The 72,089-nt window shown below is 45.1% G+C and overlaps 1 long non-coding RNA gene across 1 annotated transcript; it reads left to right on the top strand.

The window, feature by feature from the left end:
• Nucleotides 1–30,599: 30,599 nt before the first annotated feature.
• LOC130375428 (uncharacterized) lies at nucleotides 30,600–59,566 on the top strand. Its single transcript, XR_008893839.1, has 3 exons — nucleotides 30,600–30,946; nucleotides 31,228–31,344; nucleotides 58,639–59,566. It is a non-coding gene; the product is annotated as an uncharacterized LOC130375428 (long non-coding RNA).
• Nucleotides 59,567–72,089: the final 12,523 nt, after the last annotated feature.

Here is a 72,089-nt window from a genome sequence, read left to right as displayed (position 1 = left end):
ATAGACTTGATGAGGCCTGATCGTTGGGCATCGCCCTCCCCAGGATGAGGGAGATGAGCCGTCGTGGCGGTTTGCATCGCCATCCTGAAAGACGGGAAGGGATTATGACATTAAGTGGGCCGAGCGTCCTCTGATCTGGAATTAGCCGGCGATGGTGGCCTCGCAGTATCTCTGCACGACTCACTCCGCCCCGCAATGATTATCTGTCCGTTTTGCCACATTTGTCGGCGGCGATACATAATGAATCGCTTATTTACTTCCTTGGATTTTTTTGCCTATGATGTTTAATTCATCAAAGTGTGTCTTTGACTAACTGCGAGAGAGGGCTCTCCTAGGTCTTTAAATAAATACTTAACAGGCAAAGTACCTCAAAGTGTGGCCGGCCGGCATTGTCAGACGATTATACGGGGCCTTGAGGGGCTACAAACAGGGCAGCGCTTGACACATCCCGTGTGGTTGGATCGGCGTGATTCACTCCGGGTAAGTACGTCCGGGGGTTAATTGCCGTTCATTTGCCTTTTGTTTACGGTGACCCAGGAGTGTTCTCTCTGGAGGCGGCTGGCTCTGTGCAGGGGGAGAGAGAGAGCGAGTCAGAGGGCCCCCGTTGTAGGCCAGGGCCTGGGGTATTATGGCTCCAGCAATTAGTGCCCACTGGGGCTAGCTCCGCTCCATTGGCTCGTGCTAACTGCTGGGTGGGGGGGGGGGGGGGGGGGTCACCTGGGGAGAGGAGGCGGGCGGCATGAGGCTACGGTAGTGCCTGGCAACCGCTAGCCATCACTGGCCCACAGGTTTATGATTCAATGCTCTTGGGGGCGGGGGGGGGGTTTGATAAGAACGGATGGGGAGAGCGGGAGGCTAGAGGGGGGAGAGAGAGGAGAGGAGAGGAGGGGAAGTCAACGAGGGCTGAATGCCAATTCTAAAAAGAGCTGCTGCTCTTGTTTCCATTTGTTGCTAAATCCTTCATATTAACATTGCATGAGGCAGTGACAGGCCGTCTCGGTGATCGGCCCGGCTGTGCTTTGATCAACTATGGACAGGTAACAATTCATTTCTTGAGGGGGGGTTTCGTTGCTATCGCACATCCACGTGGTAGTCCTGGACGAATGCATGATGCATCAGCGACTGTCAGTTGGGATTAAAGCTTGTTGAAACTTTTACATTGCATTAGCGCATCCATACCTCACACGCGCATTCCAAAACAAAAGCCTCTGGGAGTGTTTTTTTGTTTTTCGAAATAAATATACCCAGAGCTTTTGTTAAATACCCCCAAATGGAAATGCTAGCTTGCAGTGCAACCTTTTTTTAAAAGCCATCCCCATTCAAATAAATATACACATCCCTAAAATAAAAAAGGGTATGATTTTCAGCCAAGCCCTTTTCATAAACAGGTGCCTGCCACCAGTCAAAAGCCTGTGAGTGACTACTTCAGCGTGACCAAATATAAAGGAAAGAGAATGAGAGGGCGGTGAGCAGGGGCCCTCTCTTGGCTCAGCTCCCAGAGGCCTCCCCCGTCTATCTTTTTAGTTTTTTTGGCCTGCTTACGCTCTTCCGTCCCGTGCCCAGCACTGACGTGACGTGTGTAATGTCCTTTAAAACCTTGAGTTGCCTTGGGGGAGGAGGGGGGGTGAAGACGTCCCACGGTAGTGCTTTCATCTGCGAAGGAACACGCTTCTAGTTTTAGTAGTCTGTCACTCACATCAGATCTCTGGGTGCAAGAAAAAAACAAATGGCGTTTTTATTCTGTTTACTGTTTTGTACTTTTTGTCGCTGGCGTGTATTCAGGCACTGAGTGAGTCTCTTATTATTAGTATGACAAGCCGCAGTCATACTTTAATCCCAGATATGACACAAACACGTCTCGGCCTATAAAACGGTCGGACTGGTGAACATAACAGGGTGTTTTTTTTCTCAATCTTGACACAAAATACAGGGCCTATAGATGGAGTCTTTTGATGGCTAACCCCAGTATTCTGGGGACCAAACGCGGTGAATGCTTGCAGGGGGGAAAGCAATTATCCTCTCTTTTGCTAAACTGCCATCGCACATCTGCACGCATTCAAATGCTGGACACTTTGGATTATATTAAAGGGAAAATTGATTCAGAACGCGAATAACATCTGCCTCGTCGACGGGGTAAAGTGAAATGTTATTATTTGCGTAGGAGGGCGGGGCGATGAAGGGGCCGCATGCTGAGTGATAAACAATGGAATAAATTGCTGAATATTAAAAAGTCAATCACCGTCGTTTTCCGATGAGCTCGCGCAGACGATGCACGCCCGGGTTCGGGAGTGTGGAGAAACCGGACGGAGCAGATGGGACAAAGGCCCAGGTATCAGGCTACGGATGCGCGTGTGCGTCGCTAAAGGTTCGGCTAATTTTTCTCTCTTAAGGGTTTAATCAAAGCTTCTGATGAGATCAAACACAAACCGTGCTGTAAGGGCTTGCAGCTGTGTGTGTGTGTGAGTATGGTTGTTCTGCTTTGAGTGCTGAAAAAAACAACATACGGGCACAACAAAGAAGCAATCAGGGCATTATGCTTCGTCGACATTCATCGGAAGACAAGTGTATTCATGAAAGGTAAACAAATTATAAACAGATTGATTGATGATCAATAATCCCACCTTGTTTGAAATATCTAAGGTGTTTTCCACCATCATTTCGAGCAATTATTTACAAGCCCAAAGCGGTGTATGAGAACACAGCATCGGGCCAAAATAACTGGGCCTAATCCACCTGAAGGGGTTGGTCTCTGTCCAAGCACAGTCCCGTGTAATGAGAATGCAATCTGACTCAATATGAAAGACAGTAGTTGCTTTTATGGCTAACGTTGGCAGAATAATGAGTCCTGGATTAATTTAGCAACATTAATGTACAGTGCCTCGTTGACATTTGGGAAGACGATCACTGTCCACAGCAGAAGAAAAGACACATGACAAATATCGAAATTGTGTCAGTCGCAGTGGCACTCTGGCAGACAACTTCTGCCCAATGAGGGAACACTTTTGATGCATATGGAGTTATTATAACTGTATCAGACCAAATTAAGCAAACCATCAGTACAAAAATCCCTGACATAAAAGAAATCTCACACTCACATCGTAGCCAGACATACAACAAGAGAAATGATTACACGTTCACGGCCAACTTCGATTTAAACACTCTTGCATTCAAATTGCATTTTTAACACGTGCTTGTGGGTAGTTGTGGCAGGACAGCAGCTTTGAAATCTGGGACACCATTAGTCATGTTATTTGTGATGAGTAATGCGGTACTTATGGTAGCAACCTTAAAAACAAATCAGTCAATGAAGGCCAGACCCTTTTTATGCTGAGTCTCCTTTCTATAGACTGCTTATATACATATATATCGTGTCCATACCTGCCTTGCAAATCTGTCAGAAGAGCCATTAGTCCTTCCTTATTAGCTCTTTGTCCTCTCCTGCTTATGTTATTTGCAAATGTTACGTTTTGCCTAGGTTGTTTGAAAATGATTAGTGAGGTGAGGAAAGGTATTGGCTCCTAATCCTGTAATGTAGTTCAAGGCTTGAGCTCAAAAAACTTGAGCAATGATTTTGATCATTTGAAATAAGTTGATCCCATTAATGGTATTAACAACACTGGTTGCCAGTGTTTTAACTACACTTATATTCTGCTATGATATCCTTTTTTATGTTAAGCCGCAATCTGCTACACTAAGTTGGATTGTATGTTGTATTATGGACAAATTGAGTGGGTTGTTTGACATTGAAATACAATGACTAGACTTTCACTTTTCACTTTCACTGTTGTTTTTGTCTGGATCTTTCTTTAATGGGTTTAATTGCCTTCTCTCCAGACTGACTCATGTTGTCACTTTAGCAGGCAGAGAGGTCCCTCAGCGTGAGTTACCGACGCATCTTTCTTACCGGCGGCAGGTCCAGACCTCATCAGTGGGAAATATAGCTTTCATTTATGAACAATTAACAGTTTTTTTGTAGAAAAAGTGCAAAAAACATTTAAATGGATGAGTGGTGTTGAAATAATGCTGACAGTGTTTCTCATTAGCATCGAGCAAATGGGATAAATGTCATTCAGCCGACCACAAGGAAACGAACGGCATGACGTCCAGACCTACACAAACATAAACACACCGGAAAACAACCAAATTGTTGTTCATTATTTTTGGATTAAGTTGGCGTTCAACTGAATCAATTGTCCGTTGCAAACTAGAACACCTTTTTGGTTTTCTCCTTTGTCACTAAACTTCATTATGTTTTTTCTGTCACCCAGACTCCTTCCAGTCAGGCTTCATTTCTCCTCAGATCAATATGATGATATCAATATCATCATTTGGCTCTGGTTCTAAATGGTGTCCCCATTGATTAACAGTAATGGGCATTTGTCTCAGAGAGCGATGAGCTGACCTAATTTTAGCAGTTTTAAAAACCAACGCTCCCACTCCTGTTTGCAAATGCCCATGATTGTGCCTGCTAGGTGACACCGCAGAAACACACCAAACGCATTTCATTGTAATATTAGAACAATCCATCATTCTGTCGTTATTGCATCTCCATGGTGAGCCAAAACAAGATGGCACCATGGGAATCTTGTTCGTCAGATGGCGTACACATCCCCCGGAGTTCTTGCTTTTTACATCACATACGCTCTGAAATCCCTGAATGTTTTGCAGGTGACTCAGTATGGGGGGACGGTGTAATTATCAATCTCAATACTGTCTCAATTTACACCAAAATCACAGGTGGGAAATGAATAAGGTTAATTGTACTCCTTATCAGCAAATCCCCAGTTCCGCCAGCCACATTAGGCAGCAAGGAAGGGGCCCCACTGGTATCCAAATAACTGCCGGCGAAAAAAGAGAGGAGCCGGCTGATAATTTTTTTCGCTTTTTAAGCACGAAAAATGAATACAAAAACCTGCTCCCGATATTACAGTGCAGCGATAATATCATCCTTATTCCATTCAAGCGTGACTGATTTGAGCGGGAGGCGTGGGGACAGCTGTCAGCAATGGCTTTTGACAGCCTGATCCACCACCAACCCCCCCGACACACAAGCACACACACATACACACTAAAAGTGGTGGGTAGAGTACTGAAAATCTATACTCAAGTAAAAGTACAATTACTACAAATCTACTTGAGTAAAAGTAAATATACCAATTGGAAAACCTGCTTGAGTAATAGTAAAAAAGTACTTTGCTACAAAGTTATTCAAATTACAAGTTCTTTACATTTTTGTATTGCAGTGCTTGGATCAGTGAAAAAGACATAACTTGTGGGTGAGTGAATGAGAGAGAGAAAGATGCATTCTTAAAACATTTCTTCATTGCGTGAATTGTTCATTAAACATGCATACAACTATACATAAAACAAAATAAATTTCATGTCAAAATGTAAATAGATTTTAGCTCTGTGCATATGACAAAAGCCAAGAGCTTTGTAGGAACACTACCTCAGATTTGTCTTGGCACGATTGCGATTCAGCCTACGCATAGCATGCACACACTCGCAGCCAGACACAACAATGACGAACAGTTCTAGAGTGGTCTGCAGAATACAGAGCCTATGTAACATTGCATCTTTAGAATTCTATAAACTATGTGGGCCGTACTCCCCCCCCCCCCCCCCCGCCCCGCGTTTCTAGTCGTGCGTTCACACCAAACGCAGGGGCGACACGATTCCATGCAAAGTCAACGTATTGACGTGAATCGGGCGAATTTTTCGACAGAGAAAACCCGCGACAAGATTTGATTTGCCCTGCACGGGCGAGCGCGTTCACGTGGATTTGCAGCGCGACACTTTCGCTGGAGTTCAAATATTTCCACTTTGCCGCAACATTCGCGTGATGACAGCCAATCAGCGTTCAAGAGCGTGGCCAAGAGTGACGGGCCTAACGTAACAGCCAATCAGTGTTCAACTGGCCAACTGTTCCCTGCAGTGCAGTCCGGGGTGAACCGCAGCATGGAGGAGAAAGTGATTGTTGCCGTTTGCGACTCCCGGAGCTCTATACATAATACTATGAATATAATATAATATAATTGTATGTATAATATCACGGCCAAAAGCTCTGTGTGCCTCCCGATGGCCGTAGAGCGGGGAGCTCTCGTAGGGATTGGGCTTCGCAGGATTAGTTTACCGGCGTTGCTATGGTTACTGGTCTTGTGTGTTCCAATGGTTAAGTAGGTATCTAATAAATCGCTGTCTAATCAATACTTCATTCACTGCCTCTTCCGAGGTCATTACAATATTGTGAATAGACTGCGTCGGGTTCTCCGACGTCTCTCCCTCTTCCACAACAGGTAAAGACATGCAATGATGGTTTTCTCGGCCATGGTTGCGAATGAATTGGCATCAAGCACAGTTGGCGGGCAATAGATGTGGCGCGACAAATTCGCCTGATAAAACTTGCACAGCGACAGTTTATGATTTGTCCCGCGACAAAACTTGGGCGACAACGCGAACGGGCAACAAATGTGTCTTTAGGTGTGAACGCAGCATTGACTCGTCTCCCCAGCTATGGAATCGCAACAATGTTGCAGGGAGGGTGCGTCGCTTACGTGTATGCTTGTATTACAGTCAACGAAGATAATGTGTTTATCAAAATACTAATTTTAATAAAGGCACAATGGAAAATGTAATTGAGTAAAGAGTAGAATTCTAAATCAAATATTTACTAGAGTAAGAGTAAAATTACAGACTTAAAAAATGCACGCTATAAATAAATTAACTGGATCCCTTCAAAGTTGCCCTGGCCAAACTGCTGAAGTTATTCCCTGACACACCGCCAACCAAAGGCTTTACAGAGACGAATGAAAACTCACTTCTCGAGTGGAACCTGCAGAAAGGATCAATCGAGGGGGTGATGGGTGGACGTACATGATACTGTTGACCCGATGGAATCCCTGCCGGACATACTCTAAGAACTCCAAGAAAAGTACAACTGAAAGGAGAAGCTGGCCAGCATGGAGGAGTTCCTCAAGGCTGTGGAGAGTAGGGGTTGCAACTAGATGCCCTGCCAGGCCCTGGTCCGAATGCTGGCCAAGAAACCAGGCTGGAAGGAGACTCACTTTCAGGTGGTGGCGGCGGTGTACCAGAGGGGTCGTTTCTCAAAGACCTCGGCCCTCTTGGTCCTGGAGGCTCTAGTGGACAAAGTGTCCGACATGAAGTGCGGAGGGAAGGCCAAGGACGTCATTGGTGATGAAAGGAGGCTTTCATCACAGAGCGTCAGCGAGAGAGAGCGGTTCGCGTGCGGTGGCTGTTGACCTGTGGTGATTACCTCTCACCACAGGTCCTTCGGTAGGTAAGATTCCACTCACCCAGAGGAAGCTTAAGAACATGGTACAAGTTCATCGCACGACGCAGGCACAGACATTAGGTTACGGGCTGACTATCCAGAGGGAAAACGAGGGCGTTAGGTCAGCGAGTAACCCCCTCCCCCACCGTTGCTGTTGTGCAGTGGCATCGGGATGAATCGGATCAGATGTGCGGTTTGATAACGCCAGCCCAGGGACTAAGCCTAGAGTCTCTGCAGGGGCCAATGCACTCTACCACCCCCCCCCCCCCCAACCCCACCACTGTGGTGTCTCCGTGATTACGTCAACTTCCACGCGCTGTCCAAAAGTTTACCAGACAAGAAGATCCAAAAGATACACCCTTGATCGTGCGGCAGCCACCAGAGACGCCTCAGATCAGGTTGCTCTTTGATATACGACACAACGTGCCTCGGCGACTCAGTGCCACTAACGTATCAAGGCCCCGACGCCGTTGCTTATGCATGTACACATGTATCCACTACCCCTTTGGCTTTTGTTTGTCTCTGCAGGTGAGGCGTTACGGGGAAACGGAGGGGGGGTGGGGGGGGGTGGGGGGGTTGAAGGGGGGATTTTCATGATATATTAAAACTCACACGCTTTGAATCAAGTCCCTTTGTTCCCGCCCATACTACGTCTCCTCCGATGTTATGCCGAGATTATTTTCGGCATTCCTATCTTAAGATTTCACTTAACTGCGTCTTTCTTTTTTTTTTCGCCCCAAAGGGAATCTGCATTATCAGATGGGTGTCTTTTTCAGAGTATGTGCAGCAAATTGAATCAGGCATTTCAAAGACCAAAAACCCACCGGTGCTGTGTACACACACACACACACACACACACACACACACACACACACACACACACCGACACAAACACACACACACACACACACACACACACACACACACACACACACACACACACACACACACACACACACACACACACACACACACACACACACACACACACACCTTCCTGTGATCCTAATGCAGATACGCTGCGATGAGAACATGGTCTTTTCAGACATTGAGGAAAACTCTGGAGCCTCTTGCCCTCGCTCTCTTTCGTCTTGCTCCTCACATCTCTATCTGATCTGGTCCGCTATTGTAAAAGCTGGTAAGAGGAGGATTTGGATTTGAAGAGACTAATACCGTCTTCCCTGCTTTCTCGGGGGGCCGCAGCCTGTGGCCCCTTACCCCCAACCCTTCAGCCTTGTCATCCCTTATTAATGTCAGCCCCCCCCCCTCACGCACATCCGTGTACACAGATCACACACAATTAACCTTTCCACAAGACAAGAACACTGGGGCGCGCCATTAGGAATTTACACTGACACCGCTCTAACCCTGTGATTCACCGTCATCGCCAGGACACGGGTTGCCATTCCCCTCCTCCACCCCCTCGTCCCGCCCCCTCCACCACCGGAACCTGCCTTGAGCTGACACGAACGCTTTAACCTTCGTCCACGGTATCCATCGCCCCGCGCGAGTGGTTGCTGCTTAATCCCCCGCCCCCTCGTAGCACGCCATCAACCCACCCACCCACTCGTCACTTCCCTCATCCCGCCCGGCTCCACCGGCCCCTGTCTCCCTCCTCTCACCCACCCTGTCTCCCTCCTCTCTCCCCCATCCTGTCTCTCTCCCTCTCTCACCCACCCATCTTTCCCCTCTCTCACCCCCTCACGTCTCTCTCCTCTCTCCCCCACCCTGTCTCCCACCTCTCTCGCCCACCCTGTCTCTCTCTCACCCCCACTGTCTCTCTCCTCTCTCACCCACCCTCTCTCTCTCTCCCTCCGCCTGTCTCCCTTCTTTCTCCCCCCTCTGTCTCCCTCCTGTCTCACCCTACCCACCTCTCTCCTCTCTCCCCCTTTGTCTCCCTCCTCTCTCTCCCCCTCCTGTCTCCCTCCTGTCTTACCCTCCCCATCTCACTCCTCTCTCCCCCTTTGTCTCCCTCCTCTCTCTCCCCCTCCTGTCTCTCTCCTCTCACACCCACCCTGCCTCTCTCTCTCAACCATCCTGTCTCCCCCCTCTCTCTCCCACCCCGTACCCTTCTCTCTCCCCCATCCGCCTCTCCCTTACCCACCCTGTCTCTCTCCTCTCTCACCTAACCGTCTCCCTCCTCTCTCACCCCCCCTGTCTCACCCACCCCGTCTCCCTCCGCTCTCACCCACCCTGTCTCTCTCCTCTCTCCCCCGACTTGTCTCTATCCTCTCCAGAGCGAGAGAGAGAGAGAGAGAGAGAGGGAGACCTCGCTGTTCAACCTTGGGGACCTCGAGCCCAGCACTAGCTAGCAGTGGCGGTGATAACGCTGTTACAGGGACATGCTAACGAGGGTTGTTATTATTATTACGATATTCATAATAGTGGCGTATATCACTGAGGCCGGGGCCGCGAGGGTGTGGTGTGGTGGAGGTTGTGTGTGAGGGGGGAGGGGGGTCTTCATTGACGCTGGCAGACCCAAACAGAGATTGAGGAGTTGGCGGGTGCAGCCTGAGTTATGGCCTGTGTGAACGAAGCTAATCATACAAGTCTCAGCCAATCCCGTGCAGGATGATGAAGTGGAGGACATACACACACACACACACACACACACACAAACAAGGACGTACACACAAACACACACACACACTCACACGCGCATACACAGGCGTACTGACCTTCGGAGTGAGGCTCTATTAAATAGACTCACGCGGCCTGGGCGCTTCCACTTTGCACGGGGTGTTACTCTTTAATTAAAATAATAAGGCAATTAATAATAACACTGGTAAGGTCACCGCCCGTATGATGCGGGGACCACCGCTTAACAACGCCTGAGGAGGCCGGGGGGGGGGGCCTTAGTGGGGGTCTGGGGTACACACATAAAAAAAACTGACATTAGGTGAGTGTATCTATATCTGTTGATGCGGTAGTCTCTCTCTCTCTCTCTCTCTCTCTCTCTCTCTCTCTCTCTCTCCATCTCTCTCTCTCTCTCTCTCTCTCTCTCTCTCTCTCTCTCTCTCTCTCTCTCTCTCTCTCTCTCTCTCTCTCTCTCGTCATAGTAACAGAGCCCCCCCTCTCCCCGGACCCTCACGTGTGACCGAGGGTCCCAAAGACGGAGTGCCCTTGCAGGGGTAGTTATATTCGGTGTGGTGATAGAGGATCGTAAAGCTGGAAGCCGTCTAATACCTGGGAACGGAGGCGGGGTCCGGCAGTGAGTCACGGCCGCTGTGTGTTTCATGGGGGGTGGGGGGGGGGGGGGGGTTGATTGTAAAGAGGGGCCATCAGGCAATGTAAACAGACTCAGTCCTAAATCACGGCCCGTCCGTACGGGGGATAGCATGTAGCCCCCGTTCCCCACGTTAGCCTATCCACGTTTAATGAGTGCCCTAATAACATTTGCACAGGTGGTGGGGGGGATAATACCCCGCTTTATGGAGACATAAAACTCCATCCACGTCGCCCTCCTCCCCCTGCCACAACCTCTACCCCCCCCCCGCCCTAGCCCTGGACCACCACCACAGAGAGGAAGGAATCAGTAATTGGAGGGAAAGGAATCCTTGGTCTCCGGCCGCTCCCACCACAACGTCCCAGCTCACCCCTCTCTCCCCCCCCCCCCTCCCCCCCCCCCCCCCCACCCGGCCCCTCTCCCTGCCCTGTGTCTCATGCCGACCTCCATCCAGCAACCTCTGTTGTTGCTGCTGCCCCCACTGGTGGCTCTCCGCCACACACGCATCCGCACACTCACACGCACGCTGAGATACAGTCTCGGACCCACTCACGCATGCACGCACGCACACACACTCACGCACACACACACATGCACGCACACACACAAATATGCATACAAGAACACATAAAAACACACACGCGGCACGTTATCTTCGTGGTGCGTGTGTGTAATACAACATAACACAAAACATGGGGAAACCAATAAACACACATTCTCTCAAAACCACTGTAAAACACACACACACGCACAGGCTCACACACGCACCCAGTTGTTGAGGGGTGAACCCGCTCAGCTATGGGGTCTGCAGGTCTGAGGCTCACCTATAGCTGAGTGGGCTCACCCCGGAGCGAGGGGCCTGTGACGGCCTGGGCGCTGGCTGAATAATGACTCTATGGATTACTATATTATCCTTCTTTCTTCCAGAAGGCCAGTGGGGGGGCTCACTCTCTTACATGCTGTCTCTCGCTCTAGCTCACCCTCTGTCTTAATCATACCCTATCTATCTCTAGCTCAACCTCTGTCTCATTCACACTATCTATCTCTAGCTCACCCTCTGTTTCAGTCACACTATCTTTCTCTAGCTCACTCTGTCTCATTAAAGACTATTTCTAGCTCACTCTGTTAATTGCATTCTCGGTCATTTGCTCACTCTTTGTCTCAATCACACCGCCCATATCCAGCTCACTCTGTGTTAGTCACACTCCTTATCTATTTGTAGCGCACTCTTTCAATCTCAAACGTCTCTCTCTCTCTCTCTCTCTCTCTCTCTGTCTCTCTCTCTCTCTCTCTCTCTCTCTCTCTCTCTCTCTCTCTCTCTCTCTCTCTCTCTCTCTCTCTCTCTCTCTCTCTCTCTCTCTCTCTCTCTCTCTCTCTCTCTCTCTCTCTCAAACACCGTCTCCTCCTCAACTTTCGTTTTTTCCCCACCAACCAAAAGCGGCAACGCGGGTCGAATCTCTGCCGTTAATAAAACCTTATCGCCCAATCGTAATAATCCCCGACCTGCGCTCTACGCTATCTGCTGCCAACCTTCAACACCAGCTCAATAGTTCCAACGACGGAGGTGTGAAATTGATCAATATCTTATCATCCGTGTCCAGGACCGCAAACCGTTTTTGCGTGTGCATCCTCACCCTGTTCCGTATGCAACGGGGATGAGAAGAAGTGTCGGGTTTTGCCATGTTTGGTAGTCAATATCAAAATAAGGAATGGATTCAAACTGAACTGCTCTTCCACTCTGTCCGACTGGGAAGTAGGCACTCTTCATTGAGGCCTTGTTTCTTTCCACATCAGTGTTTTAGTTTTTTTAATACTATTTGATACTGATGATTTGGTATTGAGACGTGTATCCTTAGATCCACTGTATGTATCTTGTTGTCCTTGTGTGCAGGTGCGAGTCCATTATCCACTTTCATAGTTTCATCACTCATTGGGTTCCACCAATCAGCTCAATCAATCTCATCAGTTTTTCTAGCAATGGCGGTCCTGCCGCAACCATTGAAAAACGGTTTGCTATTCTCTCTTGCTCTGTCTCGTCAGCTGACGGTAACCAAGTTTGTGCTTCTAATTTACCGAGAGCCTCGATAGGATTAGTCTTTGGTGAAGATTCTTTGTTATGATGATGATGATGGATGGATGGATGGATGGATGGATGGATGGATGGATGGATGGATGGATGGATGGATGGATGGATGGATGGATGGATAGATAGATCAGTCAGTATATATTGTCCATTTGTTTGCAATTTCTTTGTTGCCCCTTTGCCGTCTTGGGACAGTTACGACGTAGGCCTCTATACACTTGCAACACATCTAACTGTTTTCTGTTTAGACAGATAGGTTAGGAATGTTGCTACCAGCTGCTGGAGAAGGTAGGTAGACGTGTGATCTACTTTTCTGCCAGATAGCTTTTCCTCCCTCTTGCTAGTTGCTAGCTTAGCTTTGTTTTACTTTGGTAACTTCTTTGAAAACACTAAAGTCCCAAGACCTGGTCTTGTGGTGTCTTAATTGTTTTGTGTTTTTCTTTTCACTTAACTAACTGACCCCTCAGAAAAACATTGTCATTATTATTTGTTGATTTTAATCGATGATTAAGCAATAATAACTTGTTCACATTCTATCAATAACCCAGCCATTGGGTGATTCATCTGTGAACTCCCACACTACCTCTACGTGTGGGGTTGGAATGTATATAGTTTGTTAGAACTGTTTAATGTCACATTTCCACCGGCGGGTGCGGGTCGGTTCGGTGCGGCTTGGTGGAGTAATGATGGTGTGGTTTGGCGCAGCTCAGTTACGGCTCACGCTTCATCCGCCGACAGTACCCTCATGGTAGGGCGGGTTTAAGCCGGATGGTGATGGCCGGGGCAGCTCCGCTGGCATCTTGACCTCATAGCATCCCGATACAGTGTAGCCTGCTAATAAATCCAAGTAAAAAGAAGAACGCAACACAATGGACAAAGAGGAACAATGTAGGACGTTCAAGAAAGATTTTTTCAATAAACCAAGCTTTCGCCGTCCAGAAATAGCTTGCTGTGTTTGTTTGTTATTATCCCCCTTCCGCACGGAAGTGACGACTCTGGAGACCAATCAACGGACGGCGTGTGTAACTCAAACTTGTATGCACCCTTTCGGCGTCTCAGTACCCTAACGGAGGAGTACTGCAAGACGAGTATGGCTCAATACAGCTCAGTCCGGATCACGCCCACTTTTGGCGGTGGAAACGTGAACTGTGCAGCACCTTTGCGAACAGAACCGACCTGCACCCTCCGGTGAAAATGCTCCACAAGTTGAGGTTTCGGTTTGATCGAGCTAAAGTGAAACGCACTAGCATACCACTGTGTGGCCAATCTCTGTATATAAGGGGGTCATGGAAAGATGCTTCATGGCATTGATGGGATTGCGATTCCTTACAATAAGGAGAAGTTTTTATCACCACAAAGCTGTAGATGAACTTGGGTTACATCTGGTTTGCCTAATGGGACATATTTACATTTTTTATTTTATTTTTTTGCTTACATTGCAGATATGTCTGCCTCACTTTCAGATAAAAGCATCTTCTAAAAAGATTCCTTCACTAGGTGAATAATATATGACTGGAAATGAGCCAAGCCAATGTTAATTTCATGGTGTACTCATGTAATTTCATATTAGTCATCATGAAAAGCATGAATGATTCCTTGATTAAGTGATGCTGCGATGCAACAGCTGAGCCAGGCTAAATCGTAAAAGAAAATTACGGAATGTATAAAATCAATACAGACGGATGATTGGATCAATGATCCTCTGGGTCATTTATGTTGATGCGTGGGTCAGTTTTGGTGTTTGATGTTCCAGCAATTTAAACTGACGAGAAGTCTGAAGACATTCCGAATACCACTTCCCTCAGAATAACGTCTGGAAAGTTCTATCTATCTGCTGAAATGTTCAAAGACTGTTCAAATATATATCACGTAAGCTGCGTGATGTATGCGTCAGCAAATAATGAACACCTAATGGATCCATCTCTTTGACTAGGCTTAGGAGCTTACCTTTCTCTCCTCGCATGTGGCCTGTTCTTCTCCCATGTCTGGTTCTCCAACAAGCACTCCAACCAGACCACCATCTTCCACTGTCCTCCCAAAGGGAGGGCTGCAATATAAATACCCTTTCAACAGCAATTTCTCAGCCATAGATACAAAGAAAATCATAATAATTTGCACGCGTCAGAATTCTTGCCACTGTATGGCAGATTGTGAGGAGCTCTGTGTGAAAAGAGCTATTTGGCATTTAGAGAAATTGGAAGCTTTATGAAGCAATGACCGTAACGTTGTTCTCTTTCAAATGAAAAGCTGTATAGATGTGTGTGTGCCTGTGTGAGTAAGTGTGTCTGTATTGTATGCGTAAAATAAAAAGTATTTTTTAACCCTCTTCTTTAAGCATTAAACCTGCTACCGTTTTCTCTGCATGCGTCCCAATACCCTTCTGCACGCTTGTTAATCTCCTTGTTTATTTTTCATTTATTTCCGTCTCTCCTATGCTGCCCCTCCCATCTGCTGGGGATTTTGGGTAATTATGACTCGGCTTTGCATCTTTAACCTCCGTCACCTCCTACCATTGATTTCCCTCTAAGTTTATATAGGGAATGGGCTGGCTTTTCACCACCGCTGCCCGACACCCCTTAGGGACCGACGCTATGCTGAATCGGGTCGACATTTGTTCCTTATTCCAATCTGCTGATTTTGCATCTTAATCACAGAGTCAACTATCCATGCTGGGTCAATAGTTCAGCACACATCTCAAGAGATGACCCATCCATTTAATGATTACTCTTCTACATCGGTGTGTGTGTGAGTGTGTGTGTCTGTGTGTGTACACACGCATGGTCGCGTCTTTCTGTGTTACGACTGCATACCATCGGTGTGTCAGCATGTGTGGGTCTGCGCTTCTACCCAAATGAGGTTTTCCTTTTTCATTACCGGACCCACTGAGGTTAATACACTCACCAATTAACACACGTGGTTGTGACCGGGTCAAGTTTATTCAACTCAGGTAATCCGTGTCACGCTGACCTGTTTGTACCCGATTATTGTGCCAGAGAGATAGCGAGAGAGAGTCAGCCAGAGTGCAAAATATGGTCAAACACGCGCACACATTCTCTCTCACTCTCGCCAGTACTCACTGGATCAATCCTAAGATCCCTGATAACCCCCCAGCTCTTCGTACCTCACGTAACAGGCGGACAGGGTCTGCTCACGGGGCTCGATCATAAATGCTCCTGTGAGTGTGTGTGTGTGGATGATTGCTGGTTTAAGCCACCTCACCTGGCCCCAGTCTACTTGGACTCCGGGGCTGGTTGAGGCTGCACCCGTTGCACTTTGAGTAATCGGTGTGGACAGGTTAAACCAACCAACTCCCCACACACTCAGGGAGAGATCTCCTGCATGGCAACATGGAGCACCATTGTCATGTTCACTTTCTGCAAACTTCTAAAATAAACCAGGTTTCCAACACAAACCACACTGCAAGCTTGCCTGGAGGAGCCAAATAAAAGTCACCCAGGTGGAGTGTAGCAGCCACCGAGGTGGTGTGAGGGAAAAGGACTTTGCTCTCCCCTCACCCTCCCAAATTCTGTTGTTCTTGTTTGTCAATGAAAACAACGTTGTGGCGTGCCCGTCTCTGTCAATGTTCCAGACCCCGACCCCCACTCCTGGCTGTCCGTCAGTCCCACTCAAACTCCCTCCATCCCACACAGACTCACCACCACCTCCACCTGCGGCCCGGTTCCCGTCAGACTGTATTCATTAGCGGGATGCCTTTCACTGTCCAGGATATATAGACAGCTCGACGATGAATAAGTGACCTAGATCTCTTTAAATCGACTTTGTTGTGAATTATATTACGGCTCACTTCAATTTGGGGACGTGTGAACGGGCTTGTAAAACATGAGAGGGGCGCTCCACTCCTCTTTGTTCTCTGGCTTCAACTGGAAGTCAGACAGTGGATGAAACACTGAGTCCATCTATCGTCTCTGGGATGTACCAAGGTAGTGGAACAGTAGTGTGTGCGTGTGCGTGTGCGAGATAGAGAGAGAGAGAGAGAGAGAGAGAGAGAGAGAGAGAGAGAGAGAGAGAGAGAGAGAGAGAGAGAGAGAGAGAGAGAGAGAGAGAGAGAGAGAGAGAGAGAGAGAGAGAGAGAGAGAGAGAGAGAGAGAGAGAGAGAGAGAGAGAGAGAGAGAGAGAGAGAGAGAGAGAGAGAGAGAGAGAGAGAGAGAGAAAGAGAGAGAATTTAGGCTACTTGGCTGTCAATGTCCCATTCTTGAAATCCTGACAGGAAAAAGATCTCAAAGCTATTATTTCTATTAGTCAAATTCTCTAGAGATGACCCCCAAATTAAATAAAGTAATTACTCAATCTATCTCAGGAAGTGTAGGCTGTCACAGGGAAAGTCACATTCATGGTCACCCACGGGCCTCCGTGTTATCCAAATCGCTTTAAGACACGTACGGCAATGACTTCTTGCTGTTCCTAGTCGTCATGTCTTCACAACATGTATGCCCTGCTTCCCTTTTACTCTCTGTAAATCCTAAACCGAGCACATGCCCCTCGGAGCCTGAAAGGGATTTTCTTTACCTCTACAGATACACAAAGCAAAACAAGCCTCCACAGTGGCCTGCTGTGTTCCCCCGAGCCCTGCACTGCTGTCTAGGGTTAAATGATTCACTGCCTGTGGCGTCGGGCCCTCGCCAGATTGGACCCCTTCCATGCATGACCACCTGTCCACTCCTCACAACATCTCTCTCACGCTCTCTTGCTCTCCGTCTCTTCCTCTCGCGCTCTCGTTCACCCTCTCTCGCGAAACCACCACACAAGTGATTTTGCGCCAAATTATTAACAGTGCGTTTTACAATCAAAGTGCGATTTTCGATCAACGCGAACATATTTATGCACCCGAAGATGGCGGGCATCAATCTCATCCAGGGTCAGAATGCCTGAGTTCATAACTTGGTTATATCCTCGTAGCCCCCCCCCCCCCCCCCGAATGACTACATCCTCTTTGTACCCCCTGCTGGTTTTAATGTGCTTCTGGGCCAATGGAGAGGAGGGATCTCGACCGCGCCCCTCACTGGTCCAAGCGCAGTAAAAAGGTTGGAAGACTTCCATGCTACTACACATGTGCTGTAACTCTGCATAATGGAACTAAAGAGTGTTTCATTCGCCATAGGGGTGTGGGTACGCACACACATGCTCACACTCTTACAGACCCACTTACTAGGGGTGGTCTTATGCTAATCATTTCATCTCATGAGGATGAATCTGTTTATGTGGGGTGGTCCAGCATCAACAGAGGACACCAGTTAATGTGGAGAAAAATGCTGAATCCTGTGTTCTGCTGCAAAAACTGGCAAAATACATTGCCGCCATAAATGAGTGCCATTAAACACTCGTTAGTTTATGTGTGTTTTTGCTTTTGTAAACTTATCCATTTATATTTAATGAATTGTTGCCTTTTGAACGTATCGCACATGAATAAATAATGTGTTGAACTGATGACATTGCACTGCACACAAGGACTTTAGTGCATTTAGATAAAGAGCTTTTGTTGGATGACATTAGCAGGCGTTAGATCACATTTAACACAGTCACTGGCTTTAAATGAATGTGCCCATGCACAAAGTAGTTCTTTTTTAAACCCATTCATGGATTGGCTGAATTACTCGGGATTTGAGTTACGTCGGCCCCACTACACCTGGCTTCCAGCCATGTAAGAGCACTAGAATCCGCCATTAAAAGCCATTAAAACGTTAGTTAAACACAACATAACCCCTGTCGTGCACATGGTCTGTTGACTGTTGTTATTCTAATCTATTTAAAATAACTCCTTCTTGTGAGTAATTCAACAGGATTCAAACTTGCCTTAAGTGAACTGTTCATTAAAACTGTCGAAATTAGCAGTGTACTAGTGGAACACAACTGCGCCCAAAAATAGCGAGAAAAGTCATAAACAACAGGTGTTTAGTATATTGACCAGATACGCTTGCTTTATGAATCTATATTTGTTTTGTTTTCTCTCGGAGCATCCCCGCCTTGGTACTGTTGAACTATATGAACCGTGGGGGGGTTTTAATGCAAACCACTGCGCTCTTGTTTCATCAGAGCCATCAAGCTTTACCGTTCAGCGGGACTGCTGTTGAATTAGCAACACCTGCCTGTTGATTACCGTCACCTGGTGTTTGTCAAGGACCGGGATGACGCCACAGAATGCCAGCGGCATTATTCCCCGCTAAACGCACAGATGTTTCTCTCTCTCTCTCTCTCTCTCTCTCTCTCTCTCTCTCTCTCTCTCTCTCTCTCTCTCTCTCTCTCTCTCTCTCTCTCTCTCTCTCTCTCTCTCTCTCTCTCTCTCTCTCTCTCTCTCTCTCATGAATTGGTTCATGTAATCATGTTTACTCGTTGACAAGTTGATGCTGCTCAGACAAAGGAACAAACAATGAGATATTGGATAGATGTTCATGTCAGAGCCATCTGTCTGACATGACGAAGATGACAGGGGTTCTCTCTCTCTCTCTTTCTTTCTTCCTCACTTAGTTTCTCTTGCGTCTGTCTCATTACCGACTTACTGGAGGTTTATCACTGACAAAATATGTCAGTGAAAGATAGAAGAGAGAGAAACGGAGAGAACTAAGACACAGATTCAGCTCAGATCTTCAAGTGATGATTGATTCATTGACACCCTTGTCACACCCTGATGGATTATCGATCCTACTGTGTAGCTTTGTTCCCAACAAGGGTAACGACATTATGCATTGTAATACTTTTAATATGAATGCTATTGTTGTAGGGGAATATTTATATGCGTTGAATAGCATAGGCAGAGGGATGATGCATGCCAACCGGGCAATAATGTTATTGAGGGGTAGCTGAAAAATGGGCAAAATGGCTATATGATTTAGAAGTCAAACACGCAGAGTCCAGCTTCTTCTCTGAGGTTGAATGCTGATTGGTGACGTTACGGTTTGCCCATTCAGCTTTTACATTCAGACGCTTGCTCAAACACACACTCAAATACACACACACACACACACACACCAACACACTGCCCTATTCTCTCCTCACAATGTCCTCCGATGAAGAGAGAAATGTGTGTGTGTGTGTGTGTGTGTGTGTGTGTGTGTGTGTGTGTGTGTGTGTGTGTGTGTGTGTGTGTGTGTGTGTGTGTGTGTGTGTGTGTGTGTGTGTGTGTGTGTGTGTGTGTGATTTGCGCATGCAGACACTCCTTTTGTAGTTGCAGTGTGCAGCAGTTAGGGGATGGATTGCAGTCATCCCTGTAAAACACTTGATTTAAAACATGCTAATAAACATGATTTCACGTACCATTCTGGTCATTTACTTCAACAGTGCACTATATCTGGATAAAAAGATTTCCACAAGAAATGCAGTGACGCTCAAATTGCATTCACTCATGCCTGTACGACTACTCAAGTTTGATGAACACAGCACGTCTTTCAATTGTTTTATTTTGATTTCAAAGTAAAAGTACAGTATGCAATTTTTTTTTTCTTTTATGTAACCATTGACCTTCTGAATGTATTTTTGGGAATACGGTATATAAGAGATGTTTGCTCAATTTATATTTAACCTATCCATTACTGCCTTCCATTTGTGTTTGTTCAGATGGGAAGACCATCAAGAAGCTAAACATCATCATTATTCAGTGTAGAGGCCGTTCCCCTCGGCCTCTCTCTCTTTATCTCTCTCTCCTTCTCTGTCTCCCTCGCTCCCGATGCAGTACTGACCCACCTGGACCCAGGCAGATGAACAGGAGGTGCTAGGCCAGAGATTGATTCGGCCTCCACCCTACATCGTGTGAAGCACTATGTACTAACTCTAGACCCACACTCACAAATTCCATGGCGATACTGTGTCTCGCCTTGATAAAGTATATCATTCTTTCGAACACACTGACACACGTGACTTGAAGGTAAAGAGTGTGTGTGTGTGTGCGTGTGTGTGCGTTTGTAATACTGGGTGCAAACCCTCATGGGTAGTATTTTCACACACTTTTCATGCATGTAACCCTACGTCAGTGCTTGAAACCAAATCGCCTCCAGCCTTCAAAACCATTTCAAACCCCTTTGTCAGAGTGTGTATTCCAAACACTCTCACGCACACTCACACAGACACACACACAAACACACACACACATACACACACACACACACACACACACACACACACACACACACACACACACACACACACACACACACACACACACACACACACACACACACACACACACACACACACACACACACACACGCACACACGCAACAAATTTACAAACTAGCGATTATGGTCGGTTGCATCGCGATAGCTTATCTGTTTTCCACAGGTTCTACATTTGGCCATGAAATAAAATATAATCACAGTGCGGGTATTCTAAGTCAAAATAGCATCTGTCGGACTCAAACTTGAAAACTATCAAGTGCTAACTATCACACAACCAGAGGCGGAATGTATTGATCCAACATCTGAGGCTGTACCTTAAAACAAGAAAATCGATTTTGAATATTCAAGGTAGTTGGGGACATTTGAGGAACTCGAATGTCTCTTTAACTTGAGTTCAATCTGAGCTCCTGGAGGATCGTGGATCTTGTTGAACTGTGTGTGTGTGTGTGTTTTTTTTTTTTTTTTTGTGTGCGCACCACATTTATTACCATCATCAGCCTACCTCCGCAGTCACTGGACAGGCCCTGAGCTGAGTGGGGCCGGAGGGAAACCTCTCAGGTGGAATTAACAGGGTCTGAAATATAGACTGTGCTTAATGTGTCCATTTATCGTATACTTTAAAACAGTGGTTCCCAACCTCAGGGTCGGGACCCCACTCTGGTTCCCTGATATAAACATAGGGTCGTAAGATATGCAAACATAAGCTATAGATGCAGCTATTAAGGATCATTCAGAAAACCTTTTGTTTGAGGTTAGATTGGGTCAAAACAATCTCTGTGGAGGTAGATACACAAAAAGTTGTAATCGCAAACATTTTCGGTTTGAAATGTGGTCACGGGCAAAGAAATTGGGTAATTATTCCTTTGAAAGCTTTATTTATGAATATAACTTATTTGTGTCTTATTTGTGTCTTACGAAACAATGCCTTCCTCTTGTATCGCACCAGCTCTCACGTATAGTCGACATGTATACACCCACACCGTGGATGGTGCTACAAATAGCAGCTGATTTGTGCTAAAGAGGTTGTTGCATGACAGGTCAGTTATCAAGTGTGGGAGTATGTGTGGATGCTGGCTTGTTTAAGCAGCCCGAATCTGCTTGGACTCTGGGGCTGAGTGAGGCTGCACACCTGTTGCACATTGAGTTATCAGTGTGAAAAGGTTAAACCAGCCACACTGACTCAGAGAGACTTCTCATAGATGGCAACATGGAGGACCAGTGCCATGTTCCATCATTTATAAACTTTACAATAAACCGGCTTCAACATCACCCCCCTGTCTCCTGTGTTAGGAGGAGCCCTATAAAGGTTTCTACTAACCATAAACAATAGCATATTCTAGCTGATGACATTATTGAATCAGAATAATCTGGCTAGTAGTAAACTATCACAAGTGGCTCTATAGTGCCAGCAGCCCAGTAAATTAATTCAAGCAAAGCACACAGAGTTGGCTATTATACAGGGGTAGATAATTTCAAGCACACATTAAGTAAAAGCCTGATTACCCATCAATTCTTGTAGCAATCGTTTTCAGAGATTGGTAAAACCGAAAAGCAATAATGTTCTGTTTTCTTCTTCTACGGTGTCTGATTACACCAAACAACTTCATTAAGCGGACATCGTCAGGAGGAAGCTAGGCAAATCAAAGTAAACGCCCCATTAGTAGTCTAAGTACGGTAGAGGATGGCACTTTAACAGGTTTTATTTTGAACGCAAACTCTATCTTGAAACTTGGCCAGGAGGAACCGGTGTGTGTGTGTGTGTGTGTGTGTGTGTGTGTGTGTGTGTGTGTGTGTGTGTGTGTGTGTGTGTGTGTGTGTGTGTGTGTGTGTGTGTGTGTGTGTGTGTGTGTGTGTGTGTGTGTGTGTGTGTGTGTGTGTTCAAAAGGAAGAAATTAGCCATATACTCTGTGATATATACTGACTGGAAGAGTCTGGCAGATGTTAGGGAGCCTCTGCCCAGCAGATAGATGAGGGACCTATTGCTGTGGGTGTGTATTGGGCCACATTGCTGTGTAGGATTAGATGTGCTGCCCAATCATCCTCCAACCACAAAGCGCATTGATTAAAACCTAATGACCTCATAAGACACCCGCTACACTCTCGTCTGCTTTTCCGAACATGGGTCCACACTCACACAAGCACACACAAACACAAACACGCACACACACACACACACGCGCACACACACACACACACACACACACACACACACACACACACACACACACACACACACACACACACACACACACACACGGCACCACGCACCAACACACAGACAGACAAACACAGACACGCCAACACACACCAACACAACCAACACAACCAAAAAACACACACACACCAACACACAACACGGGTGCGACGTTACACATACGTTACACACAGATTCACACACCCATGGCAACACATGCAAACCCACACAGAATCAGACACACAAATAGAAATGCAAACATCTACAAACCGACGCACACACACACACACACACACACACACACAGACACATACACACACACACACAATTCGTCTCATCTTCCTCCGCCTGCTTCCACAGAGAGGAACGCTTGGACTTTGTCACTATTAAAGAAAACCATGACAGCCAATCCCTCTTCCTGACCTCAAAGTTAAGCCTTTCATTCCCACGATATCTATCAATCATACCAAGGATGTAGCAGAAACAGAAAATGAGGAAAAATATAACGAGTATCCACACCGGGCTTATAGATTTCAAATTACGGTTTAATACAATGCAGTTTGCATCCATCCATGGTAGGAATAAACAAAAAAGGTCAAAATTAGAGTGCTTGGAAGTACGGATGAAAACATCTGGCCTCATCAGATAAATGAACCTTGATCGCTGTGACACTCAGGTCGGTGGACCTGGCTTGGGATTCATTGAGAGTGCAAACGGTTGCCATGTAGTCTCCTGTTTAAACATTGATGCCTCTTAAAACTTTCATAGGGGTGAGGTGAATGAAGACTCTCGGTGTAGACGGCGATGATAAGACCGCTTGGCCTGACTGCAACTGTCCGGTGAAGATAGCCCTCAAGATAGCTCCTTCTTTCGTCTCATCAAATCCATTGCATACACATATATATATATATATATATATATATATATATATATACACATATATATATATATATATATATACCCAGTACATGCATGTGTATATAGTGTATACAAGTACATGCATGTGTACATAATATACTTATACAACGCAAACATACGTTGTTTATTTATTCATGCATGCATACGTTATGTTCATACCATTCAGTAAAATAAATACTCCCAGGTGTATTTATATATACAGTAGACACCCACAGATGCATGTTAATTAATAAATGTTGACATATGCTCACACACACTCCTTTGGCCCTCTCCCTGTGGGGTCTTGTCACATCACACCTGATGTGTAAGTGGTGAGCGCTGTGTTTCTTGTGTTCAAACCTTTCAGAAGGAAGTGTCAAAAGTACGACAGAAACTTTTCTGCTCCACTGCAGGCTGGTGGGAGGATGACATAACCAGGATGGTGTTCATTAAGTGGATTAAGTGGTTTTCTGGGAGCAAATTTACAAGATTGAAACATATTGCTCATCTCTAGACAAATACAGTACATGTGTAGTTATGTGTTAATATGGCTGCACCAATGGATTCTTCTTCAATGCATTTTTGTTCTTCTGTCTGTCTGTCTGTCTGTCTGTCTGTCTGTCTGTCTGTCTGTCTGTCTGTCTCTGTCTCTGTCTCTGTCTCTGTCTCTGTCTCTGTCTCTCTGTCTCTCTCTCCTTTAAACGGGCCCCAGTTTTATCAGACATTTTTTGTTGATTTCCTGGTGGGTCTCAATTTTCTAATCCAGGGTGTTTTGTTCACGTCCTGGTACATGGAGCTTATCAATGGTATGTGCAGACTAATTAAAGGGAGATTTGCTCGCCTTGTCGAAAGCGGGATTAAGTAGCGAGAGGGAATTGCAGCGACATAGGGCAGAAGGTAGCTTTAGCGAGAGCCCGCTATTCATAGACAGATAGAGCCAGAGTGTGCTGCACACACACATCCCTATCCCTAACATAACCCCCTCATTGAGTCTGGTTGGGTATAATGTTCCCTATCCTTTTTTGGATACTGCTGAGCTAAATCTCTCCTCTCTACGCTGTGCCTTCCCCTCGCCCACCCCCTCCCTTGTTTCTGCGCCCTCTTTGAGGGCTTTTACGTTGAAATGTCCCAAACCACTCAAATGTTGGAACTGGAGAAAGTTCTCATCAGCTTCAGTGTATTTTAAAACATTGGGAATATGCCACGTATTTATATTTAAACCTGGAGATCTGTGTGCCGGTGCGGTCTGTGTGTTTGGGGAGTACCGAACCGACTGATATATCCTATGACTATAAGGTGAGAGGATGTTATAGCACAAGATAATTGTTAAAGCAACATAGTTTAATACATTTAAACATATTTCATTATATTAGGAGCCCACGGTCAAAGCCCGAGGTTGTTTTGCATGGGGGTTATTTGGTAACCCAACCTCCACGTACGTACACACACAGAATATTAAAAGGGGATTAAAGGAGAGCCCACTGATTCCATCCCAGATGTAGAAATGTCTGTTTTTCTTTCTCCAACTCCCTGGCCCCAACACTACCCTTAGATTCTGTCAGTGCCGACTCAATGGTCATTTTCTAGCCTGATCCCGGTCAACGTGCCTCTGATGGTCACACTTGCCCCAGTGTTTTTTAAATTGCCTCTTTTTCCATCGCAAAATAGGAGAAGAAGAGATCACAGTTGATTTGGCTTCACCAGTAGGGTCACTCTCTCTCGCTCTCTTATACTTTTCTCTCTCAGTCTGTCACACACCTTCCATCTTCGTCCGTCCCTCCCTCCATCCTTCTCTGCCGCTCCCACTTCTCCATCCCTCTTTATCTCTCCACCTCTCTGTTTCTGTCTATTTCTCTCCCCTCTCGATCTCTCTCTTTCAAAGTCTGGCCTCTGCTTTCTCGCACATCCTTTCAATTTCCGCAGCCAACTTTTTCTCGTTATGTTGTCTTCCTCTGACCCCACTTATAAGTTTGTGTGTAACATTCTTTTCTTATATAAATGTATTTATTTTCCAATATTATTTTATTTTATTTGAAAGTGCTCTTGAAGTTGCTCTTTACCTAAAACTACATGGAGATGACGATGCTGACATCTTTGTTGTACAATTGCCTTCAGAGTTGTTAACATCATTAGAACCGTGTAGGCCATGGCAACCAGCCAGCACATTACATACTGTATGTTTCCCCTGCAACAACTCATCTATATTACAAGGGCTGGCATCAAGAGGAAAACACCAAAGGTCAGACCTATACTAATAAAATAAATAATATAGGGCTCACTCCATAACCACAACAACAAGGACAACAACTCTAAATTCCTGGTTCCATTCGGTCTCCTTGGATGGGTTAGATCGGTGGTAGTTCCTATAATCAATGCAGCCAGCATTGCTGGTTTTACTTGCTAGCAGTTTGGTGAGAACAGAAGGAAAGGTTTAAACTAAAACTTTTTTTACCTTTTTTTGAATACTCAAAGGAAACTTATCCATCTCTGTGTCTCTCCGTCTGTACTCTTTATACATTCAGAGTTATTTATAGATGTTGTTGTTCACGCACAAACACGATAAAGTTCCTAGAAACTACTTCTGGCTAGGTCAATCCGGGGTCTTGTTGCAATTTGCTATGCATGGTGTGATACATGATAGATGACCTGTCAATCTACAGCTTTTCATATTTCAGCACCTGAATCTAGATGGGAATTTGGCAGGCTTGTCTTAAAGGACAAAACCGTTCCGGGTAATCATTACCGTCCCTCCTGGCTTTACTAAACATCTGTTCCAAATATAATTTGCCAAAATGACATTAGCCCACCAAGTATGTTAAAAATGGCAAAAGGGCATATGTATTATGTACAAAATGTCTTATTTCAATGGCAAAAGTGCTACATTGCAAATAAACAATTATGTATACTCATACTTATACTTACAGTTTAGGTATGGGTGAAACTAAACAGGTTAACAACAAACATCTAAAATGTTCCTGAAATATATACAATTGAATTGACTTTACTTGGAGAACAACCAGAGGAAACACACATATCTAATTCCATATATATATACTGTACATTTCTGTAATTTCCCTCGGTTAAAAATGCCTTCAAATTCACAGCAATGATTGCTGAATTTAATATTATTAAGTTGCGGCAGGCACGCACGCACCTATACGCAAGCTTGCATGCAAACATCGGTGTTCTCTCGTTTTAGTCATTATTGAGCACCTGTTTGCCATTCATTTCTAAAGTTTCCCAGCAAATCCTTTTATTTATTCTGATATATCTCATGAGTTCCTGATCATGTACATCCATACAGTCCAAAGCGTACGCTCCCCCCTCTCACCAATCACCATCTCCATGCTTGTCTCCTCGGGAGCGAGTTAATATATCGCCCTCTTTGTCTTCATTTGTCACTTACTGTACCTTTACTCCATCACCCTCCCCGCTCCCACACACACCCACAACCCCACTGTCCTTGCCTCTTTTGTACCTGCCGCCCCCCCCCCCCCCCACCGACCTGCAGTCCATTTAACTGTCATGTCCCCCATGCATTCAGTCATTTCCAGTCAAATGACAAGACTAATGAGATGTCGCCGTTCCTTTTAAAAGGAACTATCTCAGAGCACCAGAAACAGAGAGGAATAAAGATTGGACGAAGAGTCGTAATAGGATCAAAGTTGGGAAAACGATTTCGATCCGACTGCTACTTGAGACCCGCCGAAAAAAGAAAATATTTCGGAGAAGTACTCGTGTCTAACTGTAAGGTTTCCTGAGAAGACAGATAGATAACAACTTTATCTATTCATCAACTTTCTCTAAGGTTCAAGCTCATCTTTTATTTCAGTCCTCCACCCCTCATGTCAGACCGGTTTGCAGCAGACCTGTACTGGATCGGGCCAATCACAACCATGTATCTTTTATGAGCTGGCTTTGACACGGTGACTCATTTGTTTTGTGCCTTTTGGGAACACCATTGAGGAATTGAATGAAGCAATTTTGTTACAGCACTCTGTTTAGTTGAAGGTCTATCCAAGATAAGGTCCCCTTGGAAAATCGAGAGGTTCAATGTCAGGCTAGCAAGGTTGTAGTCCTACATGCCAAATTTGTTAAGAGTAGAACCAGACCATCACACATTCAATCCGAGCCTTTAATAGATCTGTCATGACAGTGAAAACGTGTCATTTCAGTCCCATTGCTTAATTTCTACAGACTCTGTACGTCTCTGGCAAATCAAAATGCCACCAGAGCGCTCTGTCCCATTGTGAAGCGTTTCCCCCCCTTTTTGACATTTTGAATGTTCTTTATCTTAATCTGTCGACTAACATGCGTACTCAGGTTACTGGGCAGAATCCCAGATGTAGAAAAAAACCTGTGAGGTGAGGATATGATCTTCAGTCAATGTGATACGGCAACACGGTGAGTGAAAAATACATTACGTTTTAGGCACTTTTAAGTAAACTAAAGCTCCTCGGAAAATGTTGATAGATTTTAAACCAACAGCAGGTGGGCCGAGATATCTCCAATTTGATTAATTACCTTTATTTACTGGCATTTTATTTGAGTGAACCACAGATAACCAAGCCATTGAGAACCACCTGATGTTTTGATGCTTGGTTTGTTGATTCAGAGGTTACCGTTGGACAGAGGGGGCTATAGTGCACCAAGTGAGTTTAAGATGTTCCACTTGGAAGTGTTCCATCCATAACTGGTGTCCGCTGGCTTTCTCAATAGAAGAGAGAGTTAGCCTCCCCAAAGAATTACACTGATAAAACTGCAAAATATCATATACTTCGAACCAGGTTTGGTTGAGAGAACAAAGAATAGATGAAGTGTAGGCTCCTCATTTACTGGAACCTCATGTTTGTATTCATGTGTGTGTCACTGGCCTTTTTGCTGGCAGTCTTTTAAGGATTGTGTACTGCAGTGGATGCTTGTTTGCCCGTATGATGCAAGAAGATGTTGTTATATTAAGCACGAAGAGTATTACTATCCTATGTAACTCGGACAGATTGAAAATATTGATTTCAATGAAGTTTTTTTGGGGGTTCTTCGAAAAATCGAAAAATGACTTACGTTTTGGCCTTAAGGACTTATGTGGCGGAGCCGTGCGGCAGGACCGGTGCGGTTATAGATGTGATCGGCTTGCTAAATTTAGCCTGGAATGCTCTCTGAATATCAAAGAGGTCTTACACAGGACTTAGCTGCAGACTGCTGCGTAAGCCTTGCCATCGCTGATCCTGTGTGTGTGTGTGTGTGTGTGTGTGTGTGTGTGTGTGTGTGTGTGTGTGTGTGTGTGTGTGTGTGTGTGTGTGTGTGTGTGTGTGTGTGTTTGTGTGGCACACCATGACATATGTATTTAACATCTGTTGCCGTCGGAAACAACTACGGATGGTGGGGAGGGGGGGGGGGCGTTCAACATCTAACCCATCCCATTTTTCACCGACACACAGACACAGGCACCCCTGTCGCCATTCTCTCACACGCACACACACACACAGACCCACTTACACACACGCCACTAGACACAAGGTAAAGTCGGTCTATGCAGAGCTAATGCAGTGAGACAGGAGGGAGCGTGGAGCGGGTGTCTGGTGTGAGCTGAAGTGGCAGCTCGGAGGGTTAACAGGCCTCCCCTGCCCGGTCAGAGTGACGTCGCATCCCTTCTGGTCTCATATCAGATCCCAGGCTTCACCCTGATTGGCCGCGGAGCCCAGACTCAATCAGAAGGGGCCACCTGTGGCTTTGAAAGTGACATTGTGCTCGTTTATACGTGTGTGGTTGGGTTGTTGCTTGTGCATGAGCATGTCTGTAGGGAGGGTGTCTAAGTGTGTGTTTGTGTGTGTGTGTGTGTGTGTGTGTGTCTGTGTTTGTGTGTGTGTGTGTGTGTGTGCGAGCGGGCATCCATGTATATACTATTTATGAGTGTGGTTGTTTCTGTGTGTGTCTTACCCCCATACAGTTTTCATGTGGTCGCATGCCAAGGTAAATTGTTAGTAGCTTATGTAAGCACTTTTTTTTAGATATTGCTTGTAGTGACGCGAGAAATAATGCGTTTTCATACTTACCAGTCTAGGAATGCGTAGACTACTCATGTACTTGGACCTCATGTTTGTATGCATGCGCCTGTCGCTGCTTCCGTCTGTCGGTGGTTGTACATGGTGGTGAATGGTTGTTAGCGCATGTGATGCAAGCCCGTGTTACTTTAACAATTAGGATCGCATATGATTATGCAAGAGTCAGTAAAAAATGCTCTAAGGACTTGGCTGATATGCAATGACCCCAGGTTAATTATTGACAATGTCTAACAAATATTTAAATTGTGAAACATATGAATTATACTTGTATATATAAATGATAAGCAATGTTTCCATTCAATTGACAAGTCATTTTTTATCAAACTTTGTCACACATAGATAATAAATATGTGAATAAGGAGCAAATAAACTAGATGATGCAAAGCATAGTTTGTTAGGGGTTGGCAGTACTGGCTACGTCGCACACAGCTGTAATAAACAGAAGAAGTAGAGCACGCCAGTCCAAAAAGAAGTTAGGGCTTTTCAAATCCATTGAGCATTTAGTTTTGTATTTCCTGCAAAAATCTTGATGGCAACACGGCAGATGACATCCATGCTATTGCAAACGAGTGGGTAGCAGCTCCCATAGGTATATATATTTGTTCTTTCGAACCCATGCATAGAATTACGATTGCACTGGCTAGGTAGTGTCCTCCAATAGTGCCCACACACTAACTGTTCACAAGTTGGGATTCTGTGTTAACACCCCACAGTGCATGCTCACTGCGTGTGGTTGGTGGCTGGATGGAGTAGTTTCACCTGGTCTGAGACTCTGAGGCTGGGCGAGGCTGCACACCTGTTGTTAATTAATCAATCATCCCCACACACTCTCAGGTAGGGATCTCCTACATGGTAGCATGGATCACCATGTGTGTATGTTTAATGTCCTCAAACTTTGCAATTAACCGGTTTCACCACTATTATCATCATCTTCATAAGCAGCAACGAACATTGCTAAACTCACAAACTTAGGGACTGAGGCACGCGGTAGTATTTACTATTTTGCACATAGTATTTGGAGTTTTTCACTTGTGGAGGAATGGACTTCAACTTCACGATTTGTGTGGTAAGTAAGAGCCCACCATTTAGTTATTAATTATTTAGGAAGAAACATTTGACCATGCAAAACATCCTAAATACATATTCCTGATATCTAGTTTCAATCTTTAGTTGCATCATCCCCTTCAACTCTTTGGACTTTTAGGATTGTTGACTTCTTCAATTTAGTGATTTTGTTCATTTGATATATTTAGCTACATTAAATTGCCAATCTCTCAGTGGATGGGTTAGTTATTAGATCATTTAGGTGAAAAGGTTTTGATTGCTGGTGTCTGGATGGACGGACAGGACAAGCTCAGCGCTGGAGGGTCCTGGGACCACACAGCAGCGCAGGGCTCAGACACAAACAGCAGAGGTCACCCGGAAACATGGCGCTTTACTTCCCTGCTCTACAAGGAAGACGAGGTACACAAACACACACACACACACACTCCCTCTGAAGGACCCATCGACCTATTCAGCATTAGTTAAACGGGCGAGGTGTAAAAACATTCAAAGCCGAAACATTTAAGATCCTCACTCTTGTCCTGCCGGAGAAGCGCGTCTCCAGCGTTTGATATAGTGGCTGAGTGCGTCCACGCACATGTTCATCCACATTTAACTGAGAACCTCACAGGTGATCTATTGGCCTTTGTCCTCAGACATATCAACATACGAGTCGGGGGCGGGGGGGGGGGGGGGGGGCGGGGGGGTTGATGATGACGCAGCCAGACGGAGATGATGAGTAGCAGTACAGCACGGAGAAGCAGAGTGTTTGAGTCTGAAAAGCCGAGGTCAGTTGTGGTCAGAGCAGTTGAGAGATTGATCTGTGTTCAAGGAAGTGTTGAGGTGTTTGGACGGGGGGTGCTGATTTTTAAAGAAACATGTTTTATTGGAGCAGAGGAGGAAGGTATTTAGTGAACTGGGGAGGGCGGGCGGGAGTGGAGGGATAAACAGGATCTGAACTGTTGTAGCAACCGCCTCTGATCTTTTTAGTCTGGAATCTAGACTTATAGGACGCTATGTTTCGAAAAAATGCTGTCCCTGCAGGTATGTTTTGTATTAAGGCGGAAAATTGAAAAAACACTGAGCAAAAAAAGCTGGGTTTACCTTGACTTATTTATGTCTCGACTAGGTATTTATGCAACCTGAAGGTCTTGCGGTCCGCATTAATACTGAGGCGGCCTTAAGAACGTTGTGCTTTTAAATTGACTGAAGATAAATGGGGCAGTAATTAACAGCAATATCAATCCATCAGACGGTTTTTATGTATTTGTATTTATAACCTATTGCAGCCTTTTTATTTATTTTGAGATAATTATGAATAATTTGTCGATCGTGCAGACTTGCGGAAATTTTCATGGATCTTTTAATTACATTTTTATCAGCAGTTGCCCCTGTCTATTAATTAATCATCAGGTCCCGCAAACTTTCGTTTCAAAAATGTCAATACGTATATCCTTTCAAAATGGATAGTGTGTCAGATCTTCACAATTTAGTTTTGAAAAGAAGAGGATGCAGTGACGTATACACAGTATATTCTAAAGGAATCCATGGCAGAACTTCAGATCAGGACTTTCCTCTTAATCGGATGGTTAGGGTTCCCACAACACCCAGTACAACGAAGGAGAAGGAGGCGCAATCATTCAGCACAATGGACTGGAAAAAGTAAAGCTTCTCTCGCCTCGACAAAACCACATATCAGAACCGGTGTGGCACTGGAAAACCAGCATAAATCTGTCGGATTCTGACATGTACGAGCGCCGAGAGGGTAATAATAATAAGCAATGGCTATCGGTCACAAACAGTAAGAGTAGGATGTGTACTGCGCATGAAGAGTTCCTGCATAAAAGTTGATGGCAAGTTTTGCCAGCTTCCTCTGGTCCTGGCTGGAGACCTCTCTCTCGCTCTCGCTCTCGCTCTCTCCGCGCGCGCGCTCACCCCTGTGCTAATTCTCCAGAGTAAAAGTAGCCTGATAACGGAAAACATTGGTGTTTAGAACGGTGACAGATGGACCTTCAGTCTTTATATACAACCCACGCCAATGGCGTAGGCTGCCTTGCACTTTCTAGATGGAGTTGGGCTGATTCATGCTTCAGAAGTTGACATTTAAGAAGTTTAATTGGGGCTAAGTACACATTTCTCTGGAAGATAAACCTTATGGGGGGGGGAAAAATAACAATTAACCTGTGCATTCGGTTGGCTGTAACAGTTGCTCAGAGATGACTATGACCTAGCCTGGTCAATTTGCAGAACCATGAATACCTCCATTGAAACAAATTATATTTTAAAATACCCTTAGGATACGTTTCTACACAGCTTTGCGTTCCTCACAAATTGAACGTATACACAGGTATTTTCCATTGATTAAACGTATTTGTACACTACAAATATGTTTGTATTCTACACCAAAAAATAGTAAAGGTATGTCATTGAATGTGTATTGTTCATCGGTCCCACACCACATCAGCACCGAGCACACTTTGAAGGACAGCCCTGTGATATTGGCATGCACGCTTTCCCCTCTTATCCTCCCTCCCAGAGGGCTCCTCTTCTGGGACATTTCGGGGCTTTTGTAGCAACTTGCATGGCTGCACGTTGATGTCGCTAGCGACGCTGGCACCAAACCAGGCCCCGAGAAACCAAGGCGCAGACTTGTCTAGTGATTTGATGAATCACCTCCTTCCTACCGCGGTTGCTCTTGTTGTCTCGGTTGTTGTCTTGCGCTGCTTGGGTCTCGGGCCCACAGCTGTCCGCAGAAGGCCTCTCAGGTTGAACTGACAAACGGGGAACAGCTGTTCTGTCTTTTAGCACGAGGGACATCAAGTAAGGCGTGATGGGGGGGGGGGGGGGGGGGGGGTGCTCAGGGACAGGGTCAGGTAGAAACTGAGTGTCACCCTCCTGTTCTCGAAGCACAACATGTGTCAGTGGAGCTCCGTCTGTATTTCTGCAGAAAGAGAGAAAAATATATTTTTGAGACGCGCAGCCGCCTGAAATGGCCAGCGACACTTAAACGCGTTGTTTACCAAACCGGTGTATTCAACTGAGTCATAATAGAAATGGGAATGGCACTCTCCCTATGGAAGCAGCAGCTGTGTTTGCCAATGTTGGCAGTTTATTTATTTATTCAAGGACATTTAATTCTACAATGTTTTGATTGGGCTATTTTGGTTTGTTTGCTATGGTTAAAGCTTCCTGTTTGATCTGATTGGTTGATTTTTTTTCACCACTAGCTATAGACAAGCTAACTCCAACCAGATCATGTTGATTATGCATTCTAGATCCCCTCTGTGTCCACTTTGTTACTCGAGTTGGCTACGTGGTATGTTACCTCTTTTTAACAAATGGGTTCTCCGCCTCTATCTGTTGACCAATTTGTCTAATGGGATACTTGGATATACTAAAGCCCCAATAAACTGTGTATGCACTAGGTTTGATCCTTCATGAATGGACCTTTTTCAGCTCCCACAACCTCATGGAACCAAAGAGATCATTCAGTAAGTCCCAAGCCCCAGTTCCTGCTGACAAACCATGTCATTTACAACAGGCTGTATGTGAACCACTGCTAAATTATTTTGTGATAGATTTTATGTTCATTGATCAGGTTTTTTGCGGTATTATACACTGCTTGTGATTTGTGATATGCAGCATGAAATCGCTGAAATGGCTCGTATAAGTTATCGGAAAATAGGTGGCTCATCCTCAACAGGGAGCGAGACTGTGACATCGAGTAGAAGTTCACTTCTCCCATTTTAATACGAGAAAAACAAACATCCGACAATCACAATACTTCCTATACAATAATCTATATTTCTCTATAATGGATATTTTTCACTGCAGCGGGAACGAACGTGGTAGATAAAATTGCCTTTTGTTTTCTCTGTGCACACACCACGCTATCCACTAATCATAAATCATATACCCGTCGGCGAACATTGATTGATTTCATAGCGGTGAGTAAGGGACAGCCACAACCCATCTCTCTCTCACTCGCTCTCTCGCTCTTACTCTCTCCCCCGCTCTCTCTCTCGTCTCCCCGATCCATGCCACCTCTTTGCTTTCTGTCCTCTCTCTGTGGTAATCCTATGGAGCTGCAGTACTCCTTCCAACTCTCTCTCCCGCTCTCTCGCTCTTCTCTATGATCCCTGCAACCTCTTTGCTTTCTGTCCCCTCTCTCTGTAGTAATCCTATGGAGCTGCAGTTCTCTCTGTCTCCCTGTCTCTCTGTGCTTTCTGTCCTCTGTAGTTATCATTTAGAGCTGCAGTACACGTGAGTTAATGCCAGCAAAGATAATTTGTGTTGTGGTTTGTAAAGTGCCCGCCTGAATGGGACGACCCTAAAAAAGTGACAGCAGAGACGACAAAGACACAAAATGTCAAACTGTGAATAAAGGTCTCGCTCTGGGTTAATTCTGATATAAGCCCTTCTGAATGCAATTTCTCTATACGCCTTTGATACGCAGACGCCCACGCACACATTCAACCCAACAGGGTACAGAAAGACCTTTTGAGTTGGTGCATAATTCAGTTTGATTCACATGCTCAGGGTCGTTAAAAGGATACATTGTATATGGTAAGCGTGTGCAGTTATATATTATGTAAACATAACGCTATTGGAAATGTGTGTGTAAAAGTGATAACGGTCATTTCTTTCTCAGGGTCATGTGAATAATGATCATACTGAATCCAGATTAGTCAGGTGTGCCTGCATTCATTAGGGATCATCGAAGTTCCATAGTCCATACTTTTCTTCCAAGGATAACTCTAGTGTCTTGGTAACCATTCCTGTTGCTCAACATTTAGTGACGAAAAATAAATCTGAATCCATTCACATCCACACGTTTCTGCCAGAACTTTCTTTATCTTCTCTCCAAAAAATGCAAATTACTCGCATGGTCTCCTCTCTCTCTCGCTCTCGCTCTCTCTCTGTTCCCACTGTTGTCTCTCTCCCCCCTCTCCCACTCGATCTCTCTTCTCACTCTCTCTTGATATGTATCTGACCTTTGATGTTGTCGGAGCATGTTCAAAACCCCAAAGTCCAATTAAATTGAACAATCCCGTGAGACTCCCACCCCACGCGCAAACCCACAATCCCCCACCCTACCCTCCTCCCCTCCTCCCCACCTCCCCTCCAATCTCTCCTATTTCCGGCTCTTTCCTACTGTCTTTGGCAACGTGTCACTATACACTTCTACTCTAGTTTACACACACACACACACACACACACACACACACACACACACACACACACACACACACACACACACACACACACACACACACACACACACACACACACACACACACACACACACACCCCCCCCTACCTCGTTTTCCCTCTACTGCATTTCACTGTCTCGTTTTGCTTAGCAGTGTCCTCCATCTCGTCTTCAGCCATTAAGTCCTGCTTCCCAGCCTTCCCGGTTTGGCTGTGTTTTGGGAGATCCACAGTTTCCAGGCGAGTAGTGGCTGAGGTGTTTGAGTCCCAAACACCGAGCTCTGTGTTCGAACCTCAAAGTCTGCGGTCTACTTCTATGCGTCCTGGACTGAGATGCCTCAGCCTCTAGCCCTGGGAGCTCACGCTGGTCTTGAATTTACAGATTCTCCGTATCGCAGTCTGGCTTGAAGCCTGTTGATAAGTCGCTCCCAAAAATAAAATCTGCGCTAAGGGGAGGGAGCCTTGGTTCAGACAGCAGGCAGAGCCACAGTCTGCCAATTAAAAAACAAAAAAACAATGCAGAGGGAAGTGCAGGAATCAACACCAGTCATCAAACAGTTTTATCTGAAATAGAATGAATAATAATGTTAAAGGATTAACATAAACTCGCACGGAAGCCTTTTCTTAAAGGAGAATATGTTTATGTTTTGCCTCGAACCCGATTCGGCAAGAGCAAAGAGAGCAACAGTGTCACTTGGTTATTTGATCTCATTTGTCTGGATTCTGAGCTTTTTTGAACTCCGCAAACCATAATGAAATACTGCCCAGCCAAGGCCAGACTGATGAAACGTAAAGTCGAATATCTGAATAGATGGAAACAATAGTTTATAAAACTTAAGACTTGTCTTCAATGAATGCAATTTATGAATCTTTTTTTTTTATGTTTAATAACCTGCCAGGATTCCGATTTTTAGTTTACCATAAACCCCTAATGTCTGGCCCTTACTGTAAAAACATGTAGACGTTTGGAGGGAAGCAGTCTATAATGCACGTTGTTATTCTGTATTTAGTCTAGCCACTGGTTTGCTCTGTTTCAGATTCTTTGTGTGTTGATGTGTTATAATTGATGCGGTGTTGTTGTTTCCGGACACTCAGATTATGTAGCTCGCTCTCCGTCCTTCTGTTTCCTGTGTCTCTAGTTACATGGTGTATGAATCGATTATATCATTAGTATTTAACATTATTTCTTGTTTCTGTGTGTGTGTGTGTGTGTGTGTGTGTGTGTGTGTGTGTGTGTGTGTGTGTGTGTGTGTGTGTGTGTGTGTGTGTGTGTGTGTGTGTGTGTGTGTGTGTGTGTGTGTGTGTGTGTGTGTGTGTGTGTGTTGCCAAGGAAGGGAGTAAATCTCCTGAGATGTTTGTCAGCCTCCTGCTCCTCATTTTCACTTTGGTACTGCATTCTGCCAGTGTGTCTTGCGTCTGCGTTGTAAAGTTCAAGTGCCGTGTTCTATTGCTACTCGTGTAGCGTGGCTGTGGCTCAGTCGACAGTACATCATGCAGCACTAGCATAGGAGTAAGCGTTAGTGGGTGAGGGGGACGGGTGACTACAACCCTATCATACAAAAAACACCCCTATAAATGCTTATCACTGCGTTAACCATTTTTATGAATTGGTCATTAATATTCCCTTATAGCGGTGTTAGCCATTTCCAGCAGGGTTGGTGAACTTGACTGCTTTTTTATTATTTCTCTATTTTCCCCCAAATAATTTCCCTTGGGATAAATAAAGTATAATCTTATCTCCTCTGCTCTTCAAAACAAGTGAAATCTCCTTCCTCCAGGCATGCCTGACCCTGTAGAGAGACGGCTTTACCCTGCGTCTCTCTTCTCAACCTCCCTCTGTGTTAAATAAAACATGCACAGCGCCGGGAAACCTCCTGGCCTGCTTTGACAGCCGGCTCCTCTCTATCTGGGGCCATCATCGCATGTACCATAGCTGAGCACAGAGAGAGACGCATGTGATGCATGTGGCAGCAGATGACAAGAAGACCGCCAGACAGAATAAAAAAAAAAGGCTTTCTTGGCTAGTGGGGGGCCACACACAGACACAGACACAGACACAGAGAGAGAGAGAGAGTTAGCCAACACAGTGAGTGGCTGAACTGTGTTTGTGAGGAGTGAGATGCAAGTCTAGTCTGTCCATCTTGTAATTTAATTACTGTGCCATCTAAAATTCAAGGGGAAATCCTTTCTTTTTCTGGGTTTGAAGGGCAGTGGGAGGGAAGGGGGGAGGGGTAAAGAGCTGATTATCTCATCAGACTATTGTAAGTGGAGAACGTCTTTATTGTTTGTGTGTGTGTATTTTCGTGTGGGTGTGTATTAAGGGTACAAATGAAAAAACGTGTCTGCTCGATCGAGGAAACATGATATCATCCAAAATAAAGCCATTGCTTGTGGTTGAGATTGAAATAGGTTTGTTGACCACTGTTGAGTCCCTCGTAGGTGGAGTTACCCCACTTTCGACAAGCATTACCATAATGACCGCCAGCCAGGAACGTCCCGACATCAGCATAGCGCTTCTATGAGGATGTCTTACAAATACGATCCATCATCTCAACAGCAGTTTTTGGTTTTAAATAGTTGTTGTTGATATTCAACAGATATTCATTCTCCTAAGTACAGTATTCTGACCCCGGCAGCTAAAGACGTGATCACAGGTATATGTCACAAGATGTCTCGCTGTGTATACCTGCTCAAGAGACGGCTTCCATGTGGAGCCGTCAGGCAGAAGTACTCCTCTCTATAGGGTTTCTACATCACAATGCATCATGGGATTTTTTTTGTTGCCTCGAGAGATGAAGTTATGTAAAATCCAAAGTAAACAAAAAGATACTTTAACTTTGGCTTGTCAAAACTTTGTGGCAGCTTGTGAACAGAATAATTTCACCACCAAATAATTGAATGATTCATTATTAAGCAATGACCAAAACATCATTACTGCAATAACATTTCTATGCTCATATACTTCCGATATAGAGGCCGGCCATTGCGATGTGGCATCACGATGTCACAAGCCCTACAGGGTCATTTTTTTTATTTCTACAAAAAGTGAATTACAAAGGTCATTGCCCTTGACCATAGCCTAAGTGTATATATAATTAAACCAGATGCTTCTCTTTTTTTTAAAGTTCCTGATAGACTTGACATTACTGTTCATGTAGTGGATCATGCTAGCTCCTTACAACAGTAAGAAGCAGGTAAGATTATGCATCGCCAGTGTGGCGCCATCAGTCAATATGGACTGGATAAATACATAAACTGACTTTCAAAATGTTTGCATTGGTGGATACTATCCTACAAGTACGATAGCTTTACTCAAGAGATTTTGAACGTGAGCATGTGGGTATTTCTTGTGTGTGTTTGTGTGTGTGTGTGTGTGTGTGTGTGTGTGGGCGTGTACCCTCTCCATCTGGGGGTAGAATGGAGGTTGATTGCACCTGGGATGAGCGTCGTGGGAGACGAGCTGTCGAGTGCTTAACCAGCCTCCAAGGCTGCCTCTCTGTGTCTCGGCGTGCTGCCGGGATTATGATAATCGCACACTCCTGGACACGAGCCGCATTACCATTCCCATTATTCACCTGATCTTCAAGAACACCGCGAAGCCTGCCGAGTCTGCAGCGACGACATTGGCGTGGACGTGGAAAACATGCATAAAGGAGACGAGGACGCGAGTGTCAGAACGATGGCATTACAGCCCCCCAGGGGGATCGCCATAGGGGACTCTTTGACAAGAAGAGTCCCTCTTATCGCATTGAATTCACAATTGAATTCACAAATTTAATTTTATTATGCCGTAGACTTCGTGCCCCCTATTATATGTTACAAAACCCACTGTCATCCTGAAATGATCGTGACTTCTCAAGAGAATATGGAGGACAAACTTGATTGGAGACTTAGGGTGTGGAAGACTGACTAGTTTTTATTTTGGTTAAAATTGTTTTTGAAAAGAAGGAGTTGAGTGTTTTTCAAATCCGAAGGTTTGCTTGGAAAACGTTTTTGTGAGAAACTATTACTGCCACACTCGCTAAATTATGGATGAAAAAAAATGTTTGAAAGACACATTCAACGGGTAACTGAAACATTTTGATTCGCTCTAAGGCAGATGCCCTATCCTTTGGTCTAATTTTCACTGGCGGTTTTTGAAACCCAGCCTCTGAATGGCTTTCAGGGCCAGAGCGTTCTCATTTTGCATGAAAGCGTCAACCCGCCCTGACCGAGAACAACACGTCCCTCCTTCTGCTGTCGACCGCCCTTAACAAGTCCCCCACAACATTGAGATGCAGCATATTGGGTGGCTCCTCGCGGGACCGTCGCCCGTCCTCCCTGTGGAGAAGAGAGATGTGGGGACTCATTTTTCCTGGCCCCTTGTGCACCGCGGCGAAGGTGCCTTACCCAAGATGCCGAGCGGGGGGTCCGAGAGGGTGATGGATGTCGGAGAGCTCCTGCGCTGTCAGGGGTGGGCTGTGACAATCTGGGCTCTCCGGGACGGCGTCCCCGCCGCAGCCAATCACAACTCCTGCCTTTTATAGTCCCGCCTCTGCTTCCCCCAAGGACTTCACCCCTCTTGGGTGCAGAAACATAAAAGGGTGTGAATAGGGGACACACACACACACACACACATACACGTACACACACACACCAGCCTTCAAGGTGACTTAACTCGGCGTTACGAGTGAAGTACACCCTGCTGCTTGTTTTGCTCTCTCTCGCTCACTCTCTCTCCGAGTTTCGTTGTATATATACCTAAAGCCACACTCGTATCGTTGCACCCTCTCCCTGCAAAGAGATATGCCGGGGCTCTTCATTGGCATGCAGGATGGAGAGCACCAGTGTATCTCTACGTGAGGGTGTCCGAGGCTAGAGGCCAGCAAACTCAGAACTGTACTTGAGTCTCTGCTGGCCGGGTTTGTCTTGGTATTCTTCATGGCACCACTCCCTGGAACCACTTACAGACATTAGCAATGCTAATGTGTGGATGCAGAGGGCTACAGTATTCTACACATGCCCAATCTCTCTCTGTCTCTCTCTCTGTCACTCTCCCTCTTTTCCCCCACCCTAATGGTTCGTCCACATTCACTTGAACGCCTACACGGATGCACTAAACATGCGCCTTTTGCGCAATGGCCTTGACAGACCTCCATTAAAGACCAATGCCATTAGAGAACACTCGGTCCGGTGCCTTCTTCCTAATTTTTTATTTTATTTATATGAAAACCATCAGGCACAATAAGTCAGGGGCAGGTCACCTAGCAAACACATCCAGATAACATCAAAAATCATGCCTCGGTTGACCTGAATGGAAAGTCGTGGGAACTGGGGGATACGGAATTGGAGTCATAGTCTGGGCCCTTTTTCAACCAAAGCGTCGGGTGAAGGGCCCAATACGTGCATGCCACTTTGCCCTTGTGATTGTGGCTTGGAGTGTGGGCCTGAATCACGACCGTAAAAGATGAGTTTGATTGCAGTAGCTGATGTTGACGATTCTGGCAGCCCTTGGCCTAATTGTTTAATTATACATCTTTGTGGAATCCATGCGGAGCAGTGCTGTATATTTAATGTTTAGACTTAGAAAAATGCGCTACACATCTGCGGTACGTTTTGTTTGTCATGAGCGTATTCTTTTCCCATCACGTCTAACATTGTCCAACGTTAAAGGCTTGTGTCACAACGCAATGAATATTGCATGTGGTTTAATCAATTGTGACATGGAGAACAAAATCATGCCCTTGAAAAAATAAAATAAAAACCGGAAAATGTTTCCTCTTGAGAGAATGGCGCTTTGTGACGCATGCAGAGAGAGGTTTTGGTGGAAGTGCATATATGAATGCTGAGAACCAGAAGGGACCCAAAGAAAATCCAATCCTTGAATATCTCGGTGCACATGTGGGACAACGGTGTTGTACAATGAAAGGTTCCCTCGCATTGCTTGAAGATCAAGGCCTGGTGTATATTGGTATATTATGTCCCGGAAGCAAAGGTGTCCTTTGCGGGCTTTATTTTCTACCTGATTTTTTTTTTACCTTATTCTACATGAATGTATGTGAGGATTGTTTATAGTGCAGCGACCTGGGAGACGTGTTGATATGAGCACCTAATTTTGTTTTTACACAATCAGAGACGCAACGCAATGTCTCAACAGACAAAGCTGCCGTTAGTTTTCCTCCCTTACCCTTTTTTCTGTATTTCTCCGTACCGCTTATTTCTCTCACTTTGCGATGCAACACATCTTACAAAGAGGGGGTCATTCCTAATTAGTCTGTGCTACATCAGGTCATAGTAACGTCTTTTGTCTTGAAACAACAAATCAACCAACACCAACGTATCTTAAGCATCTTAGAGTACCATATTAAGCGCTATATAAATTTAATTTATTATTATTATATCAATGTTTGATGTTCTGCGGAGGAGCTTCAAAGCCCAGCTCTGTTACAGTTGACCTTGACATTGTTACCATGTTAGTGAATCACAAGATTTCCTGGCTTAATGTTGTCCAAATGGGCTGCATGACGCCTGCGCACACACACACGCTTTGTGGGTCACAGAGGGAGCCAAATCATCTTTTAAGCCTCCACACAATGGTTCATCTATATGGACAAAGTGTCTGTGTGTGTGTGTGTGTGTGTGTGTGTTAGTCTGCACTCCACTCAAAGTGCTGCTGCTTTTGAAATGGCCTCAGTGTCACTAATGAACCCTGAGGCGCACAGAGTGAAGTGGGCTGTGCGCGTTTGCGTGTGCAAATGACTTGTGTTAGTGCGAGATAGCGTGTGCGGCCAGTGGGGCCGTGGCGGCTGTGAGCTGGTGATAGCGGTGGTCTCTGTTGCTGCATACTGGTTAATCTGAGGCAACTGAGGTGGGTGGGTGTGGGTGGGATGGGGGTCAAGGAGAATCCTCCTTCCAGTTGATATTAGACCCGTATCTCAGGCCACCCTGTGTCAATCAACCACCAACACATAATGATCATAGGGCAACAATGGACTTGTTAATAGACTAAGACCACTGTTGAGCAACTGAGTACGTCTTTTGTTGAGTCTGAACTGATTTCTTTTTTTTGTTGCCAAGAAGATACAATGGTTTTGAGGAGATGTTTGTGGAAACGATACGTTTCTCTATGTTTTAAAAATAAACCAAATATAAGGGGACAGTTTTTAGTGTAAAAAACAGTGTCTTCAGCAGCAATGCATGTCATCCAAGTGACACCAATACGTATGCATAGAAAAGAACACGTTGCTAGCAACAGAACTTTACCTCATGAGACACTTGCAAAAAAGCGACACGAGTTGGGGATGATTACCGCGCTCACCAAGTCCCTCTTTTTTCCAAGACAGAACTACTGGCTAATTGCTTTCAGCATAACTGATGGGCCAACGGAATTATTAGGGCGCTCCTCCTGGGACCCCAACTTCAAACTGTTTGACTTTAAGAGTGAGAGGCCAGAAAACCCCAGACGACAGTTTCTTGCGTGTCTGACAGTTCCTGTCAAAAATGTATCCTCCCTCCACCTCAGTTTGACGTTGATAAGTCTGTGCTTTGAACATGCATTATTGCGCTAGCCAAGATTGACAATGTTGTGTTTTGATCATGGATGCCGTTGAGGGCCTTGATATGACAAACAAATCAACTAGTTTATGGGAAAGATAGCTTTATGACGAAGCTCAAAATAACATAGCTTATCTTAAATTTATAGAATAACATAGTTTAGCTTAGCGAGGTATATAATAACGTACCCTAGCTTAATATATTGTAGCATAACATGAGGATGAGCTGTGCCTCAACTACCTTAGAACAGACATTGCAGTGTGTGACAATAATCAGGAATACAGAAAGCTTCAAACTTCCAACAGCCAGTGTGAAAGAGAAACAGGTAGGGGCATGCCCCATCATCTTGGAGAGCCATTCCGGATACTTATTTTTGTTATTCACTTCAAAACCATAATGCTTGTAAAAAAAAAAAAACTGCAATGAAAATGAAATTATTTGCAAGTATTCCTGATTCCTTCTGACAGAGAAAATGGGGGACACATACTGCAGTAGCTGCAGGAAAAGCAATCAGGCTTGAATAAAGATGATTAAAGTCAAGGTTGGAATCAGTCGAGGGCCCCTTTGCTCTCCGCTGGTAACCACTCTCTCTACTTCTGCTCGGCGCCATAGGAGCCATGGCACTGGGATTAAAAATGTCCTAAATTACGCAATGCGGTTCACACAGGTGTGTGTGTGATGGGGGCGGGGGGGAGAAATGGGGAGAGGGAGAGAGAGAGAGAGAGAGAGAGACGGGTCAGAGGGCAAGGGAGTGGGAATTGAACAAAGAGTTGGACCGAACAAGAGGGAGAGGTGGTTTAGAAGAGAGGAGAGAGTCGGATTGAAAAGAGTAGTTTGAAACGGAGGGGGATGGGGAGAGTGCGAGAAAGATAATGAAAATGAAGGGAGGAGGGTGGGTTAAGAAAGAGTTGGGGAGTGAAAGAGAGGGACTGAGGGGGTCAAGTTTTTTGTGGTGTGTTCGAGATGCATCGTGCAACAACCGAACGACTTGCTCTTGTGACGTTATATCCTGGCTTGTAGCACTTACAGCGTTCACGTTTGTCTTTGTGGGCATCGCTACACAACGAGTCGGGAACGAACATTGGATAGTCATTGTTAATGTTAGTTACAGCCTCTTTAGCAAACCAGCTCAAGCAAAGCTTTCAATTGAATTGCACGCACAGCAAGACAGTGCAATGCATAACGTGGTTACCGGGTATAAGCAGCAATGTTATAAAGTGCATAAGAGCATTTTAGAAGTGACATTCAAATGACCAACGTGGTAAAAATATTATATTATAGGCGCAGCCATTTTTGTATGTCGAGTCATATAGTCAACCCTCTCAGAATCCAGAGATACTATGACCAAATGGGAGTGTGCCTCTGTGAAATGCCGCAAGAAACCTTGGATATTTCCCACTTTGCAACTCGTGCGGGTGGTGTACGAGGCATCTCAAACACACAATCATTAAGCAAAAGGACACCTTCAGTGTGCTGCCGGGGGGAAGGTAGTCATGTAAGCGTTAGATCATTTGACTGGGGGCGTTGGCAGCCGAAGAGGTGTGTAAGCAGTTTATCCGATGCCAAGCAAATACTGCAAACCCTACTGGTGCTTTGAGTGTCTCCATCATGGGTGTGCCCTCAAAAACACAATGGAGGGCGCATACGTTGCACGTTTGATTTTTTTATTTATCTTTTTACTTTTTGTTGCGTTGGCAATTGTTGTTGCAAAAGTTCAGATCTTCAATGCATATGAAGCTTGGCACGAAGGCCGCCTTTATGATATCTCTCAAAGTTACCGCAGAAGATTGCTGTGTTTATGTTTTGGCAGATTGGTGTACTCGGGATTCAGGATGTGAGTTCCTGCCTGCCGTCACCACCAGGCCTCCAAGACGCATGCTATCCTTGGGAGGGAGGGGGAGAGGGAGAGGGAGGGAGAGAGGGAGAGGGAGAGGGAGGGAGAGAGAGGGAGAGGGAGAGAGAGAGGAGGGGGGGCATAGTCCACGGGCTTGAGTCGAACTCGGGTCACTGCTGTAAGGGATGAGTTTTAATGGTACTTCACCGGGGCTCCCCCACAAGCGGTGTTTGTCGCATGACGAATGTTTTGTTCACATGAGTCGTCGAGGTTTGTTTTTAATGGCCCAACGGACAGTCTGTCTCGGATCCTGGTTTTGATGCTTCTGGACAGCACAAAATATGCTGTTTCAATGCTGGGCCTGTTTATCTCCATGCAGTATAGCAAGTTATAGCCATTTTATGACGTTTGTGTGTGTGTGTGTGTGTGTGTGTGTGTGTCCAGTGTTTGGTCTAGTTCTGGAAAGACAAAGCTATATTACGGTGCATATTTATTCAAGACAGTCTGTATATTTGTTTGATTTACACGCACGCACAGACTCAATATCTGAAAGTAGCGGCTGTCCTGTTTCGGATGTTAAAGTCATTGTAAACAGAGATGTCCAATGCTATATTTAGTGCAGGTTTTTATTCAAGGGGGTAGTGGCAGATGTGGTGCGGGGGGGGAGGGGGGAGCGCTGTCTCCATTCTGTGCCTTCTTGTCCTTATGCTGCCCTCACTGAGGGGTGTGTGTGTGTGTGTGTGTGTGTCTGTGTCTGTGTCTTTCTATTGACACAGGTGTCCTCTTAATTTATTCAGAGAAAAAATCTGAACTCAAGCGGTTCTTCTTGGAAACCATGCCCGGAATTGAACTTTTTCATTGGTTTACAGAGAAGTCGACAAATTGTGGAGGAATTATATCACTTTTCTTAACTCTTTATGCTGGAAGTTATATAACGGTTTTGGGGGGGGGGAAGCAGTCGTTATGGTTACAGGGTGATGGGGGAGGGAGGGGGGATGTGGACTATCCCTCCAGATGGTCTCCTAGGAGATCTGACGGAAGCTGTGCCAGACAGGTGAGCTATGTCGGCCTGTTTACCTGTCTGTCTGTCCCCCATTCTGTCCGTCTATCCATCTGGATTTCTCTAAATAGATTTCCGAGCACATCTCGGGTCTGACCACACTTAATTTCTTAATAAACTGAGGTTAGTAATTTGCCCTGAAAAAAAAAAGGTATTTGAGTTTTTTTTCCATTGTAATAAAGGCAACTCGGCATATTTATATTCGAGATTAGCATGTCAAAGTGTGTGTGTGCCGTGCCGGTATGCATGCGTGTGTGTGTGTGGACAGCAAGTCTCCATTCGTGCGTGTGTGCTCCAGGCTTCTGTTGTTGTACCTGTGCCAAGCAGTCACAACTTCTTCAAGCAGCTTGGAGAATCAAGTCGTGTGTGTGTGTGTGTGTGTGTGTGTGTGTGTGTGTGTGTGTGTGTGTGTGTGTGTGTGTGTGTGTGTGTGTGTGTGTGTGTGTGTGTGTGTGTGTGTGTGTGTGTGTGTGTGTGTGTGTGTGTGTGTGTGTGTGTGTGTGTGTGTGTGTGATCCTTCAAAGATACTCATTGATCCGGGACAGACGCTGAGAGAGGTAGATAAAGGTAGAGCATTAGAGAGAGAGGGATGTGGAGCAGAAAGGGCTGGATAGAGACAGAGATAGATGGACATACACAGCTAGGAGGATTGGAGGGAGAAGACCATTCTGTGGTCGGAGGGAAAAGATAAAGGGTCCGATCGCTCACAACGCCACAGAGCTCTTGCACAAATATGAAGAGTAGAATTAAGTTATTTATTTAATGTGGCTTTTCAGTTGTATTTATTGAACCTTGCGTCGAGGCGACGCAGCAGTGAGGGCTGTGATTGAACTAACATAAACCCGATGTAAACTCGACGCAGAGCCACAACAGGTTCACGACTCCGTCAAAGCAACTGCGTGGTCATTGCGTTGCATCAACGTCCAACCATAGCTAAGCCTTTAGTCTCCAGTGGAACAGTCCACTGTCAACTTTTAATTGACCATTCACCCATAAAAACCCTCACCCTAAAATTATTATTGGAAAAGATTTGATTTCAAATGTATTATTTTAAATATACATGTTTTTGTGTTTTTGCTACTCCCAGAATCCCATTTGATACAAGCCCTTGATTGTTTTTGTTATCCTAATATTGAGGATAGCTGCACAATGGAATTTAAATATCAATAGCTTCATTTTAATTATACTTATTCTAGCATTAGTGGTCATAATGGCCTCAATGATTTCTGCTACTGGGCACTTACCAGTACAAATCGGTTATTCCCGCCAGAAATAAACCAATCATGAGAATTATTCATAGCTAAACTAAATAAAACAATGAACGATGGAATGTATCTGTGTTTAATCTTATGTGCTCATTATGCAAATTATAATTCCATCAAGAGCCAAAGGCAGTTCTACTTCTGACTCTCATTTCTCTCCAGCTCTCGTGTGTTGACTGTCCTAGTCCAAACACTCCGCTATAGCTTTCCTCATCATGATGACAATGTCCCCCGGTTCAGTGTAAGAGGGGGGTACGACATAACAGATGCTTCCCTTGAACCCGCCCCCCTGCCAAAGCCCCTCATCTCCCCCAAGCCACCACTGCCACCACTCTGGATCCAAACTACAGTGTAGTGGGATGTCGACTATCACACACAAACAAACACACACACACTTTCTCATACACGCGTTCGAACACACACACTTGGTCTCTTTCATGCACAGTCTTTCACTCATGCATATATACACGCACACACACACAGTCTCTTTCATACACACACACACACAGGCGCGCGTCTGCGGACACACACACACACACAGGCGCGCGTCTGCGGACACACACACGCGCGCGTGTCTGCGGACACACACAGAGTCGCAGAGCGCCACCAGTGAGCATTAGCGGCCCTGACAAGCCTCATTTGGGTCTGTGCTCATGATGAAAGGAGTGGCGGGGGTCGTCCCACTGGCTCCACGCTGCATGAAAAGCGTTGTGACAACGCCGAGTGGTCCACTTAGGGACACACTTCCCCTGGGGGGCGCGGGGGGGGGGGGCTGGCAGGTCCCTTTGTGCTGGTGCGGACAAGAGTGATGCATTAAATGGTCTGGCCATGCCCTCCGTCCCCCCTAACCCTCACCCTCAACCTCACCCCCACCACCACTTAAACACACACACACGCAAGGGCACACACGCACACACACACCCACACGAATTCCAGCACTTCACAGAGTGTGCTATCCACAGTCCCCAGGGCGCTCTCGGCTAACATAGCAGCACCATGGTAGATAAACACAGTCACTGCCGTCAGCACTGTGATAACCAACAGAGCCAGGCAACAAAGAGGACCTCTGTGGCCTTCTCCATGGATTTGTGTGTAATCTGGGTTTGGGGACATACTTTTTTTTCCCTTTTAATTATGTACTTATCCTGTTGAGGCTAAAATGTAGCTATATAGGTCGACATGTGGGTAAAAACATCAGTTCAGTGGTTGGATAAATGGTTAGACGTTTTGAAATGCTTTGGTATTATCTTTTGCCGAGCAACAAACTCAAAAACTGTAGAAATCGGTCACATATGCATATCGTTTGCGTTGCTCCATTAGTACGTGTCGTGTTGGATGTTGTCATATCAACAAGGACAGGCAGTTTAATACAGAGCGGTCAGGCATAGTTAAAGTAGTCACTTTAGATACATAGGTGAAACCGTTACGTTGCAACTCATGACCTAACCAAAATCAATGCCGGTTGAGTGACAACTGGTTCATTCTCAATTTGTCTGTACCTTCTTTTGTTGGTGCTTTACCATATTTGTTATTTTATTTTCTTAGTTCTTTTGCGTGTTTGTTCTTTTATTTAGTTGATTATTTACCATGTTTGTTCTTTTATTCAGTGGGTTCTTTACCATGTTTGTTGTCTTATTCTGTTGGTTCCTTCTCGCGTCTGATCTTTCTTGGTTCTGTCCTTTCTTTCTTTAGATTTTGTGTACGTTGTTTTTAATCTTTGTTCTTCCATTTGATCATTGTTTAGTTTAGTTCGTTTTTTTTTTGTTTGCCCTATCTTTCTTTCATTCATTTGTTCTTCATTTAGTTCTTTACCCCGTTCTTCTCTCCTCGCTCCAGCCCGGCTTCCTTCCTTAGTTCCTGGGGGAACATGAGGGAGAGGGGAGGGATGGGTTCATTCAGGCTGAGGGGGGAGGGAGGCTGGGGCAGGGGGGTCTGAGGGGCTAAGGAGAGGCTCTGTCACCCTTGCTGTGTGCCAGGTGGCACGCTGGTCACACAGGGTGGGGGAGGGGGGGGCACAGATGGCAGCACAGGGGTGTGGATGCCTATGGACAGGCAGAGGTATCTCCTTTCCCTGTGCGGCCGTCATCGTATTTCTATACATTCACACACATAAGCACGCGCACAGCGCAGCACACACAAAGCGACAGCACAATGCTATTTTGCACAGCAGTGTGAAAGCTTCCCCGACTTCAAGTGATCAATTGCAAACCCATTTCCTCCTTTCCATTCGCCGGCTCTTTCTTCAGTCTCCTTACATTAGACATAAAGCTATCGTTTACCAACCAGAATTACCCTGAAAGTAAAGAAGTCCGAGTCATGGTTGTCGAGAATTTTCCATGAATGACAATCCACTTCTTTTCTTGCCTTACCTCCACTGGAGCTTTGCTTTCACCCTGGCGCTTTGAAACCCGGGCTTTGGGCGATAGCTGATTTTCTTTTCAACGCGTCACTTATGTGTCTGGGAGCTGCTGAACGTCAAAGAATATGAGGGCAGCCGGCGTGACACGGTCAATCACCATCACATGGAAGATTGCACAATGGTTGTTTTGAGAGAAGTGATACCTTTCCCTCATTTGGCCCTCGGAAATTGGGCATTATTTCTGGGGCCCGCGGAATGTGTGTGTGTGTGTGTGTGTGTGGGATTAATACTGTCTGTCTTTTTTTTTGGAACCATAAAATGTATACATAAGCTGAAGTATACGCTACATACTTCTTATACATAATATTAAAATGTGAAGACATCAAACCCTGTTAAAAATGACTCAATGTAATCTGTGGAAATTGTAGGCAATTTGTAGTTGAAACCTTACCACCCCCTATCTCCTCCTACCAAGACAAATGTGAGCGTCAATAGCATTGATACAGCGCTTGATTAATTCCCCCCCCCACCGCCCCCACACTCCAAAAAGAATGAAGGGAAAGAAAAGTGCTCTTCATGGTGGATTCCTGAGGGAAGGGGGTGATTTGGTTGATAATGAAGCTCGCTCATTACAATGACGAGCCCTCATGGCTCATCAGGCTGACTTTGAGAAGACATTCTCGGTGGGCCAAAATCTGCGGCTGCGATATTGGGTCTTCATCTCAACGATGACAAAGCCCCTCTTGCATGGACTATTCTTCTATTTACGCATTTTGTTTTATAGTTTGTGAAATTACTGTATATGTGACTTCAAATGGAACTATGAGAAGTGAGAATGCCCTGTGTAGACAGTGATTGAACCTTGAATTATGTCTGAGGATGCGTCTGTTTTCTCTCCTCATACAGGAAGAAGCATTGAGGAGGACAGGCATAGAGCGAGAAGGAAATGCACTTAGTTGTCGGGTCCATCAGAAGGACATTACTCGCTTCCTCCTTTTTGTTTTTTTTATACCTTAAGTGTCTTTGGCAGGAAGGAATCTGAATGCATTACCGTGGCATGTGGACCTCGATCAATGAATTCTATAGGTGAAATATGAGGAATCTGTTGCGCTGGTGAAAAAGATGTTGTTATAAATCACTATCCAAAACTACACACACACACACACACACACACACACACACACACACACACACACACACACACACACACACACACACACACACACACACACACACACACACACACACACACACACACACACACACACACACACACACACACACACCGGGGGGCCTAAATCCAGCGATCTGATTGGTTCCTAACTGTTGTATAATGAGCGTATACATAACTGCTGTGACGCCCGATCATTTTGTGAAATAGCACTCCGCGCCTTGAAGTGGAAACCATTACAACCGTTCTCTCGGAGGGTCGCTAAAGTGTGTTGCATAGCGACCGTCGTGCATTTTGAAGGCAGCCAGGAGGGACTACTTTTTGGTAGTCTTTAATAAAACGGCTACTTTGACTTTCTTGGTTTCTTTTTAAATGTAGTGTGTCGATGACTTTCGTTTCGCCATAACAGTAACCGTTGTATAACAGCAATAGATCACTTCAGTCAGTGGCATGTGCTCATTATACCACTGTGAAGGGGGTCGCCGGCCCTCCGCTGCGCGTCGGGGCCGGACAACGGCCCTTAACAGTGGTATAATGAGCACATACCACAGCCTGGCGTGATCTATTGCGTAAATATATATATATTAGCAATTTTTTTATAGACATACATCTTTACTCCTAGGTTCTGAGGGCTTTTACACATTATTTTCTGTGCAAGTTATTTTCTCCTTCTCTATAAAATATGGTATCCAGGGTCTTTAACCCATCTTCAACACCAGGGCAGTGAACATTTCTCCAGATATTCTCCCCCCCCCCTGTATGCAGCACCACTTCAACAGCATCCTCCTTGTCCAGTGTCTCCCAGCATCAAGCCCGACCCCACATCCTCCCGCTCCCTTCCACACTCTCCTCAGTCCTCATCTCTCCTCCTTATCTAGCGCCTCCTTTTCCCACTCTTACTTCGGCTGTCTTACCACACGTACCCACACACGCACACGCACACACGCGTGCAAAGCTCTCTGTTGGAGTCTACGTACCAAACTCTGGTTCCATCTTCCCATTTCTATCCTCCTCTCCTCCTCCGTCTACCCGCTCTCCCCCCCCACCCCCCCCACCCCCCAGCGCTCCAAGTTCCTATCGACCTCATTGATCGGCGGGAGCATTGTTTGCCACCAGATAATTGTCCGCTGTCATTGGTGGCGTGATGAACGGCGAGCCTTGCGCTTTATTTATTTGTTTTTCTATTTATTTATAAATGGGGTTGGGGGGGGGGGGGGTGCAAAGCCAAGGGACAGGCCATCTGCCGGGCTATGCGCTTGGACAGCCGCCTCGTCATTGATTAGTAATGGAGAGAACCCAGGAAGAAAGTGTGTGTGTGTGTGTGTGTGTGTGTGTGTGTGTGTGTGTGTGTGTGTGTGTGTGTGTGTGTGTGTGTGTGTGTGTGTGTGTGTGTGTGTGTGTGTGTGTGTGTGTGTGTGTGTGTGTGTGGGGGGGGGTGTTGGATGTCCAGGGTCAAAATGGGACGTTCAGAATACGAATGTGCAATTAGTGGGATGGCGGTTTGAATTTCGCAGGAGAACCTGCGGTCGGATGAACGCCCTGCCCGGCTATCTGGGTCACTGCAATGGTTTTATTACTTGTATTGATCAGACAAATTGTGCTCATTGATTGTGGGAAGCTTATTTCTGGAGAGATGCCTGAACGGGGCCATGCTTTGCTCTTCCCCCCATCGTGCCCACCACGTTTTTTTTTCACCATCACCTTGCTTTTGATTTTTTAGTCCAGGTTATTTCTTTTTTTTGACTTATGGTGCATTCACCCAGCATCCAATAACGTTCATATATCATTGTCTCATGATTTATTAAAGTCCAGTTTACAATATGTCAGTGGCGTATTTTTTCAAGGTTTGCATCGTTTTTTTTTGCGTTTTATTTTTGTGTCTGAAAACTAACTTCTGGAGCACTGCTTGGCTACGGAGACTACTTCTTGGCCCAGCGACCCCTCCAGAGGACTTAGCCTATCTCTCACCAAGCTTGTCTGAATCGGGCAGTAATTACCAAGATATGATGGCTAATCCTACCTCCTCCATATTTCCCCCCTTAAAGGGGATTGCCAACTCTGTTGACACTGATCAAGATCATTTATCTAGCAGTTAAGCCGAGATTTGACTGCATTGAGCCTTGCCCCTGGGCTGTTGTAATCGTCAGCTTTGGCCAGTTTTGCTTTGCTTTTGCATGGTCTTTTACTATGATTAACCATGGTTTGGACAACGGTATTTGAAACGCTTTGAGCACGGTGATGCAGTCTGTAGTGACTAGGTGGGGAGCTCTACATGGGTTCGATTCCCTTACTGTTTTTCCGTCCTTGTTCCTCTCATGTGATACACTGTGGGTTCTACAGATGTGCTTCCCAAAAATAGACAATTTTGTCGCTGGTCGCTTGTTTAATCATGAACGCAAGAATTTGAGTTGACAAGCCGAAAACTCGATCAAGTAAGAAAAATAATGATGGGCCACTGTCAATCTGATATAATCTATTAATTACATCGGTTTATGTTTTGTAAATATTTCTGCATTCCCTGCTGATATTTGATGGGTCCTCCACACAGTACATATTCAGCACACAATATTACATTTTGTATAGGCCTTCTTATACAACGTTAACTGTTCACATCAGCCACACAAAACTAGGGCTCACTCACTTATCCTATGTGTGTCTTAAAGTCATCTCAAGGGGCGTTGTGTTGGATAGTTAATGTGTATGTGCTACTAACTTTAGATTTTAACTTTTGAAAACCATTTTCGCCTCAATGGAGAATATAGAAAGGCAGTGTAGAGAATACACTGGTCACTGGGAAAGTCGTTGTCTTATTAATTTAACAAGGGGGCTTTTCAGTAAAAAGCCTCATTGCTCTTGGTCGTAATTTGGACAATTTGTCCAAATTCTGTCTTGGCCAACGGCGCAAGTCATCTTGCTTAATGTGTTTTGATGTTATTCAGTGACTGAAGAATACATATTTTTATATGGATAAAAATATACTTTTCCCTTTCACTTGTTTTACACTCTTCTCCCTCTAACGTCCCCTGACGCCTAGTTTCTGTGTTCGCTTATTTGAAGAGATCCTCTTAGTGAAGTGCATACTATTTCTTGCCATATAATCCATCTTGAAAGCCTTAAATTAAGTGTTCAAATCCGAAAACTTTGTTAACCAAAAGCAGGATTGTGACTTCATCCGAAACAACCCTGAGAAGGATAAGGTTTAGAATAGATGTACGGGTGGACGTCCTTCAAGCTTTCAAACAGGCATGAGTGCTCCGGACATTGAGAGGTTTGTGAACGACTACCAGAGCACGGCTTCGTATAAAAAGTGAACTTCTGCACCCAGTCTTTGAATGCAAAGTGTGTTCCAACTCTGTAGAACTCCGCTATATTTTCTTTTTTCAATATTTTTATCGAGTACTCACTACCATTTCACAAGTGACTTTTATATTTCAGTGAACTGTTTATCGCTGACTATTTTGACTCCAGATTTTGGTTAATGTCTCATTGGATTGAAAATATGCTGAAGGTTACCTTTTGATATTCGTGTGTCAAAAAAAATTGGTTAAACCATGGCCTTGATCAATGATGCACCCACGCAGACACAAACAGACACCTGCGTACCACATGCTTTAAAATGAAAAAGAACGCACAGGTGAAACTGCAATGAAGTATTAGCTTTGTACATTGGCAGAGGAACAATGGAAGTGATATTCATTATCACAAATGCTTCCTATTCCCCAGGTAAGAGCGATTCTAACACTAGCTACTAGCTAGTGTTACTCTCTCTCGCTCTCTTGCTTGCTCGCTTCCTCTCGTTTGAGGTTTCTCTTTGGAGGATCTGCGACAGACTTATCAGGGGAGGTCTTCATTGTCTTTCTGACACGCTAAATAGGGCAACTCGGAAAAATTCTTCAACATAAACAAATACAAAACAGAGTTGTAAGACGGAACAAAACAGCATCATTGTACATGATTTTTATTTCGTCAAAACGCAAAAGGAGAAGAAAATGTTCATTAATGTGGCAGAGCATAGCTCGTGAACTATTCTCGTGGAGTTTGTTTCAAAGTGCAACACGTGAGACACGTGTAGCGTTTCACTGGAGGAACATGGATTATAAGGCCTAGCCTAGAGAGCGAGCGACAGGTCATAACCTTAAGGGACTGCTAATGTGCTTGGAACACGTGGAGGTGGAAGGTCAAACAAATCAATTTTATTTTGGTTGACTGAGTCCAATTAACGAGTAAGACAATCAATAAACAATTTATGGCAAACCACAAGCTGTCCATTTAAGTATATTTTTACAAGCTTCCCCTGCTCAATTAATCTTGATGAAAATTAATTTGTAGTATAAAATCCAACACACACACACACATAATGTACATTTAACAGCTGTTTTCCTCATTAGACACATAACTGACTGTTAATATCAGCCACAATCAGTACCAAGCAATTTGATATAGGCACTGCCCTTTTTGAAAGAGTGGGTGTGTAGGTGTGTGTGTGTGTGCGCGCGGGTGTGTGTGTGCGCGCGGGTGTGTGTGCGCGCGGGGGTGTAGGTGTGTGTGCGCGCGCGCGCGCGGGGGTGTAGGTGTGTGTGTGCGCGCGCGCGCGCGGGGGTGTAGGTGTGTGTGCGCGCGTGCGCGCGGGGGTGTAGGTGTGTGTGCGCGCGTGCGCGCGGGGGTGTAGGTGTGTGTGTGCGTGCGTGCGTGCGGGGGTGTAGGTGTGTGTGTGCGTGCGCGCGCGCGGGGGTGTAGGTGTGTGTGTGTGTGCGTGCGCGCGCGCGGGGGTGTAGGTGTGTGTGTGTGTGCGTGCGCGCGCGCGGGGGTGTAGGTGTGTGTGTGCGTGCGCGCGCGCGGGGGTGTAGGTGTGTGTGTGTGTGCGTGCGCGCGCGCGGGGGTGTAGGTGTGTGTGTGCGTGCGCGCGCGCGGGGGTGTAGGTGTGTGTGTGCGTGCGCGCGCGCGGGGGTGTAGGGGTGTGTGTGCGCGCGCGCGCGGGGGTGTAGGTGTGTGTGCGCGTGTGTGTGAGCGCGCGGGGGTGTGTGTGTGTGTGTGTGTGTGTGTGAGCGCGCGGGGGTGTGTGTGTGTGTGTGCGCGGGGGTGTGTGTGTGTGTGTGCGCGGGGGTGTAGGTGTGTGTGTGTGTGTGTGTGTGTGTGCGCGCGGGGGTGTAGATGGGTGTGTGTGTGTGTGTGTGTGCGCGCGGGGGTGTAGATGGGTGTGTGTGTGCGCGCGGGGGTGTAGATGTGTGTGTGTGTGTGTGTGTGCGCACGCGGGGGTGTAGATGTGCGTGCGCGGGGGTTGTAGATGTGCGTGCGTGCGTGCGCGCGCGTAGATGTGCGCGCGCGCGGGTGTGTAGATGTGCGCGCGTGGGTGTGGGTGTGGGCGTGTGCGTGTGTGGAAACAAAATGAAAAACACAAAGAATGACTGGATGTTTCCTTGACATGACGTGTGTTGACCCTCTGAAGTGGCTCTAACCAATACATATATCATATATATAGCATATATCATGAGCAGGGAAAATGCTATGAATACGTTTACCACATTTGCCCAAAATCCACAATGGATACATTAGTACACTAGTGTGTTTTTGTTCTAACACTGCTGTACTATAAAGACATCACCCGACCAATTCTTAATTCTTATCAGTCTGGAACCTCACAATTCATTTTAATCAGCGTTATCAACGGCGGTGGGCAAAAATACCTCATGGACATAACTGCAGAGACTTACAAACAATCAGAGGAATGAAATATGTGATGAATCGGTGTCAGCCTTCTTGGTCATCCAACGAAACGACCTCAACGACACTCCCAATAGGACGCTGCTCTTTGCAATAATCGCAGTGAAACCCCGCCCCATATTAGATAGAGTTGTGATTGGCCCAACCCCAGGCATACCCAGGTCTGCTGGAAGTTTGTCTGAATTGGAGTGTGGAACAGACGCATGTGCCAGAGCAAATAAAACATGTGGTTCACAGGCCACTTCTGTATGGTTACCAAGAAGGTTTTTATTTATTTTTTTGCAACCAAACAGGTCACAGTAGGCAAACAGAATGATTGCTGACCTTGAGAGTTGGGGAGAGAGAAAGAGAGACAAAGAGAGACAGAGAGGGAGAAAGAATGACCTCCCATTCGGGACCTCTTGCTCAGGTATTTTAGGTTCAAACATTGCCTTTTTTCTGAGGCAATTCTACAACGAGGAGCCATTGACGTCAGAGCTACACAGCTAACGACAAAGGGAAAGTCAAAAGGTTGAACGCTTCATTTTATTCCTCTTCCACCGAAGATTGAGAAAAAAAAACTAGTGGGCCATTAAAATGTCATTTGGGGCCCTTCTGCACTGTTTGAGCCGAGTGGTGCCCTATTCAGATTATCCCCTGATTCCCTGGCAGATTCGCACGGGCTAAGTGTGTGTTTGTGTTTGTGTGTGTGGGGCTGTTGGCTTGAGCGTGACTTATTGATTGCCGATGCACATTTATTTATTTGGGTCATCTTTCGCTCATTGACCTATGTAATTACCCGTGGGATTTGAGGGTGTGTTATTTAAACCCATCATAGTCACTTCTTGTTTGCTCTTGTGGAAGACACACGCGCGCAAATTATGAAGAGCAAAGATCCTGGAATGAATTCAGAGATCCATATGAAGAAATGTCACGGACGCACCTGAGGTAGATGATAAACAACATGTGAATGTGTTGTGCCTTTTGAAAGCCTCTGTAGGTAGGGAGTTTATGGGAAAATGGGCCGAATGAGGTCAAATGTTTTTGCGCAAAAATAAAAAGATAAGTTACTTTAGACCTGGAAGAACTTCCACTTTGAATATCGCTAGATAAATATTGTTTGAATACAATTTAAAATGTGAACCTCTATTACTCCTATTATAGCTATGAGATTAGATAATGTTTGTCTCTAATAGTGTTCACCTATTATTGTTTATCTCCCTGACGATTGCTTTTTTTCCAAATGTTGAATCCAAAGAATCTGTCGGGTCACCTACTGTATTAATACCGACCATAATATACTATTTTATAACTCAGCAGAGAATTTTAAGCCATTTTTATACAGTGTGCACAATGAAACAACAGATTATACAATGTGTATATGTGGACCACAGGGTCTTCCTTCCTTTATTCACATCATGCATCCAAGCTCAATATTATTCCACATTATGACAAATACCATAACTAGCATCATCACCCTAATTAAGCTGGTACCACTGTAATTAGCTTCTGCAGTCTCAGAGACTCTGCATAAGTAAGTTCAACAAATCAATGATAGTAATCACTATAATTTCCTCCTCTTAGCGGATCCTCTTCGTGGCGAAAGAAGGAAAGCTGAATACAATCTGTTCCTCGAATCCCAAGCCTTTGTATAATTATGAATTATGAATGCATACTAACATTTCACAAGGCACACTGCAATGCCGATCATCAATATCCATCATCAACCTAAAGATTCACATGAAATTTAATTCACATATTTTAGCTTGAAGTGAATGGCATGAATTATTGGATTATGTGATTAATGTACCAGAAACCATTCATCCTTGCTTTGGCATCCGATGCACTATAGCCTTACCGTTGACGTTTATCTGAAGACTGTAATATCAAACCAGACACACTGGTAGACAACTGTTCCTTCTGAGTGGAGCTTCTTACAAAGAACCTCTTTCGCATCCCACTGCTTCATCTATCAACCACCGGCTTCCATTGGGTCATCCATTGATTTAGGAAACGGCTAGCAGTCTATAAATCACTAGAAGGCCCAGGGCCTGCATATGCTCCTGACATGCTGCTAGCATATGAACTGTTTAGCTCTCTGAGGTCATTCAGGAGCGTTCCTCCAGAATACATACAACACAGCGGCCTCAGCAGAAGGTAGCTTTTAAGTTGTTCAAGTCTGGAGTTCACTCTAAATCGACTTTGACTGACTACTACATTATATTTGGCTAATTGAGTCATTCTATATATATCTGGCTTTGATGGCCTCCTCCTATAGCATTATCATGCAAACTGATTCAGGGAAAATTCCATGCAAAAGATAGATCTATAAACCACACAATTAATCACTGTGTGGCTTTTATCTGGATTTTTATTGGTAGTTGAGTAGTTAGTGGATCGGTTTATGAAAATGCACCGCAATATATTCAAGAATGTGCTAATTATGCATATAGGGAATCGGGCATTCAGTAGAGTGATCGTTAAAAAAGATACGGCTAATCAGGGCTAATGTAGCTACTCCCAGAAAATGGATGCGACATTTCAATAAATCTTTAATTTGTTATTGTATGGTATGGTGTGCCACCAGACAGTAGTTGTCCGTGGTCTTGGATCTGTATGGAGCAAAAACAAGCAAACGGGGGAAAGGAAATGGTGCTTGTCAGGATGACAAGTGAGATAGGATGATGACACAGTCTCGCTCCATGATGGTCTCTCCTCTGGCCAGACAGAGGGCCCCAGTGGACCCAGACACAGTTCCACCCCCAAATGAGGACATTATGTTACATACCATCAGGCATCAATTCCAAGCTGGCCGCCTGACACTCTGGAAATAGATGTTCCACTGGCTGTATTCTTTACCCGTTTCTGACAGGCCACATTTCCTGGTAAACAAACAAACACACATCTTGAAATCTCTGCAATACAACATGCACGTTGTTGATTATTGATAACCCTAAGGTGTAGGCCTACATTCAACCTTCTCTCGTAAATTTGATGATGTACACTGATGTTTATTATATTTTTTTATTTTCTGGGCGTTTTTTTCCCCCGTCTCAGATGAAGAATAGGAACATGCTGAGCCTATGAAATTGTTCTATGAATGAATTTAATAAACCTTGGTCTTTGCAATGAGAACAAAGCCTTCCATTTAGTCCTCTCATAAAACGACTGTGTGGATGTTGGTGGGGGGGAGGTGATATGAGTGTATGGGCCCTATCTTGCATCCAGCGCAATTTACTTCCTACACCGACGCATGTATCTTTGCTAGGTTGCACCCGGTGCAAAGCCGATTTTCCCCTGCAGCAAACCTGTGCCACTAACCTGGCGCCCTGAGAGGCGTGTTGTTGAAAAGCAGAGGCGTGTTCCGGCGCAAATGATGCACGGCGCAATCTTACAGATCGATAAAGCAGTTGCGCAACTGACCGACAAATACCTGGTCTTAGTGCACTAGCGGGTAGCGCAGTTGGTGTTGCTATTTTGACGTACCATAGCAGGTCGGAACTGCAACATTTTTTCCATAGGGGCTGGATGAATGAACACTGTAGTAGGCTATGCCATGCGTTAATGTGATAAACACGAGCAAAGTAGGCAATATCCCAGCCTTCCAAAACAAAATATTGTTTAAGGGTAAATTATAATGTTGGTTAAATTATTTGGGAAAGAACAGCTGATACAGCGGTAATAAATTGTATTTAAATCAATGCGTCTGAAAACACCGTACAGCAAACACGTATTTTCTTGACACAGACATCGGGTACAAGCCGATCATTTTTAGGATTGATGGGTATTTGATCGTGAGAAAACATAGTTTTACCGCATGTGTGCATCCATCTGTTAAAACACACGCACACTAAACACGTAACGCATATAACAGTCCAAGGCAATGTACATTAACGGGGGAAGGGAACACATGCATATTAGGAATACGAGTCGATAACGATAATGTATACAATACTGTTAAGAAACGATGCGTGTTAATGTATTGCAGCATATCCAGGGCCGGCCCTGACCAATTTGGCTTCCTAGGCAAGATTTTTGCTGGCGCCCCTACCCCTTTGGATCGCACAGTAAATTTGACTACCAATGTTCATAAACTCAGAGAAGCTTCAAAGCTTCGTCTTTGGGACTCTTTGATTTTAGATAGAAAATTAAACACACAAAACGTATTACAAACATAGTAACAAGCATCAATTTATAAATACATTATGGTATGCATAAAATACTGCAGACGAGGCATTCATAAGCAAAATAATAGATATGAGTTCAGATTCAAATTATTGTAAATACAATTAAATGTAGTATGGTTTATCTAGTTGGGTTCTAACCAAAGATTAAACAAGCACTCAACTGAAGTGTAAAAAAAATGCAATAATATATTATATGAAAGATATTGTAAATGTAAGATATGCAAAGCAAATCATCCAAATCAGCTTGAAAATAAACACTGCTCGAACATTGGTTACTACAATGCTTTGGATCATTTAAGGATAATTCCCCCATTTTAATGTGGGTTACAAACTGTTATGGACCTATAATATATATATATATATATATATATATATATATATATATATATATATATATATATATACACACACACACACACAACGGGGGACCTAAATCCAGCAATCTGATTGGTTCCCAACTGTTGTATAATGAGCGTATACATAACTGCTATGACGCCCGATCATTTTGTGAAAGTTTGCATATCACTCCGCGCCTGGAAGTAGAGACAGTTACAAAGTAAAACATATGTTGGATGATGGAGAGCGTGTAAATGTTGTTACTCCGGGAGTGAGCAAGGCGATGGAGAGACTAACGAAAGCTTAGGCACACGGCGAGTGAACTGCTCCATAGGATAAATTGCCCGCGAACCGCTCTATCGGAGCCTTCTCTCGGAGGGACGCTAAAGTGTGTTGCATAGCGACCGTCGATGCATAGCGGCAGCCAGGAAGGACTACTTTTTTGTATTCTTTAATTAAACGGCTATTTTGACTTTCTTGGTTTCTTTTTAAATGTAGTGTGTCTATGACTTTCGTTTCGCCATAATAGTAACCGTTGTATAAAAGCAATAGATCACTTCAGTCAGTGGCATGTGCTCATTATACCACTGTGAAGGGGGTCGCCGGCCCTCCGCTGCGCGTCGGGGCCGGACAACGCCCCTTAACAGTGGTATAAGGAGCACATACCACAGCCTGGCGTGATCTATTGCTTAAATATATATATATATATTCTAAATATATTCTAAATGGTGAATTGTAAATATAACCCACTAAGAGATGTCCACTTCTTACTTTTTATTTTATTTATTTATTTATAATCTTATCTTATCTTCTATGCTTGTAGGGTTAGCTTGTAGGGTATTTAAGTTTATATTTATATTGTATGGAGCACCTGGAATAACAATTTCCCCCCGGGGATCGATAAAGTATTTCTGATTCTGATACACATAGCTGACCTGTTTTGATTTTCATTGAAGCGTGTGGGTTTGGATTGAGCAGCGGACCAGCTAGGTAAAGAGCTGCCGTTCGTTTTATTTTTTAAAAACAAACACTGCATGACTAGTTAACTCCGGTTAAGTTGTTTACACGTTGCTTGGCAACGCGCTACGCCCTGACAACTGTTGGCGGACTATTTGTATTTACAAAATAATAAAAACACATATTGCTTCGATAAGTGAATAAATTAAACCAATAGCCACGTATAAAACAGAGTTTTGTATAGGGAACAGTTAGCTACAGAGAAATAAAGATATAAAGGTGAACAAGAGCCAGGACAAAGTGACCAGTTGACTATAGCCAGCCAGGCCGACATTAAAGATACACAAATTAAAGTTACTGTATTTCTGTCTTTTCCCGTTATTCCGTCCCGTTATTTGTTATTTCGTTCTCTTCCTCCCCTGGGCGCCAGAGTGTTTAGGTTTCTTTGACATTGTGATGTGCAAATAGATAGCTTTCTCCTCTCCGGTCAGAATGATGTATCAAGTGGGTAACTAAGGTAACTCGTCCCTCCCAACCTCCCGATTCAGGTAGAGTCTATGGGGGGGGGGGGACACGGAAACTAGGGCGCTCTTTTATTTTACATGTTATGTTGTCTAATATTTATTTCGACATAACTACTGGTACTAATTCATATAAACATTGAAGTTAAGGTTGGATGAATACAGTGTGCAAAAAAGAAAAGAAAAAAAGACATATTTTTGGCGCCCCCTGCGGATGGATGCGCCCTTAGCATTCGCCTATACTGCCTATGCCCAGGGCCGGCCCTGAGCATATCATTAAATAGACCCACAGTTTCGGCCACAGGACCAAATATCATATGTGTGTTAAGTTTTCTTTGCTGCAATTTACATGAAGACTCAGTATTTCGGAAGTTGTATAAGAAAACGCTATTCCATGTGTGAATAAGGGCATATTATGTGCCCATAAACTGAGCCATTTGAAGTTTAAAATTCATGTGCTCATGCATCTGTCTCATCGGAGACAAATATCAACTCGTCAGGTTGAAATGCGATCATAGCTCTTAAAGGGATAGGAGATGGCACTCTCATTGGATTATTGCACGTTACGCCCAAACCACACCTACTGGTAATTAGGCTACTTCAGGGCAACCCTTTTGAGATTTCTGAAAGTCATTTATCCGCCGGTATAATAGCAACAGCGGCAGAGCCCCGCCCCCAAAGCTATTTCCGTTTTGCGCTTCTCACTTGCCTCAGACCATTAAAATAGGGCCCTGTGTGTGTGAGTGTGATGATCTATAAGGAAACCGTTGTATGTTTGAACACCTGCTCCCATAACATACAAGGAAAAGGATGTTGTACAAGTGAAGGTCAGTTCAATCATTTGAGTCCTTTTATGCTGGGGCTGGAGGTGCCTGGAAATACTGTAACGATGAAATCACCTCGCTAACCATATGATCTTTTCTAAAAGGGTAGCTCAGCCGATTATTGTTTCATACATCGTAAGGTCCCTCTCGCTCTCTTTCTGAATATCTGTTGATCAAATGTTATGCAGATATACATAGTGCAAGTCTTTTCTTCCTGTGGCCATCAGACTGTTTAATGCAACTACCTCCGGCTGCAGAAGGGCCCGTGGAGACACTATGCCCTGAGACCAATGTCACTTTATTTATTTATTTAATTATTTTTACCCAATTTATTTATTTAATCACTTTAGTTAATTTATGCTGCCAACAATTGCTTCTATAATATTTAATTATCACTTTACCACTTTTACCACTAATACCACTTTTATCTAATCGCTCCTTTTCACTTATTTAGTTTGTACTTATTTTACTTCCATCTATTTTATCTATTTTGACTCTAACCCTGTACTACTTTTCCACCTTTGTATTGTAACTGTTGCACAATAATTTCCCCCGGGATAAATAAAGCATCTTGAATCTTGAATCTTGAATATTGGACTAATTGACGCTAGTATTATTTCACAGTTCATCAAAACGTTGTCTGCGGTGAATGCACCAAACGTGATCTCCTGTCCATCCCTCTCCTCTTCCCCTGACCTATGTTCTCCCACGCTATTTCAAATGAATGTTGAAAACCACAAACGTGTATATATGTATTCTTGAATTCCCATTGTACATTAGTAGACCACCTCAAAGCGTTAGCTGGCTAATTGCACTAGCGTGTGAGCCCTTTAACAGCGGGCCCTTTAACCTTAAATATGTTGTGAATGAATACAACATAAGTGCTTTCATAGCACGGTGAAACATGACAATTTAAAGGGCTGTGCGATCGAAGTGAGTTGTTGACTGGCTGCGCACTACATCATCCAGGCGGGGGGGAGGGGGCAGATGTTGGTGGGACGTCTGTGTCCTAAGCCTCTGGAAGTAATGGAAGTAAATAAGGACTCCTGGTGGAACGTATTCATTTCAATTATTCCATGCACTCAGGCGGGGAGTTGATGAAAAGAAACTCAGATTTTCTCCCAGCGTGAGCGCGAAAAAGCTCTACATCAACACACACACACACACACACACACACACACACACACACACACACACACACACACACACACACACACACACACACACACACACACACACACTGGTCCCATGTATTGAAATGCATACACACACACACTGGTCCCATGTATTGAAAAAACACGCATACATTAAAAAACACACACATGGCACCATCAGATATACTAACTTGTTTCCACAAATCCTCTCTCCCGGTGCGAGAGCAAAACCTCTACAGCAGCACATTCAAGCACACATGAAATGCAAGCACACATGAAATGCACATACGCACATACTGCACCATCAGCATGTGCAACAAACTGATGCAAACTCCAACACATCCCTGTTCTGCATATGAATCCCTATTTCCCCTCCCAGGCACCTCTGGTATTAATTGGTATTCATGCGATATTACTGCAAGTGAGTGTGTGCGTCAAAGTGTGAGTGTGTGTGCGTTTGCGTGTGCATGTGGAGGAAAAGGAAGATCGCAGACCTTTCGAGAACAACCCAAAGATCTCTGCTGATGATGGACAATACACTCATTTTGAATGCATCATTGCACGTGCTATCACTGGACCTGTGGTTGGGGTTAAAGTTTAGTGTGAATGTAAAACCTCCAATGTATGATGTTGCAATGTGTGTGTGTGTCTGTCCATGTTGTCGATAAACTTGTGGGTGAAACTGAATAGATTTCTAAGTTTACCTCTTCTAACAGGGAGCATAATGTTTGTTTCTGTGGGCGTCGTAAGAACGTGTTTTTTTTTTGTCCATACGTACGTCGGTATGATTTGCGACATTCTGCAGATGGCTGACCCTGAACTCGGAATGTTTCTCTTCTCCAATACAATGGATCTGGATTGTGCCACTTTCAACAACAAACTCAACTTCCACCAACAAGTCAGATTGACCAAAAGTCAAACAAATCAGACATAACATTTTGAAAAAGCTATTGAGCTTTCCAACCAAGACCGTGGAGAGAGGCCACTCTAGAAATACGCGTATTCAAAATCACCTTCTGAAAGCCTCATCTAATTGTGCTAACAAGTAACTCCAGCCTTCGCAGTTTTTAGCCCAGGCTCTGTGCCCCTCTAACAACAAGGTTTTGCTATAACACAGTAGGATCGCTACATCGGTTAGATTGTGGATTACAGAGTGACTTTAAATTGAGGGACGCACATCTATATAATCAAAATAACAATTTTATGTTCATCGCTGTGTGTGTGTGTGTGTGTGTGTGTGTGTGTGTGTGTGTGTGTGTGTGTGTGTGTGTGTGTGTGTGTGTGTGTGTGTGTGTGTGTGTGTGTGTGTGTGTGTGCACAGATTGTGCGTCATGATGTTATTTTATGTTCCACATTCAAGGCCCAGGGGCGGACATGTTGCCTGCCGCTGTGTCTGTGGTTATGTAACAGCGAGCGCCTGTACAATATGTGAGCTGTTTGCAGATTCATATGCAGATTCTTCTTTCACCTTTGATGTCGGTGTTCCCTCCTCTGTCTTCCCTCGGTCTCTCTCTCTCTGTCTCACTCTGTCTCACTCTCACTCACTCACTCACTCACTCCCTCCGTCTCATTCTTTTCAACCTCACTCTGTCGCTCTCGCTCACATTCTTCCCCCGTCTCCCTCTGCTTCTACCCATATCTCCCTTTCATCCTGTCTTTCTCTCTCACTCTCTTTCTGCCCTTCCTTCCTCTCTCTCTCTCTCTCTCGCTTTTTTAACCTGAGTCCTCCTAACCTCCCGACGGTTTATCGACAGATTACGTTGAACGTCGCTCGGTAGTAAATTAAATTGGATGATCGTCTTCCTCACATTTACTTCCAATAAATCCCGAAGGTCTGACGGTGCGACGTCCGTGCGTCTGAACTGAGTGCGATCACTTCTGTCAACATTAGTGATATCTTGATCTGCATACAGGCTAGGATATCTTATATACTTTGATCGTCCTTGACTTAAACAAGCACAAGCGTTAAGGAAAAAGTGTCTGTGTGTGTGTGTGTGCGCACAGTTTTTCCTGGCGTTCCGCAGTGCTCCCCAGCCTTGATGGATGGTCATTTTCCTTGGCCTGCTCCATGCTTAATGAAGCTTGCATTTCATGTCTTAATTGAATGCTTTCTCCGCTCTCATGTAAACCCCCCCCCCCCCCCCAACACCCACACAACCCTGACAAAACCACGCACACCGCAACCATTGGCTGACCATTGTCCCATCCTGCACTTTTCCCCTCCTTCCCTGTGTCTGTGCTTGTTCTTGTGAGGTATGAAATAGTGATTGGAGCTCCTTTCACTAAGTATTTTATGAAGCCCCTAGGGTCCGCCTGCAAAGTGCAATCACACAAACAAATATATAGACCCACACACAAGCACACGATACGCACACATGGGCACCTACTCGCACCTAAACGTGCACAAATATACACATTCACACACATAAGCCGGTGTTCTATATTCCACTCACATTCAGCATGCATACACCTGGAACACACACACACACACACACACACACACACACACACACACACACACACACACACACACACACACACACACACACACACGCACACATAAAAGCAATGTTGTCAGGCTGCTTTAAGGCAAACCATCTAACGTGTCCTCATTCACCCTCCATCTGTTTCTTACTATCTTTCTTACACACACACACACACACACACACAATGTCACCCCGCTCTCGTAACCTCTCGACACATAAACCGGGCTGTGATTATCCGCACTGAGTGCGCTCAGCAACGTCCAATGGCCGCCCACTATCTGGCAATAATGCAACACAACGCAAATCGCATGTGACACATAAGTGAAGAATAAAAATATAAATAAAATTGATGGCCTCATGAACGTGTAAGCGACAAGGACATGACCTCGTAGTTTGGGGCGTGAGGGGGGGGGCGGGGGGGTGATGAAGTGAAATGGATGCACTGCATGCAGATGGGCAAAGGTGAGGTGACAGGAGGCATTGTGGGAGTTTGGAGGGGGGTGTAGGGAGGGGGAAACTGGGGCGGGGGCTGGAAGACAGACAGCGGGGCGCGTGTGAAGCGATGCCCGCGACCTTGCAGCACAGCACGGCTCTCGTAGACCGATGGCTGGGAAGGACCGGCTGTGATTGGGCGGGCAAGGAAAAGGGGCAGGACGTTGCGATATCGCAGGAGCTATCTTCAACCCTTTCTTTGTTCGTTTCTATTTTTTTTTTTTTACTTTTTCTGCTGATGCAGTACCTAGTTGTTATCCAAACGAGTTGCACCTGCGCCAACATTACCCCTCTTTGAACACCTGCCGCGTCAAAGTCTCCCAAGTTCTCCCACACGTCTGTTGGTGTGCCCTGGCGGTGTGCAAATGGGAGTGTTGCCATAATGGGATAAATGGTGCTAAGGTGGAGGACTAATCGCTGGGAAATTTGAGTTATTTGGGTTTTTTTAGCGGCAGTGGCGGCAGAGCGCCCTGTAATCTGGACGTCAACCGGGAACATTGAACGGCGGCTCTGCTGGGGACTTTTTAGTTTGAACCTAAATGTAATGGATTCATCATTTCAAAGCAAATGTCCCTCATATTTCTCACTCAAAGGGAAAAATGGGGGATAACCGCCATAGAAAAATCCCACCCTAAGAAGTGTGCCAATTTACACTTAAAATGTCTGTTTTGTGTCACCTGAATGGCATTAAGGATAATTGGGGCTGACTCTGCTGAAGCACTTGAATACGCTCAAAAACAAGAATAGTGATGAAAGTGTTTCCCCATGCCAAATCATTACCGTATGCAGGGTAGACCTCCTGAGGTTGAAGCCATGCATATGAATGAGTACAATGTGCCACAGGTGATAAAGCACTAAGCAATATAACACTGCTTTTACATGCAAGGGTGATACCAAAGGGGGAAGGTCCTTGAGCATTTTTGAGATATTTCAACTGGAGACGTCCCCTTTCAGGCGATTAGAAGACAGTGGTTGTGGACGAGAGGTCCTAACCTAGAGCCAGTTGCTGGTTCAATCCACGGCCGTGGATCGAACGGCCCTGAGGTGCCATGCCGCTGTCCCTCAGTGCTCCAGACGAGTTGGCTTTCACCTTGTATTGCTGACCTCGCAGTCACGGTGTGAATGTGTGTGTGAATGTGAGGAAATAATTGTAAAGCACTTTGAGTGACCACAGGTGTGAAAAGCATTATATAAATGCAGTCCATTTACTTTTTATTATTGAAAGCATTGGGTAAAGCCCAGATAGTTGATATTGAAGCAGTGCTTAGATTGCCATTGCAACTAGAATGAAGTCAGTGTTCACATGCAGAATCTGCCTTCATCCCAACAATCCGTCGTTCTTTACTACCTTTCTAGTCATAGCATTGTCCTCCTTCCCTTTCATTGTATCCCATTCACATAAATGACTGGGTAGCTGGCCACATGAAGATAAGAGAGAGACAGAAGAATTGAACAGAGAATAAACTGAGATATGGCTTGGAAGAGAATATCAAATAATAAGAGTGCTTAATATTTTACAGAGTTTATAAAAAAATGCACTGTGGCAGCAGAATGGAGGAAAAATGCAATGATTTGGATGCATAATGTATGGGGAAGGTCCGCTGGCGAAAACGGAGCGGCACTGTTGAATAATTGTCGTTTCACTCTCGTGCGGCGGCGGCACAACAAGATGGTGTTATTGCTACGCATCGCTCAATTAATTTTGGAAGTCGCATACAAGTTAGCATTTAACAGCTGGACGCTCGCGTGTAAGGCTTACGGAAGGCCTGCTGAGAGAGAGTCTTCCCAGACGCTCCTTTTATACTTGAGGAGGCATTTTTGGGGGCCCTGAAGTAAGAGTCAATCAAGGTTTGGATTAACACAAGTTTATTAGTTTGGCGACACATTACACACACATTACACATTATCTGCTGCAACTTTCACGTCTTAAAGTTGACTCTTCTTGACTTGACTCTGTGAAAGAGAGGGGCAGAGAAAGAGAGGCAGAGAGAGAAAAACAGAAATGGAGAGACAGAGGAGAGGGTGAGAGAGAGACAGAGAGAAAGGAGAGGGAGAGGGAGGGAGAGAGAGAGTGGGAGGGAGGGAGAGAGAGAGGGAGGGAGGGAGGGAGAGGGAGAGATAATTACATATTCAGTAATGATAAAACAAATACATTTAATTTATGTATCGCCTTTCATTGAACCCAAGGCGATTTACAGTGATGAGGAGAAGCAAAAGAAAAGAGCACAAAACAAACAAGGACTAGAAAGAGACTAGGAGGGTAATCCGAAAACTTGGCTAAATAGGTGGGTGCACACAGCCTCCTTCTGAACAGTGGACCCAGCATTGTGGATCACCACGGAATAAAGTAGACTTTAAACAATAAAAAATGCTGAATTTCCCCACACAACTTCAACAAACATTCACAACCATGCACATAACATTGCTGACCACCGTCTTCCTAGCTCCACAGCAGAGCCTCATCCAAACATTGACGCGACTCCTTTCAGCCCTTCTTTGGGGCTGTTTTTCGGGGATTATCGGGAGGCAACCGAGGGGACCAGATAGGATTTAGCAGGGGTCCCCTCGCTTTAGGATGCTGCCACACAAGAAACTGTTTACACCTTTCTCCACCGCGAGTCGCCGGCTTTCCATCGTATGATGACAAGACTCCCAATGCGCTTCTCTGAGCAGCACGAAAGCAAACGGGAAAGGAAAGCACACACACACACACACACACACACACACACACACACACACACACACACACACACACACACACACACACACACACACAGATGCGATGGACACAAAACCCTCACAAATCACAGCCGCAGCACCGGCCACTCCACCATCCCCGCCACAAAATCGACATTCGTAAAATATTGAGGATATTACCCTGAAAAAGAGACCGACGGATTTCCTAAAGTGCCCTGCTCAATGTTTTACAAGAGTGAGTCCGCACTTGGCTGCCTCAAACCATGAGTCAGTCTGGTCAGCCAGAGGCAGGGAGAGAGTCAGAGAGGGAGAGGGGCGGAACTGCCTCTGATGTTCCAGCAGATGACTGAAGTTACCTGGCCCCCAATCAAACCCTACCCCTGCACTCAAGTGACCTCCCAAGACGGGCAGTGCCGGTGAAATAGGTGAAAAATTGTCGCTCTCTTCACGTCCGCGGTTGTACCATGGATGGTGTGTGAGTGGTACAAGATGTATGGAGGGTAGGACTTCAATTCGTAACTTTCCCTCCCTGTTCTCTGAAACGCGTATGGCTGGGCAAAGAGCTTCTCTGGCCCCACAAGACCCTTAAATTAATAAATTGGGTGTCGTGTGAGAGGAGTATGTACTTTTCTTCGGAACATTAAAAAACATGTGTGTGTGTGTGCATGAGTGTGTGTGTGTGTGTGCGCATGCGTGTACGTGGGTACAGCAGCAAGCATAACTAATGAGCATGACGCATGGGTAGAGGACATCAACATTTCAGCGAGGTGGCGCGGAATCGACGGAAAAGTTGTGGAAAAATACAGACGGACAAATTCGCCACAAAAGACACGGAGAGAGAGAGGCTGCCAGGAGAACCAGAACAACCGTTCCGCTCTTTTGATTCCTTCTGCCTCTTTTTTTCTCCTCTCTCTCCGTCCCGCTCGGCTGAAGTGTCTGCAGTGAACCGTGATAATGTGATGCAGTCGCCACCTCTAACCTCCCCTCCTCTGCTCGTCTCTCTGTGATATGGCAGACAGCAGCCACCGTATATATAGCTGCCTGCTGCTGCTGCTGCTGCCACTGCTGCTGCTGCCACAACAGCCTCACCACAGACACAAAAGCCACTCTCCGTGCACAGCAGAGCTCCGGTCCGTCGCCACGGTAATGCCGATGCCCCCCCCCCCCCAGGCCACTGGGGAGGGGTTACGCATCGACGCGAGGGAGACCCAGATAATACGGCAGGTTTCAAAGCAGAATACATAGTGTGCTTCAAGGGAAAGTTAATTGACGTATGCATAAGCATAAAGTGAGTTTTATACAATATAAAAAAACGGCACTCAATTCTAAGGCAAGTATCACTGTGGATCCCACCTGTCCAGAGATTTCGTACTGCATAGTC

Source organism: Gadus chalcogrammus, chromosome 22, assembly GCF_026213295.1.
Source record: "Gadus chalcogrammus isolate NIFS_2021 chromosome 22, NIFS_Gcha_1.0, whole genome shotgun sequence".
NCBI classification, from domain to species: Eukaryota; Metazoa; Chordata; class Actinopteri; order Gadiformes; family Gadidae; genus Gadus; species Gadus chalcogrammus.
Note: the sequence above shows the minus strand (reverse complement) of the source record. Positions and strands in the feature narration are given on the sequence as shown.